We start from the raw sequence: 72,089 nt of genomic DNA, 5'->3' as shown, positions 1-72,089 counted from the left end.
TTGGGGAAGTTTAGATTTTTATGTTGATAAAATACTAAACTTATACGGGTTGGTTGGTAACGGTTTGGATTCTTTAAAGCCGTAGTAGCATGAAGCTCACGTTTAGCTACTTCAAATAATACTGATCCATGACACAGAGCAATAGCTATACCACCAACATCTGGATCATGGAAACTCTCTTCATTATATTCCATTTGACAATGAACCACCGTGGGATCTAAAATTTGTTCATTTGGCTGATTCGAATCATTTTTTACACCAGTTTCGAATTTCAAATCATTATGCATACCATTTGGTGCATTAGGCAATTTGAAATCAGTCATGTTTCCAGAAGCAAACATCTGTTTGCTCTCAGGAAATGATGAATGATTGTGGATATTTTGATTATGCATGTTTGCCTGATGAAAATTATCAAATGGATTTGGTACACTATGAGATCTTGGTATAGCACTTGGTTTGTTATGAAATGATGATATATTTTGATTAAAGGAATGTTCATTCTCATTTCTTTGTTTTGGTTGTTGTTGATTTTGCATAGGCTGGTGATGGTTAAGATCCTGAGTTGGTAAAGGCATTTGAGAAACATGTTTCAATGGGTTTTCAAAATGATTGATTGAGGATGATGCCCTATTCATTACTTTATCTGAATGATCTGAAATATTTTCTGGTATTTTGGATGGTAAATTTGATGTTGATGACAATGCTGAGTTTACAGATAATGATGGTATTTCACCACTGCTGCCTAATGATACACAATGCTGCTGTCTCATCATATTATGAGGTAGTCCTGAATTATCACTGATTACACTGTTGTTTGGACTGAATTGTGGCAGTCTGTTAGATTGTGCATTTATATGTCCACTTTGAGGTACAGGATTGTCTACAGCACCAATTCTATTTTGAGATGGAAAAGTAGCACCAAATTTATTTGGAAATTGATTATGCACAAAGTTATTGTGTTGATTGGGTGATTGAGATGTTCTATTTACATCGTTTTGAGACGGATCATCAGGATTGTTTGAAAGGCACTGCCTCTTGACTTGAGTCCAATCATCATATCTCTGGTTTGAGAGACCATTGGTTAAGTTGACAGGGAGTTCATTAGATGGGAGCTGTTTTGGATTGGCTGGTTCCGTAGAATTTGTTAAATCCAGTGGAGGATAATATTTCTCATGAAAATTATTCTGAGAAAAACTATTTATAGGATGCTGAGCAGATCTCTGTAAAAATTGTTTTTGCTGGATTGAATTAGATTCTGGAGACCGAAAAGGGTTGTTAAAGTTGGGATAACCATTTTTTCGAGGGTGAATACTATCTGGAGCATTTGGTATTTTAAATAAATCATCAGAGTGTTGACTGTTTGGTCCATCATTATGAGAAAAGTGTTGGGGAGTGCCAGGTTTATCCATAGGCAAATGAAGTTGCTTTGCAGGAAAATCAGAATTTTGAGTTGAACTGTCTGTGCCAGGAAAATTTGAATATTGATTAGAATAACCAAATCTTTGTCTATCCAAATTTCCAGAGGGATTTTGGCCTGAAATGTTAGATGTTTGCTCTTCAGGAAATCCAAGTCTTTGGTTATTGTGAAATCCAGGAGATTGTCGAAATGCATATCCATCGGGTTTCAGACCAGTGTGATTTGAAGGAAAACCTGCTGTACGATGATCTGTAAAGACTGGTCCCTGCTTACCAAGAAAACCATGAGGCCTCTGCTCAGGAACAGTATTTCTCTGTTGCTCTGGTATACATGGTGATTGAAATTCTTTTGGACCCGGTCTGATATGTTCTGGCACAGACACAGTCGGATTGTTATGAGGGTTTTGTCCTTGAACATTTTTCATTTGGTGGCTTCCAAAGCCAGGTAAAAAACTTTGAAAACCTTGTCTCTGATGCTCTGGTAAACTTGAAATCCTCTGATCTTGATACCCTTGTTTCTGATTTGGATGAATTGGTGTGGCTTGAGCATTGTTGCCTAGTAATCCTGGGGTTCTACGGTCTTGATAATCAGGTTTATGATTCTCTGAACCAGACATTTTGGGATCTATCAAAGAACTTTGATGATAGCCATCTTGTTGGAAGGTTTGTATCTGATCATTTCGAGATATTTGATGAACAGGATATCCCGATTTGAGATCTTCAAGAATATTAGACTTCTGCTGCTGTTCAAATGCATGCGTATTATGACTGTTATTTTGATTTTTCATAGAATTGAGATCATGATGGACATTGTTGGTATGATTTGAAGGTTGATCACTAAATGGATTATTGTCTGAATGATTCACTTTTATATTTGGATGTGGTTGATTCATATTAGGCAACATTTCATGTGATGGTTTTTGAATAACAGTAATGGAGGGATTGTTCACATCCTGTTTAAAACCATTTTGTTGGTGAATTGGAAGGTTCACTCCCCATTTATGTAAAAACTCGGACGGTGGAAAGGAGCCATTAGAATAAAAATAATTCCAAAAAGAGTCCTGCATTTCTGCAAAGCCTGGAGTATTTTGAAGCTCCATTAAATTGTCAAAAGTTAAACTGTTCTTTTTTTCACTTTTCACATGCTCAACTTTTGATTCACATTTATTCACTTGGTTGGGAGCCATATTGTTCATATTCAAATGATTTGGACCCTGTTTAAGTTTGGCTTTCATAGCTAATATAGAATTCATAGCTTCACGTTCCACTCTTTCCTTCTTTCCATTTGGACTTTGATGATCTTTATTAGCTTTACGACCTTTCTTCTTTGGAGTTAAAGGAGTAGATCTCATTCTAGCTTCATGGGGAAAATTATGAAGAATTTCTAAACCTCCTTGTCTGACTTTTTCCATCTGATTTTCATAGCTGCCTGTTTCATCAGTCGGATCTAATATATATAATGGTAAGACATGTAGTTGTTCATCTTCTGCCTTAGCACATCCTCTATGTTTAGTCAGTGTTACTACCTGAAAGATAGTGTACAGTAGGAATGAATACTACAGAAAATCAAAAGATTTGGTCCTGTGTTCAAAACACAAATTGTTTAGCAAAGTATATGTTTTAATATGAAAATGTTCAAATATTTCCCACAATAACTTACAAATACTTTGTTAAAAAATGAAATTAAATACATAATATGTCCTTCAACTGGATCATTCTCTAGCCTTTCATAGAGAAAATCATAGAGTATTGTTAACTTACCACTGTACTACCATTATTCATGTTATGAAGATCTTTATGAGCATGAGCACAGAAATCAACACAAGCTGTCACTCCAGAAAATGGCTTTTTTTCTGTTGAACCAAGTCTACATTCTTTACCTCCTTTTAATTCACACTGAAAAGCGAGTGACAAATAGAGTTAATTCCCTTATATCAAATGTATATTTCTATATTCAATTTGATAGCGCAATAAAAATATAAAGATGCCTTCCAAAATACATTGATAATTACTTTCAAGATAAGAATGTAATAAATTTAGTTTAACATCTTTTTTTAGGCCTACTGCTTCTAATTGAACTTAAAATGATGGGCATGAAAATTATAACTGGACAGCAGCATAAGAATAAATTTTTGGTTTTCCATATATCAAGCAAAGTAGCATATAGGGTCTCATTTTATTGCCATTTGATATAGTATCACATAGCCAATTTCTATGATTACCTGATTTCTATGTGCATCAGGAGCCATTGTTTCATACAGTGGACCAACTATAGAAGCTAAAGATTGTAATCTGCTGTCTAATTCTTCTTCCTACAAACAAACCAACATATTATATTCTACCTGAATATCATAATCAGTATTATCAAAAAAAAACCTGGAATTGGTCATTATTCAGAGTTTCAGGTGAATCAATCTTCAGACAACTGACCTATTTTAGTCTTTGTCCCAACTGAAGTTGGACAAGTTGTACTGTACCTAATATTCTCATAATATCACTTTGAAATCAACTATCTAATATTAACATTCTTAATTTAATAACAGATAGCTAGATAGACTTTAGACAAGACACAATAAAATATGCCATAATATCAGTATCAAACATAACATTTTTTGGAAGCCTGAATGGTGCAATTTGCATGTACAGTTTTCTATCCCTAAAGGAATCGACAGTAAAAAAATATTGTTTGTTTTTCGATATCAATATAAAACTTTTCAAACCTTACCTTTGAAGTATCTTTTAATTTAAACTTGCGAACTTCTCTACTTCTAGCATATTTACAGCCATTAAAATACATACTCCATGAACATCCAAATGAAAAGGAAGCACCCCGTTTCACTAAGTCTATTCCTTGACAAGCACAAGTTTTTCTACAACAATAATACATAGCTATGTATACATACTATAATAAGCAACATAATAGAAATGGAATTTTATAGTGTTTTCTTATCTTTGAGCATGAAATTCATGAATTTAAGCAGGCAAGTCTCCAGATTTTCCCTAAAATCCATATGTATAGTTGCATCCATACCTAGATGTACACAATAACAAATATTGCACTGTAATACAAAAAGTAAAAATCTTACTTTTCATTGGTTCCACACCGTCTTTCTGTTTCAAAACCATTTTTAGTAAGAGAAGAAGTAAGATGGTTATATAATTCATCTGCTGTATCAGCTGGCACTCCTTCCCATGCTACCAGATTTATCACTATATATGTTTTATCACAGAAATGACCTTTTCTTCTCTTGACAATACATAAAAACTTCTCATCTAGTCCAGATCTTCTAATAATCTTTAATATACAATTATTATTTTGTTTGCTATGGGATGAAAACCAATGATGTACAGATATTTATTTACAGGTAGAAAATCTTAATTTTTATTTGGACTAATGAAGACAGGTAAAGCCTTTTGATGAGCATCTAACCCACTGTATATCCTTTTGATATGAATTCAATATAATATCTATGAAATGGGGTTTTACAATTTTTGTTTAAATCTAAAACTTACCCATTTAGCTATCGGACAACCTTGAGAACTTTTACCTTCTTTACCAGAATACTGAACTTTTTCTATTCTTAATGCTTTACCAACAGCACCAGTCCTACAAAACATGTTGACCAATAAGGCATTCTTACATGACTACATACATAAATCAACAAAACCAAATCATACAAGTGACATGGGTATGTCCAAACATGTTACATATGAAAGTAGACTTAACAAGACAAGACTTACATACTAAATCCTGGGAAGAAGAATACGAAAACAAACTTGCAAATCTGAATTCAATAACAACTTACTGTTTTTCTAGTTTCTCTCTAACACAAGCTATAGATTTACCATAACCTAGTTGTGTATAGTATGGTCCATCTGCTTCACTATTTAATTCCTCTACAAAACAAATCAATTATTATTCAATGAGGTACAAAATTAGGTAGCAGGTATTGTGCAACACTTATTTTCATGCAAAGCAGAATACATTTAAGCCTGTTCCAAGAAATTCTAACATACCAATTCTAATTATCAGCAAGTCCACCTTCAATAGTTCTTGCCCACAAGATTCAGGCAATCCAAAAATGAGTATGTTACTTACAGAAATAAATATTTCACAAAATTTCCCACATAAAAGAATTAGGTTTCTAGCAAAAGGAGACAACAGGCAGTGTAGGGGAAATTTATACTGACATAAAAACCTTCCTCACTTTGAAGAGTTGTATATCAGCTAAGAATACTTAGTAATTAGATGTAAAACTCTTACTTACCTTGGCTGACACAAGTACATGAGGGTACTTCAGGTCTGTTATGTTTTAACCTATCTAATAGTTCCTCTTCTTTACTTAATGGTGGTCCAACACGAATTGGTACTTTAGGCAATGTTGGTTTATGATATCCATTACTACCATGTAGTTTCACTTTCTTTATTTTATTTATCTTATGTTTCAATGGTTTCATATTGGGGTCCAACAAGGGATTTTTCTTCACATATTTTTGATGCAAAATCTTTTTCTTGGTACTAATATCATGAATATCATGCCATGATGAAGATCGTTTCAAATTACCAATGGGTTCATGATGAGGAGGACAGACTTTAGTTTGGTTGTCGTGAGGAAATGTTTGTGTAAATAAACTATGAATTGATGCTTCAAGATTATTCAGGAGAGCACCTTCAGCATTAGGATCCTGACAACCTTTCAGATATTGGTCTAAATCCATTTCACCATGTTCACTTTTAATAATTGGCGCTGAAAACTGGTTCATGATACTATCAGGTTTAGAAATATGCACTGAGGCACTATTGTCTTGAGTGTTAGCATTATCACATGTTGGAATTATAGCACTATCCTGTGATGCTAGAAGTCCAGTTTTCACAAAAGCATCATGGCTGACTTGATTTTGGATAGAATCATTTTGAACACAATTCACAGTAGTAGCAGAGTTATGAGATTGGTGATGAAAGTTATGATTTTGACAATTTGTAGAAAATGGAGCACCATGAGTCCTACAGTCAGTACAACAGAATTTAGTTTTATCCAAATTTTCACAAGTGGAGGTGGTGATGCCCAATGATGATTGTTTTTCGGTTGTTTGTTCTGAAGTATTTTGAAAACTTTGAACTGGTATATTGTCCACTGGATTTTTAGCACTGTTTTCCTTGTTATTGACTGGTTTCAAAGCACTATCAGATTTCATCACAAGATTGGAAGTTGAGGGCATAATTAGATTTTCTGAAGGGTTATGAACTGTTCTTAGATTTTGATCCTGTACATCAACATGGTTTCCTCCACTTTGAGTATTATTTGGTTGTGGGAAAGGAGAATAGGGTGTGCCTAATGTGTTGGGACTAGCTAGCATTTTTTCAACAGTTTTCTTCTTTTTTTTCTTTTTCTTAAGTTCTCCATTCAGTGGTTCCTTCTTAACATCACCCATATTCATAGGACTGTTAGTCATTGCTAACATTTCACCCATTGAATACATTTTAGAGTTGACATTAATAGTAGCATTATAGGTATCTTTTAATATGGCAGGTGAGAAGTTTTCTGGCTCATCAGAAAATTCATAAGGAGATGGTGGTTTCATCACAGACTTCATTTGTTGATTAAGAAAAGCTGCAGTATTATGGATAGAGGGAACTGGTTGAGCTAAAGTTGGTTTAGGTGAATAAATTGGTCGTTTCTTCTCTATCTTTTGGCCATCTTTTTTGTTGTTTGCTTTTATTTCCTCCTTCATTTTACTTTCCCGGATCATCCTTGCTAGTTCAGGATTTATCTCATCTAGACTGACCTCTTGAAAAGGTAGAACTCCCTTTTTTCTCCTACACTCCTTAATTCTGCCATCAGGTTTCTTCTTATTAGGTTTAGTACCTTTTGGTAATGCTTCTGGAGGTTTCATTGGATTTGATTCATCTTGGAACTGGAAAGGATCTTTGGATTTTGTTTGGGAATCATCTGAGCTTGATGCAAGGGAAGGAGAGACAGAAGTAGGGATTATTGAACTGAGATTTTGGGTTGAAGACAGATTGTGATTAATTGATCCTATAGAAGAAGCTGATGAAGAGAATGGGGAAGGTACTGGACTATAGTTGATAGCTGGTGATGGTGATTGAGAATTAGATGTGGTACTGTGTACTGTTGCTGGTGAACTGTTGGTACTTCGTATTACATTATCCCATGGTGACCAAGACCTCGATGATGACCTGGTAGTTGCTGGATGCTGGTTTTCTACCACATTACCAACTACCTGTATTGATGACTGTAGGCTTGCTACTTGTGGTTCATGAATTTTTGTATTTATTGGATGAAAGAAATGATCCTGCGGACTTGCTGCAGAGGATGTTGCAGGATTGGTGTGGTTATCTGTGACTGTGCTAGATGATCTTACATGGATGTTGGTAGGAAGTACACCATCATGGTGTATTGGTTTACTATGTTCTCTGCTAGTAATTGAAGGTTGAAATAAATTATTAGTCAGACTACCTGGATAGGGAGATGCATTATGAAGTAATGCTGGTCTACTTTGACTTTGTGAGTTCACATTAACATGTGGTACTGATGATCTTGAAGAATCACTGTGGAGACTTTCTGAAGATGAAGTTCTACTAGCACTAAATGATTTCTGATCATTCTGAAAATTGTCACTCATTACTTTCCTATCCTGCAAGTTCTGTGAAAATTCAGCGAATGGTCTATAGGCAGGTAGACCTTGTTGTGGGTGATATATTGCACTTGTGTCTGCCATTTTATGAATCTGATTCTGTTGAAAAGATTTGTTGACAATGACGTCTTTAGTAATTCTTGTCAAATCATTAGGATTCTCATTTTTACCAGCTTCTCTCAGATTCTGTAAAAGAGAAAATAAAAATTAATCAAATGAAAACTAATTATATACATAACTTGAAGCCTATTTAGTGCTCTTAGTTCATCAATAGTGAATATGCCCAATCTCTCTTGTGACTCTCTTGATGGAGACACTATTATGGAGTAAAAAATTTCAAAAGTTACCGATCATACATTTATCTAAATTTGAATCAATATGTCCTTTTAAGTTTTTCTATATAAATGTAATCACAATGTGTGATGAAACAGCTAGATGCACACATTATAGTTTTTGTCTATCAGAAAACTTTTATTTACAAATATGAAGATCATTTACACTTGTGCACATATATTTTTACAAATCAACCACACATACATATAATGCATGTGTGATCACAATATTTCTTAGAATTCATAAAAAAAATTAAATCTTTATCTTGATAAATATATCAATATAAGAAATGGTGGATACATAAAATTTAACCTAATTTATTATGTTTATACACCTGATATTACTATATATGATGGTCATGGCTTGTTGAGTTTGTGAGAAAGTACTGTGGTAGACAGAGGTAAAAGGAGACTACTATTGTGAACTAGATGTTATTAAAATGTAAGGTTGCATAATAAGGTTGTTCAACTTGGTTTTTCAATGTAATTAGTTGAAGGCCTGACATGTTCAGTTCAGTGTCATGAAAGTTATTTATGAATTTCTGATAAAAATTTTCAAAGGCAAAGAGTATAGAGTACATGTGAACTTGAAATATATGTTATGTTATTTCCCATAGTATTTTTCACATACAGACGTCCAATAGAAAAATTATCAAAGAAACCATGTACTATGAATAGTGGAAAGTATCAATATCATGTCTGAATTAGTGATTTCGAACCCATATTGATTTGGCCTATCTAATGTCTTGTACAAATCTTTGACAACCAATCAAATCCTGGTTTTAACAAAGCTGACACCACCAATCAATGGCCATGAAATATATATAAAGAAATGTAATGATTGCATGTTGTGTGACAGGAAATGAAACAGTGACAGCCAATATTAAACAATAGTCCATTAATTCCTCTTTTTCATGACAATAAGGTTGCCTAGCAACACACCTCTGCCTAAGTCTGTGCTAAAACATGAAATCGGATCTCCAAATTAATTTGCTAGTTTTAATTTGTAGTTCCGGAAACTTATAGTTCCATATATACATTTATAGAGATATATATAAACAAATAATCTTAAACACCTATTCTGATTAATATCATAATTTTCATAAACCTTACTACAAGAGAAAAAATTTCTATTTAACAACAAATATCTTTCAATTGCATGTTCAATTTGCAATCAAATTACTAAAATTCTTTCACTGACAAAAATCCTCGTTTCTACATACAGTATCTTGTGAGATATTCCAATGCAACGAGTAGACTAAATTCATTCTCAGCAAAAATTTGTAGTCAATAATCAACATTAGCATTATGTTCGGTCAAAAAACAGGAGCATAATTCTGTATTTCGAAGACTCTAAGAATGTAATTAAATCGAACTATATCTGGTATCTAACGCTATCTTTGCAGCGATTAGCTGATGCAACAGTCACATGATCAATTCCACTAATCATAACTAAGTAAACAAATCAACACGTGTTTCAAAATAATTCCTACATCGTAAAGACATCTTGACAGATAAGATTTGGATAAAATCATTGTCGCGGCACAAAATTAAAGTAAAAACTTTCTTTGAGTATTCGCAGCATATTTTGTGATTTTTATTAATATTTGATGCCAATTTCAAAATAATTTTCCTTTTGTATATTCTAAAAGATTGATTTATTGACTATCATTGGATTTAGTACCAACACTGTTCAGCGTACTTATGAATAGGTACTAATAATAATGAAACAGAAATATGCTATTTTGTATACTAATGAACCTAAAATATCAGTTGTAAAATGACTATATTACTATAAAGACCTACTGAATAGAAATAGTATGTATAATCCAATTGTGACAGCTTGCAACCCTCTTACTAACACAAATACATAATCTGGGTCAAAGTCAAGACAGCCAAATGCAAAGAGAGTGGACTGAACAAAGAGAGAGCTGACAATAGTAACATGGCTATTTGATTATTGATTTAGTGTGTATCTCTACTAGTCACAACTCTACATTATCATTACTGTTTCAACCAATCCAAGCCTTCCCTCTTTACTACGAATAATTAATTTATTAAGTGTTACAGATGATCAATACACAACGTGACTGACAGTGGAATTTATTCTTTAAACAGGTTTTAGTGTACATTACAACCACCTTGTAAGAAAATTGATTTTCATTTCACACTGTTATAGTTTAACCTCTGTAATGTGGGACATTCACTTTTTCTGGTCTAGAAGCATATCAAAATAATGACAATAACAAAGAAAGGCATTGAAATTGTGTCATCTACCAAAAAAGCAAAGCAAAAAGAAAGCTCTAGGTCACATTTATAGTTACTTTTTCAATTATAGGCCAATACAGATTAAACCAGTTTCCATTGTTATGTTCATAAATAAGTGTCAACTGTACACTTGCTGAACAGGACAGACAAGTTAAGAATAATCAAATCAAAAAGTATTTTGTGATAACTATTGAATACTTACATAAAAACTCAGTACTTACATAGTAAGCCCTTAAATATCATTGAGGACTTACTTTATAAAACCTAATCTACCATCCATACACAATGAACATTGTAAAACCTACTCTTCAACTAGGCACAATATTCAAAAACCTAATCTATACACTGAAGACAAATTGTTATTGAAAAGCTCATCTACCGAAGACTAACATTGCAAAACTAAAATGTAAAACTTAATCTACTTCTGAAGACTAACAGTGTCAAACCTAATCTGTAGCTGAGTACTAAATAGATGGTAAAACCTAATCTACAGTACTAACATCGTAAAACCCAATTAACTGTTATGTACTAAACAGATAGTAAAACCTAATATACAGCTGAGTACGAAATAGATAGTAAAATCTAATATACAGCTCAGTACTAACATTATAAAACCTAATCTGTGACTGAGTGCTAACATCAGAAAACCCAATTTACAGCTGAGAATTAAATAGATAGTAAAACCTTATCTACAACTAAGTACTAAATAGACAGTAAAACCTAATCTAGAGCTGAGCATTTACATTTTCAAACCTAATCTATGAGTGAGCATTAACATTCCAAAAACTAATCTACAAGTGAATCTACAATCTACATCAAAATTGCAAACACCAAAAGTTTGAATCTTCACCTTGAAAAAAACCAAAATCATTAATTAACTATTGTTTTCAGAAGAAAAACATTACCTATCTTAAGTTGTATCCTATATAGTAACAATAAGCTAATATGAGAATATCATACCATAAAACAATATTTCCTTTTTATTTATCATTATCTGAGTCATCATTACCTTACATCCTTTTCAAATATGACAAGGTGGTGGTTACTGCATCAATACACCTGTGATAACCTGACTTTCATACACTAGATTTGACTACCATAACATCAAAATAACTATGTAGATTTCAATACCCCTTGAAAATACAGGAAACTTTTCACTAAGGTTTTTTTTCATCAAACTATACATATCTACTAAATTTGATTGAATAAATTTCTAATTGAAGGTTTGTAATGTTTCATTATTAACAAGTCACAAGACATTCTACAGAAGTATCTAATCTCTAAAAAGGTCAATGAATCAACATGCTAACTGATATTCACAAAAAACAATAAGGATGTGTACATAACTAGACAAAAATGTAAAACTTGACAAAACCATTTTAGCCATTTATCTCAAAGTCATAACTTAAAAGTTCTTTTACCGTTCATGGCAGTAGGTGTAAAAACCTGCAACTAAAAACATTGTCCAAAACATAACCTATTGAATACAACATATTCAAAATGGGTCAATTGAGGTCATCAAAATTCCTAACAACTAGCAGCAGTGAAGTGATGAACTGTTATATTGCAAGAGTCCTATATGACATTCCTACTTTACGCAAAAGAATGTCGCAAGTGGAAAGTCCCTTTATCGTAAATGGCTATAAATAGATCAGTGAATCTTCAATATAGGTCACTACGAACAATATATAAATAAAGACTGTGATATATACATCAATATTACAAACTATGAGCCAGTTACACGACTTTGTATCATCTGTTCATGAATTATTTGAATAACACATTGGCACATTTCAGATATATCCAAAGCACATATTGTATTGACTCAGTTGTAACTAGCTATAAATCCTCTGTAGGACTATATAGTATACTATTAATATCGTAAAGGATGCGTTGAATAAATGTTCTATTTAAGCATAGACTCAATGCGCTTATTGTTTCTATATTTTTTAAGAGAATTGGAATATCAGGTTCAAAATAGTATTATTTTGAGAATGTCTTTGCTTTGATAACAGTATAATTTTGTATAAGTTTCAACCCCATGTTAAATTTGATAACATTTTCCCATAATATGTTAACAAGGAATTAATAGTGTTTGACGATCCAACAATTATAAATGAAAAAGTTACAATGTGGTATATTTAACAGCAGGTTTTTCAATTTCTACCATTTGACACAGTCGGTTGGAATAATTTCTGTTTCAGATAAAGCCTTTATCAATACAAATAACAAGTCATAGCTAAGAACATGTAGAAATAAACATGTTATGATACTAATTAAGATATATGAGAAACAAGTGTGTTGTTATTTAGAAATTCCTTTCCTTGTTAAATGATAATTATCAGTATCACTTCTGACTCTTAATGTTCACACTCTATAGATTCTTCTTTTCAATAAGGCACAGACCAACCTTTTAACTTTGCCAGTTACAAATTTCGTGACAGTTATAACTGATGACATCATGATAATATAGTGGTAATATATGTATGTGTGAAAAATCTGAACATGTTCCCAGTTCTGTTTTAATAATTTGTTATTGTGTGAATCTATGTGAGAAATAATAAATATGCTTTGGAAGAAATAAAAGTCTTGAATTCCACAGTGTGATTTTGTTGAATGACAGAGGAGCCAGATGTCAGATTTTAACTTATATATTATGATACAGTACATCAATAAAGTGCCCTTAAATAAGTTTGTTACAGCTATTAAAAACCTACCTGTATTGATCTACTGTCTACAGTAGAAGATGTTTTAGTATATTGTGGTCTATTGATTTGGGATAAGGAGGCTGACCGAATCATCTCCTGATGATGTCCATATGGTAATATTACATCGGTAGCCTTCGGAGAGGGTGGGAAGCTTCCAATACTATGAGAAAATGATGAAGACCTCCTTGCAGCTTCTGCTAGATTTTGACTGCTTAGAAAGTTATTGGGATATTGACTATGAAGTGGAACATCTTTTGTCAGTAATTCTGCAACTCTATTTTTAACTGCACTGTAGTTTGTAGCAGCATTGTGCTGTTCTGCTGAAGTGGGTCTAGGAAGTGCTGAGAAACCATAAGCAGGCAGCTGACCATATGGTGTGAAATGTGTAGTCCATGGATTAGGCTCAGCCCTCCATCCACTATCCTGCTTGGCTCCATCCAAATCCATCACATCACCTTTTCATTACACCCTGGAATGCATAACAAAAATTTATATCACATTGTAACAAACCATTCTAATTGTTGTAAACATAACTTGCCCATTCAAAAATATATATCAGAAGTGTAAAGATGTCTTATAAAATATGATTGTAAAATTCATAGTGAATGGAGGGAATCATCTACACCTATTGTCCCCCTTTCTAGGGTTTCAATAGAAATGAAATTCACTGATACTCTACAATCTAACATTATGCAATAAGAGTGCACCTGGTTGAGTACACTATTACTATTATGTCTGGACATTGAAGGTTATTTAAGGTCATAGAGCCATAAATCATCCTATTCAGATAAACCTTTCTTCAAACATTTCAAGATATATTTTTGACTCAAGATTATTTTTGAACATGAATATGTTCAAACTTACAACAAATTTAAATATATCTTTCCAAATTATATATTATCATCCTTAACTAACTTTTAACTCATTAGATAAAATATTTAGCCTTAAACAACAACTTCTAAAATCATTTCATCAATTTTTTAATCGCTGTATAATCATAACGTAACTTGACTTTATCAACAGTTAACAATTTTTTAAAATATCTTAGATAAGCTATCAGAATAAAAATTTAATTAAATAAAGTTTAAGATATGTTTTGCTTGGAAACACTTGCGTCGCTCAATAAATTTCATAAAACTTGAGTCCTAGTATTTATGAACTAAGTACACTACGTTACTATATCGCACGAAGATAGCTGACCTAGATTGCATAAATCTCAAACCGATTCAAACTTTTCAACAACAAAGAATTATTATTCAGTTATTCTGACCAAAACAAGGCTGGTAAAAAATATATACCATGTTCACTTGTTTAAGTCATTCTGGATATTTGTGGGTGGGGCTAATTTTATACCAGCACACTGACCTAGATAATATTCTATTTTCAGCAAAAGGGGATTTCCACTGTAAACATCATAGTGCGCTAAATTTCTGGTTGAAGTAAAGAAAGGATTACGTATCCAAAAATATGGGCTTAAATACAATATGGGAATTGACATTGTGTGATCGCAAAAAATCAATTGTTTAAGGTATCATTGTTGATGTTAATATTCAATCAAAATATTGTGTTATTAGCTAATATGGATTATTCCACATTGAAGTAATGAATTGCCGATAGACTGATACTAGTCTATGTTACTCATTTTCCTTTGATATCGTTACTTTATCTTGTCATTCGAAAAGTATAGTAAATATATCTTTAACATCTAACATATCTTATTTTATCCAATTATCCTAATTCTTACTAAAAAAAAAAATATGACAAAATGACATCCCCTGTTATTACTTTATGTGTTGAGAGGTATTGTTTTATAAGTAACGATTAAACATCTTTTTTCAGGTGCCAGTGTATATTTCTGAACATTTTGATCACCTACATATGATATCATAAACAGCATGTTCATGTTAATTTTAACCTAGCATAAAGAATTTTTCCTCTAGTCATTTTCAAATTCCTGAACATTTTTGTCAATTTCAAAATATACAGCAACCATTTTGATCGCCTAGTATACAGAATGTATACAATCATATGCAGTACAATCATTTTGGTGTCTAGTATGTTCTATATCATTTGAACAGTTTGTTACTTTTTCTAGGATTAAAAAGTTTTAAAAGAAATTTTTGTACAGTGCAATCAATAGGCCTACTCTAATTAAGATGGAACCAAGTTAAGATATCAGTTTTGTCAATAAGCTTTATATATATCAAGCTATTTATATCTAGAATATTGAATTCTTTACTCTAGTACAGGGTTATGCAGTTAATGTTAGACTGGTCGAGAGTTGAAAGGGCTCTGGCACCGTGTTAGTTTCAAGTGGGCCGAGTTCCACAAGAAGAAGAGGTACGGCACAGCAAACTATCAATGCAGTGTGGACGAGCCCACTTGGGAGTTGTGCAATAATTGACCATGACACTATGACATTGTAATGTTATTGAATTCATTGTGGTTGCAATTGCTTGCGCCTCTGATGTTCACACAAACACAAAATTTCATTTCTGCGTGTCTCACAAACAACATGGGAGATTTTTAGGAATCTTTTGCGCTATGAACATGACAGAATTAATCAGGACTTCAAAATCATAGTTTTGATTATGATGACTCACCATTCCGGCCAAGTAAAAACAGTGCAGTGTAAATGGTACAGGCCAGGTCCAGAACATGTACTTCTAGGTGGCCAAATTTTATCGCAGTGTGAACATGTATAAAGAGCACCAGTTAAACACATAAACCTAAAGTCTCTAATTTTAATCCGGCTTGTGTGAAATTTGAAAATTGATGAGAGTAAAGTAATAAACATGTTTGGAATGGCAACAGTCTGCATAGCAAAGCAAAATCTATTTATGTAAATTAATGAGGACAAAATCGTTCTATTGATATACCATGCAATAACTAATACAGTGTAGTACAATAACAATATTACTATAGGTTATATATAATATATTATCATAAAATATACATCTGAGATATCCACATTGTTTAAAGAGGCTATACCTTCAAGATTATTTGATGAGAACCACCTTGAGTACAGTAATAAGAAACAAACCATGAAAATAGTATACAGTGAAAAATATAGGAGAAAAATTTTGACAGCTGGTATTATAGTCTGCTTTATATAAATAGAATATAGGTCACAATTCTACAAATGTAGACTACAAACCCTTTTATAGATTCTACAAAACCGTTTTCATTTTTATGACCTTCCCTTTTATCTAATTTGAGAAGAGAATATATAAGTAAAGATATATAGGGCAGGTTTGCTCATCTCCATTGTCTGTTTCTGTCGATTTCTATTTTTAGCTCAATCCTGTTAGGAAATCTTCAAATTATGACTCCAATTTGTCTTGACCTTTCTGTGCATGAAAGGCGTCATAACTATGAAAACTGTTCGTCCTGTAATTATTTTGTATTTATATGCACCTAATGCATCAATAACAGGTCCATATAAAGTACAGCAGACGTCTAACACGTCAAATTCCTCTCAGTGTTTATGTCTATTCAAGCACGAATACATTGAGGTCGACCATATTGAAATATCCTTTGGTAAACAAGCTTCAAGAAAGGAAGCAAAATGTTGAAATCATCTGCATTTCGTTTGTATTCCTGTCAACAATATGATAATTACTTTCATGTCTAATTTTTACCTTTGAAAAGACTGTAATGAAGCTCGACGGTGATTTTAAGCCAATCCTATAAATATTCAACCATTTACACAAACCTATACAATGCACTACAGCCACAGCAGACAGTCACGTGACATGAAGGGGCCATTTCACTCGCTAGGTTCGGCACGTCGCTTTCTTCTTATCACCCAAATGAGCATTTGATCCGTCAATATTTGTTTCTAGGAAAACAATCTTTCAGTTTGCCCTTCAATTTTTTAAACCATGTTCTTTCAGGGCAGTTTATTTCCGCGTATTTCACAAGCGCATGCATGAGTGACGTTAAATTAGCATATTAATAGGGTTGCTAAAGGCATATTTTAATATAAAGAAAAATAACCTGAAGTAAAATTATCTTGAGCTTTTATTTCAGCTGTAATTGTACCTTTAACTTGTTTGACAAAAGTTGGAACATAGTTTTACTTAGTAAACTATTTGGTGCACTTATCATGTGTATATTAATTTATTGCAGTATAATATAAGACTTATAAAAATTCAATATTAATTATAATATAAACATACAATATAGCTTAAATGCATCATATTATATTGGTTACGAGAGAAATTGATAATTCCCACTGTTATCTGCCTATCCATAACGGGGAATTAATTCATTTTAACAGTGTCAAAAATATGAAAATTCGTTCATAAATGCACGTAATAAAACAGATTGTGTATTTAAATAAAGTAAGATTTCCATCAAAGTCTCACCTTTCAGTTAATTTAAATTATAATTTATAAGGTAAATTATTCTTGTTAATCCAATCACTTATATTCCATTCACATTAATATCCTATAAACACAGGTATATTCCAATATAAAGTAATATAAAGCGATATGCTAAATTAGGTTTCATACATCAGAGTTCACATATCAAGTTCACAAATGAGATCTCGAACCCTTTCGGTGTCCTCAAATTTTCTTACTGTATATAATTATGTCAAAGACAGCGAATTGCTTTTATTTTGTACATAAAGGTAGTCTCACGATCACAATACTTCATTGTGCACCCTACTGTCTTTTCATCTACATTTTATCACACCAAAATGTGTGGGCCAGCCTTTTACCTTGTTCAAAGCCAGACATCTAAAAAACGTATGCTCAGTTTGTATTGCAGCCGTCATAACAAAAAGAAAATAGGACAAAGACCCTGTTAGATAACGGTGAGGGTATTGTTAACCCACAAAAACCCTTTATATCGTTCAGCCCTTTTAAAATTGAAGTGATAAATGTGTAATCACCACTTTAGGATGTACAGATTATTCGACTGAAAAACATTTTACATGCAAGACAATAACTGATTGTTTCTATCATGTTAAACTGATAGATAAGTAATCATTAATCCTAATCCAGGATTGAACTTCTCACTTTCCTCCGTAGCTAGAATTAAGAGATTAATAGGTGTGTTGTGAATATCCCGTAGTGTTCATATCAAGTAGTTTAACACGTTCAAGGCATCCATTAAGAGGCATACATTATATTCTAGCTAAGTGAGATAAATTTGTAAGGCAAAACCAAAAGGTTATATCAATTCATCTATAGTAATTAGCCATATACCCTTATTATGGCTTTCACAAGTTTATCAGAAATCAATTTAATCAAATCATTGTATTCCCCAATGAATTATACTATCTAACCTAACATGAAACTAAAACCTACAAACATAATTCGTTGGTGATACAAGTGCTGAGGTTGCATGGTTTGCTATATCTGAGCTATTAAAAATAAAGTAAACCCGTAAAACTTTTCTGGATCACACCTGAGTTGTCGTTTATCTTGTTCATTTACCACTGACTGTTAATTCCCTATACTTTGTTACCTAAAAAATATAAATAAAGGGATCAGCACACCGTGTACCGCGAAGTGTTTATTCAGAGTAAGCATACCCTGCAACATCAACGAATATTTATCGCCAATGTGCTCTTTCTACAGTTTTGGTGATATGGAAGATGGGGTTTGCGTTATGGTTTAGACTAGGCATAGCCAGAAACCCACTAAAATTGCGATGCATTACACGTCATCAGTATGTCATTACTACCGTCTTAAGGTGAGTTTATCGAACACGCGGCAACGGAATGCGGTATAGAGATTTTTTCGCTCCAAGCCATTTTCCTTAATCCGTTTACCGGACCGCGTTACGCGGTATGCGTTATGCGAGTCGGTTGCGGCACGCGGTACGCGGTAAAACCGATCGGTCGGAGTAGCGATCTTTCCGCGCGGTATAATATACCGTGGCGGTTTAAGTCCACGTGTAGCAATTATCCGAGCTTTGTTTTATAGTTTCCATGCATTCCTGCGTGTGAAGTTGCGCCCATAAGTCAAAATGCCTAGAGGAAAACAACTTCCGGACGATGTAATCGAACGCTTGGTCGGACTCATCAGGGAACGTCCTTTCATCTACGATGCCAAGGACGACAGTCATATGGATGCACAGAAGATGAGTAATGCCTGGGAGAGCATAGCAAAAACGTTGAAAGTGGAAGGACTAGATGGTGAGCTTCATTTTTAAGTTTGGAGCCGGTCGTGGCCGCGTAGCGCACGTCTTCAGCTGTTCCGACATACAAGGCTCGGGCTCAAATCAAGCCATCACCATTGTGATGTACTGGTTATAAACACCAATCAAACAAACAATTCGTCTAGAACGTCTCTTCCTTGCTATCACATAGGCCCTAACGGCGATGATTACATCCCGCTGGATTCGGTTGCATTGTGTTTGAGAAGGAACGGACCAGATGGGCGACATGCTTATGAAACTTGAAGTGATACCGCCACGTTAACGCCTTCCGATGAATAGAAGTGCGGTATATTTACCGCATTTCGCATACCGCACTCCGTTGCCGCTGAAGTCTCGCTGAAGAAAATACAACAAAATTCACTATTCATTACAGAGACAGATCCTGCTTAACGGGACCTGCCGAGGATTGCCTAATGTAATTAGTTCGTCGGGAACAAAACAAGGGACACCAGCATATCCACTTCACCGGTCGACGCCTCTGGAAGGAGCAATGGGGTGGTTAACTTTGTACCAACACACACACACCAAACGTCCGCCATCACCAGACACCTCAGAGACCAAAAGAGCATGTCTTCCACCGCCGTTAGTCGCTGCCGCAATTCACAGGATACCTGTCATGATGTTTCGACTTACCACCGAGGCGGATCGAGGAGCAGCTTACTTCTGTTTTCCATCTAATCTAAATTGTACATCACCTGGTACATTACTCATTAATTGGATGATTTATCTTTAGAAAACTTTAACTAATATTCCCAAAACACAATGTTTGCGTTCCTTTAATTCAGCCTAAAATTCAAAGAAACAGTCGTGGTAAACTGAAGTCACGTGAAGTCAGAGTTCAGCAGCTTAGCCAACTTCGCCGCTAAAGTTTCCGCCACAGTTGGTCACAGTTATCACAACGACTTGCTTACAGGTCTAAAAAAGCAAGATATCACTTTCAAAAACCGTTCAAGTAACAGTGATCTGCAGAATCTTACGTCTCTGTCTAACAGCCTTCCTACTCAAACACCCAACTACCCTTTTTAATCAAACTTTTTCAAAATCATTTTTGAGTGGGTTCTATTAAAAGAGCCTTGTATGTCGTACCCGGACTGAACAAAAAATCTTAAATATGAAAAGAAAATATTGTGTAAGTACAGAGGGCGACAAGACAATGTCTACAAACGCTCAATGAGCTCTGAAGAGGACATTTTTACCAAGAAAGCATTATGTATAGATTCTTATACTTGATAGATTTCCAAATGTCGATGTTGAAAAGGGTTGATTATCCGTCTGAAAAGGCGTTTTACAGCGAATAATGAAAATATATGCAACAATTAGGCCCTGCTTATAACAGCGAAAGTCTTTCCCAGCATAACAATCTCGCTAACCTGTAGGTTCAGGGCTCAATCCCAGCATAGGTCGAGATAATACCTTCCGATTTTTCAACCCTGTACCCCACTGTCAGTGATGCAGGTAAGAGGGACTGGCGTGGAAAAAGCGTTTAGTCGTTCGGATGGGACAATAAATCGTGCGCGTTAAAGGTACCTTGCCAGTTGGAAATCGAAAAAGAGGAGGCTAATGCCGCTGTCCTGGCAAAATTTGCCTCATTGCACTGTGCATGGCGTTGTCCATACACCATTGTCCCTCCTGATATATTACTTGCCCTTCGGAACAATCAAGTCTGGCTATTTGGCAGTACGGCTTGTTATTTTATCTTACCTCGCATCTTACGACTTGCAGACCATTCCACATAGTTTGCTTATGGATATTTACGTCTTATCGCATATTTATTAATTGTACACTTAGATTTGGATATATGCTAAAGTGCTTTGTGGTAAAAGGGGGATAACTCAAACGTAGCTGTTGTTTGTAGTCTTCACTGTGGTAAACAATTTAATGCTCATATTAATCCATAGAGTTTATAGATACAACTCTATGTATTAAATTAGATTAGGATTTGTTAATGCGTGTTCTGTGGTAGAAGGGAGATAATTCAAACGTATTTGTTGTCTATAGTCTTCATTGTGGGGGAATAATTTCATTTTAGCTTACGTCTTACAGAACATAGGCTAGCGATCATATATAAATAGTTTATGGATACATCCGTCTTATCTTCAAATTGGTTAGGTGGGGCAGAGCACAAATAGATATTATTAAGTGTCTTTGCAGTTAAAGGGGGGTAATTCAAACATCTTTCTGGTCTGTAGTCTCCTTATTCAGCTTATACCCCCAATAATATATCGGATGGGTCAGAAGAACAATACCCTCTTTCGATCCAGGTTTATCAAAGCTTAGGCATTAATATTTCCACCCTCATAAACACATTTTCACCAAACCGCAGTTTTACGACATTCCTTTAAATAACCAGTATTTCGTACAATGTCTGACGCTTTCGTCACGCTGATAGTAATACCACGCTTATGAGACCTTAACACACCCAGAGCTCAATAAGGGCGCCTTTCCAATGTAAGATGGCTATTAAATGTCAGAAAGAACATATGAACTAGGCACTGGACCAAGAGGTGGTCAGCGGATCTACTCTTGCCGTTGGTTAATACATTATTGAGATGGTTCGTTATAAATGAAAATCAAGTGTCTAATCGTATATCTTATAAAGGTGTGTTCAGTAATAGCTGATACATGCACAGTGAACATTAGACTATCACACCCCTTTAATAACTTTATCAATTGAGGCCAATCTTTATCAATGCTTTCAATCAGTATTGCCTACAACCGAACTTCTTTTCTAAGGAAATACAATGCATTTTGTGATGTGATTTGATAATATATGAGACAATTCGATTTAGATTTTAGTAACGGTAAGTCTTTCAATTTGTCCTGGCATCGATTAGGGTTTGTCATTTATAATCGTGAAAACATGTGCGGAGGAAGAAGCCATACGTTCATTACGATAAAACAACAACCAGATCTGTGATTTTCAAAAATCCGTCCAAAAAAGTCAATATAGTTATAAGTGTATATTTTCGAGTTTTGAACGAGATGTATAAAAATCATTTCTTAGATTCACTTTATGGAACATAGTATGTGATAAATAGAAACCATTGTTGTTTTCTGACTGAAATACAAACGCAATGATAATCACCGGAAATGACGAAAGTTGAATTTGATCTGAAATTTAGATCTATAATTTCGTTATAATTCAATTGCAATAAAAAAAATTCCGCGATATTCTTATCATTTTCTGGTTTCGTATCTCCAGAATGTTGATCTCTTAGGCATAGGATTTCAACCCATATCTTCATTATTAACGATCACAACTCATCTTATATTCTGTGATTATCTACTTGTAGTTGAAATATCACTGACCCAGATGCAAGTTCATTTTTTGTTAAAAGCCAGGTGTATTATTTCATGTAAAATTGATTTGAAAATATAATATTGATACAGTATTAAGATGATAAGATAACGATACTTCCTTAATTCTTTATCGTGGTACGATACTGGGTCATTTTGTACCTTATAGATCACTATTCAGTGACTCAGTCACAACACAATACAACATAACGGAATAAATTGTTATAATCAAATGCGTATAAAGGAATAAAAGCTACAAATTTTGATCATCGTATATAGTATCGAGGTTCTTTAACAAGAAAACCCAATGAATTAAAGAACAAAGCAAATCAAATATTAAAGGGAAATGATTTTAGTTTTGTTGTAAGTTCCTCGTGATTACAATCAATTTTGTGAAAATGTGTATAAAAACCATCTTTCAAGTGAAATTTATAAAGGTCAAACATGAACGTTCCAATTAATAGCAACTTAAACATGAACTTTAATATTAAAGGGAAATGATTGCAAACATTTCTGAAACACCTGCTGCCTCTCTGCGACGTCGAGAGGGGATCACTTTCAGAAAGTTCATTAAATTTTTTATTGGTACACATGTTCCCCCGTTTATAAGTTTTCTTTTTTAACTTTCAGGGCAATGGATCTTAAGAAGTCAAGCGTCTATTTTATAGTTCTAGTGTTTTTCACACATGGTGAGCAGTTTATTAAGAGCAGACTCGTTGTCTAGAAAGTTCTTGATTTCTTCAAGAAAAGCGAATCCGTCTCTTATGACATTCTCAAAATGTTGTTGTTGGTAGCTAAAAATTACCCAATTTTATGAAATGTTTTTGATTGTTTCTATACGTATTATAGTTTTCTATTGTATCGAGTATTCTGGAAAAGTTGATCTCTAAACACAGATTTAAATTTTCAAATTTTGTTCAACAATCTGTTTATTTTATAAAATCTTTTGTAGTTGCTCGTGGTATACAGGAAATTAACGTTGTTGATGTAATACAAGAGAACGCTCCAAATGGTAATTTTTTACTTATATCATTTCTAACATTCCCATTTAGCGCAACCACAACCTCAACATCTGGTTCCTTGATGCAATTTATGCCTTAGCATGATCGATATTATTATTATTATCATTATTATCATTTTTCCCTTTTAAAGCAGCCTCACTTTTTCCATAGATGTTTTTGAAATGATTGTACATACGTTTGAGTTTATATATATATATATTTATTTACTTTTCTTAAAAGTTATATTAAATTTGAAATTTGTCATGGAGAGGGGTTATATAAGCCTGTTCCCCAATCTATTTAATGTATTAATAAAATATTGTTTATAAAAAAAAAATGTATGCCTTTATTTCAAACTGCTGGACAAATATATGAATACACACGAAGTAGGCTAACATATTACCAAGAACCTCTTTAAGAATGACAATCTCCGATTCCAATCCGCAGACACGCAAATCTATATACTTCTAGTCCTATATTTCATATTTATTTTGTGCCAAATCTTTGCCAAGTCTTACTTACTTACTTGTTTCAGGTGACGTAAATGATCATAACTACAATTGTAAAGATTTTCATTTGATTGCTACGAGTTCAATTTCCAAACAAGGGAATAAAATTTGAACATGAAATTATAAATAAAGGAAATCATATAAAATCTCTTTCAATTCAACTTTTCACTGATTATTTTGATGAAGGGTAACGTCTCGCATAACGGAGCCAATATTTGAAAGAATGGAGACAAAGAAAGCCGGTTAAAGATCCGAGGTAACAATAAAGTTATCCACCTACCACAACAGGGTTTCAAACTCTTTATCAGGAGGTCAAATTATCTGTAAAATTTTAACAGAAATAGTCATTTAACAAAATGTTTTGTTTCATTTCGTCTGTAGGAACACTGCTCGGAAAACTTTCCCTTGATAGTGAGGAAAGTAACTTGCGACCGTCTGATTCTACCAAAGAATTGATCGACTTTGTTCCTGATGGTGCCACAAATACATGGAAAATTCTCCTGAAAACTGCTCTAGACGCAGATTACGTAAGTTGTTTTCGTCTGTTTAGCCCCATAACTCCTAATGAAAATACAGTTTTTCTGTGTAAGGATAACAAGACTGCTACAATATTTTTATTTATAACTTGAATATTTTCGTACCATGGGGTACCAATGGGATACTCAGCTAGCCAAAATGGCAATGTTTTGAAGTTTCAAGTTGAGTACCAGCTCAGACCTAAATTACCATAGTTGTTTTAGGGTATACTACCTCTTAGGATGACCAAAAGATTGACATTTTAAACCTGGCCAAAATGAGTCTTTGTTCATTAGTGGACCTGGAGTCATAACACTATACAACAACATAGAATAGAAGCACGTTTCAATAATTATTTAAAGGGTCATTACGCTAGTTATGTAGGCCTAGGTCGAAATTTTTTTGGGCTCAAATTTGTGAAAACTTTACACCAAAATCTAGAGAAATGTGACGCGTAGCGTATGTCATCGTATCATACGGGTTTTGACATAGTCTTATGTCTTACTAATGGTGTGTGGTTTGGATACGCTGAACGTATGTGAAACTTTTAACTAAAAAAATGAAGCAGTTAGTTTTTTAATGCCACAACTATCTAAAAAGTTTGAGTAAGTTAACAAATTCAGTTTGATCAAATAGATACATAGATATAAATAGCATACTATTTTTGGGTAAAATTTTCGACATTTTTGATAATGAAAATATTTTAAAAATAAGCGGAATGCCAATGTAAAGGGATACAACGTCTTATATAGAAATTCATTCTTTATTCATAGCACCTGGTAAGTACACTCGACGAATATATAGGCCTACATAATATGTTGACCAGCCTTGAGACATTAAATTTAATGTTCATTTTAAGAGGTAGTATCCTTAAAACCACTCCATTTATCAATATTTAGTTTAGACCGTAGTTCAGTATGTATGGATATAGACGTTTTTAAACGGGGCAAACTAACGGATCTTAATTTACCTATTGATTCTGAAAGTCAAACTTTAAGACTTAAAACCAAACTTAAACTTGAAATTTTTTTACCTTATGTACTTCTTTTCAGGGAGTTGCAATGTTACATTTGTATTTCGAATATGAAAAACGAGGTCATAGGGACAAAAAGGTAATTATCACAGAATTAAGGAATTGCTTGAAACCAAAGTGCTGCAGGATTTAGTAAAAATTGATAGGTATTTGGTCAAGGTGGTATGCCGAATGGTCTAATGAATTCTAATTGAATTTGCAGTATTCAATATAAGGAGACATAATTTCATGTTCAAACCAAATTCCCATCTTTTTGCAATTTAAATGGTAACAATCAAATGAAAAACAAATTTGTGGATGACGTTCGGCAATCCAACCTTTACAACTGTGGCTAAGACCACAACAAATATTGTAGTATCATATATGATATTGGTTTGAAGTATATTGTATAATACTGGATTAAAGCATATTGTATAATACTGGATTGAAATACATTGTATAATACTGGATTAAAGTACATTGTATAATACTGGTCACTATTCTCGAAACGATCTTAGCACTAGGTTGTCCTAAGCTCTTATCTTCTAATATTGATTCCAATACATCCTAGCGCTACGATCATTTTGAGAATACGTTGCCTGGAGTGAAGTTTATTGTATAATAATGGGTTGAAGTACACTGAATAATACTGAATTGGAGTTATTTGTTCAATACTGGATTGGAGTATATTGTATAATACTGAATTGGAGTTATTTGTATAATACTGGATTGTGGTTTATTGTATAATACTGGATTGAAGTATATTGTATAATGATGGGTTGAAGTATATTGTATAATACTGGATTGGAGTTATTTGTACAATACTGGATTGAAGTATATTGTATAATGATGGGTTGAAGTATATTGTATAATACTGGATTGGAGTTATTTGTACAATACTGGATTGGAGTATATTGTATAATGATGGGTTGAAGTACATTGTATAATACTGGATTGGAGTTATTTGTACAATACTGGATTGGAGTATATTGTATAATGATGGGTTGAAGTACATTGTATAATACTGGATTGGAGTTATTTGTATAATACTGGATTGGAGTATTTTGTATAATAAGGGATTGAAGTTAATTGTAGATTTATGTATATTATACGGAAATGCTACAATATAATATTGATATTTTGTAGATAAGTATAGTTATTTTAGACGTAAATGATGTGAAACCTCAGTTTTTAAATCAACCGTATATAGCTAATGTACCTGAGGTAAACAATCGTTTTTTATTTTCCTACCATTGTAATGTTAACTTGTGAAAATATTGTTGTATAAATATGCATAAAATCCCTATCTATGGCATTCAAATAACCCTTTTTTCAACTGTGAATCGCATATTATGCCCCACCTGTATAGGTCAAGATTGTGCCTGACCCTACCATCCAGGGATACGACTGTTAAGGCAAAAGTACTATTGTAATGGATTGACTATGGTACGATGTACTACAATCTGTATATACTGTTAAAAGATCCCACAATAGTAATAGAAAATTGGTGGTAAGGCGGCTATAGTTGCAAAGATTTCTTATTTTTTTCTCTAAAGATGTTGATTGTGATGTTTTCAGAATGCTGGTATAAATACGGTATTGAACGTTAATATTGAAGCAAAAGACCCAGATAATGGTCATGGTGGAGCGGTTGATTTTAGTTTTATTGTAAGTTCCTCGTGATTACAATCAATTTTGTGAAAATGTGTATAAAAACCATCTTTCAAGTGAAATTTATAAAGGTCAAACATGAACGTTCCAATTAATAGCAACTTAAACATGAACTTTGTATCACTTCAACAATAGTGCATTTCAGTCACAAATTTTCTTAGGGAAACAAAAGGCTTCATATCAGCAAAATGTATATCGGTCAAACATGAACTTTAAATCATTGTCCTTTATATCAGTCAAACATAAAGTTTAAATCATTGTCCTTAATAACAGTCAAACATGAACTTAACATCAATGTTCTTTATATCAATCAAACATGAACTTTTCATCAATGTTCTTTATATTAGTCAAACATGAACTTTTCATGGATGTCCTTAATAACAGTCAAACATGAACTTTAAATTAATGTACTTTATATCAGTTAAACATGAACTTAACATAAATGTTTTTTATATCAGTCAAACATGAACTTTTCATCAATGTACTTTATATCTATCAAACATGAACTTTAAATCAATGTACTTTATATCAGTCAAACATGAACTTAACATAAATGTTTTTCTTTTCAGTCAAACATGAACTTTTCATCAATGTTCTTTATATCAGTCAAACATGAACTTTAAATCAATGTACTTTATATCTATCAAACATGAACTTTAAATCAATGTACTTTATATCAGTCAAACATGAACTAAACATAAATGTTTTTTTTATATCAGTCAAACATGAACTTTAAATCAATGTACTTAATATCAGTCAAACATGAACTTTTAATCAATGTACTTAATATCAGTCAAACAAGAACTTTTAATCATGTACTTAATATCAGTCAAATCAATCAAATATAGAATTTAGTTTATGTTTTGAATGGGATCCTCAGATGGCGTGTAGCATTGACAATGTAGAACATGTACATGTATGTATACATGTATAAGCCTACAAAATATACAAAACAAATACTTGAAGTGTTGGCTAAGAAGGCAGAAATGAAATGAAATGAATGGAGTTTTACGTCCTACCTTTCTGCATCATTTGGGATAATGAAAACGGGCAACGCCATGCAGGTTGCAATAAGGGAAATTTTGCCAGGACAGCGGCATTAGCCTGGTGGTTTTTTAGTGTCAATGATTATTTTAATGATTTTATTTTGTTTAAGGACAACACATGTACAGAGTTTTCTTTAACTCCTATAAGTGGACAAAAGGCGGTGAAGGTATCATTAAATGGCCAGTTGGACTTCGAACAAGCACGATTTTATGAATGTACACTTCTAGCCAAAGTAAGTAAAAACAGTAACTTGCTGACAATAATTCAGCCTTAGCTAGCGTGAACATATAAACTTATGTATTGAAGAAAGAAAAATGTATTCCAATTTATTGCTCGACCAAGAAAATATTCTAAATACTTTATGTCTTTTCTTGCGAACACATTTTCAACGAAACGAGTGATTTTAGATATTTGCAAAAAAAAACCCCAAAACCACTACATGTGGGTGGAATATTATCATTGTCAGCCTTTCGAGAGGTATCGGTATAGTAAAATTTAGTGATTTGATTTTACATTATTCTTTTAGGATGGTGGAACACCAAGTTTAAGCAGTATTACGTCATTATATATAACAGTAAATGATGTACAAGATGAACCACCAATATTTACTGGTATACCATATGATTGGAACGTAGATGAACAGTCCAGTCAGGTATTACGTATATTAATTAATAAAGCACATTTTTGGCTTCATATTATGACACAAATTCAAAAAGTGTCATATAGCATAAAGAGAATAAAAAACTTTTAATATTGCTTCAATATTTTCAACATCCATAGGCGTAACACCTCAAAATCTTTTTATTTCATTCGTCCTATACACAACTACCATTGCCTTGCCCAATATTTTCTACTGAACATTTTGATGATGTGAAATAATAAATGTTACAGGGATTTGAAGTAAGTAATGATGTTAAAGCAGTAGATGGTGATGTTGGTGTTCCCAACTCTATTAACTATACTATTACAGGTAACTGACATTTTTATATATTATACAGTAGTTGTCTTAGTTGTTTCTTCAAATATTCAATATAATATTGCTTTTAAAATTTATTGCTAAAATGCGTTGAAACAACATAAGATATTGGTTCACATTGTCTGGAACCACAGGCGTTGGATTGAAAATTGGAATGGCGCAAATTGATTCTGTCCTTGATACACATCGAGTTTTTAGTAAACCTCTTTACAATCAATTTTATGAGTCAGAAAGATGCCTAGAGTGCAGAATGTGTTTTCCTTCTTTGCCATCTTCAATGATTCAGAATAGGTATTAAACCATATTCATAAAGTCTTTTTTTAAAGTGTTTTTTCTGGCTTTTAGAAATCGAGTTGTAGATGGTTTTGGATTTCTATAAACCAGCGTATTTTTGTGCACAATTTAGCCTATTTGGCACAGAAAAGAAGAAATTATAACTAGATTTAAAAATACTAAATACTGATGGACGCTTCTACAATAGAATTTCTTTTGTAAATTAAATCTTGCACATTGTTTGAAATAACCAAACTATTAGCCTGATATTTGTTTGATATTTGAATTATAGATGATTGTGGTGGAATATTTCACATTGATCATTTGAATGGTAGAATTACCTTATCAACTGTACCTGATAGAGATTCAGGGATAATTCTCATCAAAAATGGTGTGTGTAGAGGTCAGATTAAGGTAGTGACTGAATTTACTTACCCTACACACTACTACCTGTGCTATCCAAAGAAACCTACAAAAATGCAATGTTGTAGCAAGTGTTCCAGAAGAGTCAATTTGCTTCACGATGATTCATTTTAATTCCAACAAAGAGTAGCACGTACGTACGTGGCCGATTTCCAAGAATTTCACTGTGCTTGCACTATATATCTTAATGTCAGTTTATACTATTTATTTTTCAATTTAGGCACAAGAAATATCAAATCAAACCTCCAACAGCAGTACCATTACTGACTATACCATAACTATAAAGGATATAAATGATAATCGACCAAATTTTACTGCTTCAAGATACCAGGCAACGATCGAAGAAAATATGCCAGAACAAATACCACTTCAGTTTACTGGTATGGATATGAGTGTTGAAGACAAAGATCAGGTAAAAATCGCCTGGTTAGAATTGAAATATGTTGAAAACTTGGCCACTTTGAAGGTTTTGCAAGTTATGGAAACAAGTTTAAAAAAATATTGTTAAGACATTATGAAGTGTATTTTTGTTTCGCAAATTTCAGAAAATAACACACCAATTTACATGCTAACCATTCCCAAGATATACGATATGAATTTGAGCTAAGATTAGAAGGAAATCAGAAAGGAGAAACATATATCTTTCCCGCTACTTGACTCTATTTTATTCTATAGGGTACTAACAGTATATTTAATCTGACATTATTGACATTGGACCAGTATTTTGAGGTAGATCCAGTCACAGTAAATTCAAAAGCCACGGTATTTATAAGAGTTAAGAATAACACCATATTAGATTATGAAACTCATAAATTTTTAAGCATCAAGGTAAGCTTTTCAATTTTATTGATAATTTCGGGGCTGATTACATCTTCAAAATGTCAAGCTATTACGAAAAGCCACCTTTCCTTGTATCGTGGAAGTTTGTTAATGCAGGTATTTGATTGTATTGTGGGCTAAGGGATACAGTCCATCAGAGCCCTCGACAGAAAACAATTTGGCTGTGTGTGTAATTGGGGGTTATGACTGGCTGTACCCGATCCAAAACTGAAGATGGGATGATTGATATACACAACTTTAACTGAGACAAAAGGTAATACGAGGTAAAGTTATCTCAGCAATTTGATTACAGAAATTTGGTCAAAACATTATGTTCAGTTTAAAGCCACGAATAGACGAGGTACGGTGTCCGGCGCGGTTTACGATCCGGAATAATCGATACAAAAGAACAATACAAGTGAACACACGAGTCACGGCTCCGGACACGGTGCCTCATCTATTCTTTAAACTGAGGGATTTAGTTGACCAAATTTCTGTTACAAATTTAATGTAACCAATTGATCTTGTGACCAAATATATGTGCCCACTTCATCTTGTGGCCATACTGTGACCAACATTTTTAATAATTGTTTTAGATAATGGCAAAAGAAACACAAACATCTGATGGTAAAACTAGTTTAGCTACAGTTAATGTGACTATACAAGATGCTAATGATAATAATCCTGAGTTTAATTCATCTTTTCAAACTGATTTACGAGTAGATGAAAACACGCGAAGTGGATCATATTTTGCAGATATACAGGTAATAATAGTTTTTTGTTTGTACTTTCATCCTTTATTTTAAGCTTGCTAATTTTTTGGTCAGTTTTCCAAAGTTTTATAATTGTTCATTCTTGTTTTCAGTTTTTATACGCCCACATGAAATGGGGGGCGTATATTGCCGTCACCTCTTTCCGTCGGTCCGTCCGTCCACAATTGCTCGTAAACACTCTACAAGGCACAATTCTTGACTGATTTCGACGAAACTTGGTATGGTGGTTTGTAATCATCCAAGGATGAACCCTATTGAAAATCAGACGAATCGAAAAATATTTACTATGAGTTATTGCCCTTGTTCTTGAAACGCTCGTAAATACTCTAGAAGGTGCAATTCATGACGGATTTTGATGAAACTTGGTATGAGTGTTCGTTATCGCCCAAGGATAAACCCTATCGAAAATCAGAAAAATTGAAAAATATTTAGTATGAGTTATTACTCTTGTTCTTGAAAACGCGTTCAATTTTAGCTTGTAAACACTCTAGAATGCACAATTTTTGATGGATTTTGACGAAACTTGGTGTGAGTGTTTGTAATCACCCAAGGATAAATCCTATCGAAAATCAGAAAAATTGAAAAATATTAAGTATTAGTTATTGCCCTTGTTCTTGAAAATGCGTTCAATTTTACGCTCTAGAAGGCACAATTCTTGACTGATTTCGACGAAACTTGGTATGGTGGTTTGTAATCACCCAAGGATGAACCCTATTGAAAATCAGACGAATCGAAAAATATTTACTATGAGTTATTGCCCTTGTTCTTGAAACGCTCGTAAACACTCTAGAAGGTGCAATTCATGACGGATTTTGATGAAACTTGGTATGAGTGTTCGTTATCGCCCAAGGATAAACCCTATTGAAAATCAGAAAAATTGAAAAATATTTAGTATGAGTTATTACTCTTGTTCTTGAAAACGCGTTTAATTTTAGCTTGTAAACACTCTAGAATGCACAATTTTTGATGGATTTTGACGAAACTTGGTGTGAGTGTTTGTAATCACCCAAGGATAAATCCTATCGAAAATCAGAAAAATTGAAAAAAATTAAGTATTAGTTATTGCCCTTGTTCTTGAAAATGCGTTCAATTTTACGCACTAGAAGGCACAATTCTTGGCGGATTTTAACGAAATTTGGCTTGAGTGTTTGTTATCACCCATGGATAAAGCTTATTGAAAATGAGAAAAATCGAAAAAATATTTAGTATGAGTTATTGTCCTTGATCTTGAAAACTCGTTCAATTTGTAGCTCATAAAAACTCTAGAAGGTATGATTCTTTATTATTCATCACCGCGCTGAAGATTGAATATTTGTCTTCTAGAGTTTTCACGAGCTACAGATCGAGAACTAGGGTAATAACTCATACTCAATATTATTCAGTATCACCCTAAAGAGTTCAAAAGAAGTGTATGACTGAAGGTTGAATATTTCATACTGGTAATTGTTACTGTACTGCTAAATAATTATGTTCAAAATCAAAGCTGCCAGTGGGCGTATATTACCTTGCCTGGCAAACTATCTTTCAAAGATGTATAGTTGTGTCCTCTAATTGTTTTCAGTTTTATAATTGGTCATGATAATGTGGTCGTATATTGCCGTTTCCCTTGTCCGTCCGTCGGTCCGCCCTTCCGTAGTTGGCAAGTGAACGCAATAGTTTTATCTGAATTTTATTGAACTTAGTTACGATATAATATAATATATAATCAGTTATTCTTGTTTTCAGTCTTCGAAAGTTTTATAATTGGTCAATCTTGTTTTCAGTCTTCCAAAGTTTATAATTTGTCATTTTTGTTTTGAACATTCCTATGTCTTTACAATTGACCAGTATTGTTTTCAGTTTTATAATTGATCATTCTTGTTTTCTGAAATTTTATGATTGGTCATTCTCGTTTTCATTTTTATATGCTCACATCGCTCTGTCCGTCAGTTCACATTTCCTGTTCTATGCACCATAATCCAAAATTTGGCCTAGCTTACAGGGTCGTAACAAATAGGGTTTTTTTTCTATTAGGCAAACAATGACCATATTTAACTTTAGACATCAAATAATCAATATATTTAGCCGGTATCATATTTATATTATTACTTTTTTAAACAAAACATATATTTTGTCAATTCTGCATGAGGCCTCATTTGTCTCATTTGTCTTGATGTAAGACCGGCCCTGGAGGATCTGACTGTATTTTATTCAGGCAGTGAGCTGCAGAATGCTGCATATCATTACAAAACATAACATTTTTTTATTTCATGTAAAAAGGCTACAGATCGTGATTCGGGAAAATTTGGCCAAATTACTTACTCAATAAATGGTGGTGATAACAAGTAAGTGTATTTAAACATGAAGGGCAAGTTTACATGAAGACTGGTCTGTCGTGATACATAACAAAGCATATTTATAAATAATCCCAGGCCTGTGGTCAGATTTTTTTGTTCGGAAGAGCAAGTAATATATCCGGAGGGGCAATAGTGTATGGTGTTTAATTGAGGTAATGGAATTGGTCGGTTGTGTAAGTATTTTCTGGGGGTGGGTGGCATTGCCAATTTTACAATATATGAGCCACTAAGAAAATATCCTTTTATTTTTCAGCATTAGAATATGTAAAAATTTATTTTGCTGATTAAACTTATATTTATATTACAATAAAAAGAATATTTTTCCATTGTTAAATAATACAGAAATATCGAAAAAGAACAACTTTATAATTTTATTTTTTACAATAATCAGGTTTGCAATAGATCCCAGCAATGGTACATTAATGGTAAATGGAGATTTAGATCGTGAATTAAAATCTCAATATTTTATAACAGTAGAGGCTAAAGATGGTGGAAATAGAAGGTCTTCTATATCATTGACAGTTGATCTCCTGGATGCTAATGATAACTACCCTGTATTTCAAAAAGATGTTTATGAAGTTTTTGTTGAAGAAAATAGTAACTTTACTAGAATTGTACAAGTAACAGTAAGTATTGAAGTTTTCCAAGATTCAATAAGGTGACTTTGACAAAAATGTGACAAAAACATGAGTCTGTAAAATCAGTATAAGAGTACCATTTGCAGATTCTGAAATTAAATGCCAACGGAATCGCTTTGACATTTATTATTTTCTAAAGTATCGTTCGTTATATGCCACGTTTCCCAAGTGTTGGACTTTCCTAGTGCGATTCCCAAGTTTTGAAGAAATCAGCTTACAACTTTCAAAATGAATAAATTCTAAAAAGTGATATTTATGACTGATATTCGTTTAAGGCTACAGATAATGATGAGAGGGATACAGTTAATAGTTTTGTGTCATATAGAATAATCAAGTCCATTGGTGATCAGCTGAATAATTTCGCAATAACTACTAATGGTGAACTGGTATTAACACAATTTTTAGATTACGAAGCTTTGCCGTCTGGTGTAGTAAATATATCAGTAATAGCAGAAGATCATGGGGCACCTAGATTAAAATCAAACAGTACTACTATTATTATTACTGTAACTGTAAGTATACATTTAAAATTAAATTATGAGTAACAGCGTGTGTTAAAGAGTGTCAAAATCAACAATATAAGCTATGTGGACATTCCACAAGGTATTATGAGTTGTGAAACACAAATTCAGTCTTTGGACTTGGACTCATGAAATTAAAGCTTACAGGTCGACGAATGATTCCCGAATGATTCCCGAATGATTGCAAATATGTTGCTAAATTCGTTTGTACTGACCTACTATTTGTACTGAAGAAATTGAATAAACTATTGTAGTGTTCAAACTAAATATTGTGAGCTGAATAGATTTGTATATGTTAAGGATTGATATATACAATACTATTATTGATGGTTTCCATTACAGGATAAAAATGAATGTTCACCAGTTTTTACAGCCACCAGCTACCATAAGTCAGTTCCTGAAGACATTTTAATAGGTCTGTCGAAAACATCTTGTCTTAATCCTACATACATTATCATTTAGCACTAAAAACAAACCCAAATAATCTGGATCTGTTCTAACAATAAGTTCAGCAAGGACTGGCGTTGTCATCCATTTTCTTCTTGAATGACCTAAAATAGTTGGTTGGTAGATGACATCCTCTTCCAGAAGATGCTGATATCGCTGACCTAGAATGGACATTTATCTTATTTTATGTCTAAACATTGTTGTCTTGACAATGAATTGCAATTTGGATAATTTGTCAGGTAACATTTTTTGTCTTTCGTGGCATGACTGAACTAATTACGAACTTTTGTAACTGTTCACTGCTTAGAAGAATGTTATGAGCTCAAATGGTACCTAAAGTGCATGCGACATCTAGATTTCCACCCATCTTGTCATTAACTATTAGTATTTTCTCTTTAATTAGATAGTGTTATACTGACAGTAACTGCAAACGATACAGATGGTAGTGAACCCAATAACCAAATATCATTTACAATATACAGTGGTAGTTCAGATAAATTCAGAATCAATAGTCAAACTGGACAAATCTCCACTGCTGGTAGTCTAGATCGAGAGGACACAGAACAATATAGTTTAATTATTATTGCTACTGATAGAGGGTCACCCAGTCTTTCAAGTAATACCACAGTAAACATTACCATCACTGATGTGAACGATTCGCCACCTATCTTCCCCCAGAGAGAAAAAACAATAAATGTTCAGGAGAATTCTACTGGATCATTAGCTGGGTTATTGGGTACAGACAAAGATGAAAACTCAAGTTTGAAGTATAGTATAGACTATAACTTATCTCAAGGAATTGCAGCTAATCAACAATCTGTTAATGCTACAGTCATTCAGGTTAATTTGAACTTTTCTAAGATTTCAGTTTTAACTCCAAAACCCCCCCCCCCCCAAAAAAAAAACCGAACAAACCATAACCAATTGAAAGAATCATATCATTTACAGTAATTGTGTTGGGAGATTCTAAAATAATTATTTTTCCCTTATAGAATCTGGTATCTATTGACAACTCCAATGGAAGCATTGTTTTAAATAGCGGTTTAGATCGTGAGAAATATCGCCAAATAAAACTTGTTATTACTGTGGAAGATTTAAATGCAATTGGACATTCTCAAACTAGTACAGGTATAGCTGTATTCTAACGTCAATATCAAAATTAGCTTTGTTGCCTTCGAAAAGGATCGGGCGGGGTGAAGATTTGCGAAACCAATTTGCTGACTGATAATAGTCTATGCACTGAAGCATGTTTTGTCCTGTTTAGTATACATTTGTTATAATGATTGCATCAATTTGAAGTTTCAGGATGTTTGAAAACTTCATTGAAAGTTTTTCTTTGTCATAGCTTCAGAGATCTGGGATGGTGCAGCGACTTAAGATAATAATTCGATATCTTACGGATTGAATGTTCCATTCCGATTTAGGTCAAGATGATGTCACTGTTTTTTACCTGTGCTGCAACTTAGAGGGTTGGCAAGGAAATAAGCATATATGATATTTAGTTGAGGTAATAAATGTATGTTAAAGAAACAGTAGAGTATTAAAAAAGAGAAGGAAAGTTCTTTATTGTACACTGCATGTCTTTATTTTTGTATTGTATTTGATATTTAAGGTAGCCTGATTATGAATGTGATAGATGTTGATGATAATCAACCTAGATTTAACAGTAAAAATTATACAGCTTCTATCACGGAAAATGCTTCACAAGATATCCCTATTACATTTATTTCACCAAACTTTATGAATGCTGAAGACAGTGATCAGGTTAATAAAAACTTTTTTCTTTATCATTACTAAATATTATTGTGATATCCATGCATGTTTGACTGTTGCTTCATGTAAAGTATAGATGTTCATTACTTCCAACACCATTATAGCGATTTCGTAGACAGATATCTGTATTGAAACCTAAAAATACTAAAAAAACATTTCAGTGAACCTTAGAACTAGATTCTCCAGATTGCAGATTCCTGCAGTTGTTCCTAATGATGCTTTGAAATTGGTAATTCCTTGATATCTGCTTTGGGAAAAATAATTGCCTGGAAATTTAAGATTTCTATCACATTCAGTTTTTTTCTTCATTCTGAAAAAAACCCCTAAGATAGCTTCACATAAGCTTCATCAGCAACCATGAATTTTGCAATGTGCCAGCATATACTTCAAGGTAATGATTTTATGCTATGACTGTTTTTTGCAGGGTGATAATGCTAAATTTGAGGTAGAAGTAAGAGGTGATAGTGGGACGTTTTCTGTTATTCCAAGAAGTGTTACATCCCTTGGTTCGATAGTTATTAAAGTTGCTAATAACGCAATGTTAGATTTCGAACAAAGAGAAAGTATGTCTTTCCAGGTATAAGTTTTAGGCAATTTGATAGAAAACCCACCATGTATGGGTGAGTTGGGTTTACTGTAAAACACTGTGAGACGGTTGCTCCTCTCCAATTGTTATCGAGTTGCATCACAGACAATTGGACACCTGGTCGATGGATAAAATTCTGAAACACTAGGTAAGCGAACAAGCGTCTTGCACGCGGAACCCCTTGACAAATTGATGGTGCTGATGTAAAACAGGAAAACTCCTACTCAATGTCATTCTCAACGACTAGCTTGTTACCTTTTCCTCCTAATGAGATAGAATTGACAAAAAAAAAATATTATTTATTTTAGATCGTAGCTAAGCCTTTAACTAGACCAAATAAACCCGTCACAGCTGATGTATATATCCAAATTAACAATGTCAACGAATTTGCACCTCAAATTGTTATCCATCATGCAAAACCAGAAATTTATGAAAATGCGACACCAAATACATTTGTCACCCAAGTAGATGTAAGTAGCTTCTCCAAGTGGAATCTATTTAAGTCATCTTTATTGTTGTATGAACATGTTTTAGATGAAATGTATTTGCATGGAATTAATCATTTAAATATTTGTTTTAGAAAACCTGACAATCTTATTATAATCTTATTCGAAATTTAGAAACAGAAAAATACATTGCATTTATAAAGGTATACTTATTGGTGAAAGCAGGTTTAGAATTGGATTTGCAATATCATTCACGGTACATGGGTGAGGGGTCGGGTCATTGGAAAAATATGACAAATATATCAGAGATTGTTATCAACAAAGATTATTATTTGCAGGTATATGATAATGATACTGGTATCTATGGACAATTTAATTTGAGTTTGAGTGGAGAATATGAATTGTAAGCCATTTCTTATTTTATATTGGTGATTAATAACAATTCCCGGTTGTTGAAAGAAGTGAATTTACACCCCGATGTAAATTATGGATAAAAAAGCCTGTCAGAGAGACTTGCATGAAAAATGCGTCTCAGTGGTTTTGACAGCGGTAGCATGCTGGATGATAGAGATCCCTCGATATTGGCAGTTGTAAGAGGAATAGGCTTATGCTGCTGTCTTGTCAAACTTTCTCCCAACAATCACTACATTGTCTTTCCCATCTTTATAAGCCCAATTTTTCTTGTCATTTGAATAACCTGGGTCTCATTAAAAATAGTTAACCTATGACATCAACTTCTTTCCCCAGATTTACAATTGTTGAAAATGGTAGTATTTATTTAAAGAATGCAAGTTTGGATCGTGAAAAGAAATCAACATATTATCTGACTATAGAAGCATTAGATACGGGTGGTAAAAGGAGTACAGAGACCATCGAAGTCATTGTTAAAGATATCAATGATGAAAACCCAGTCTTTGTTAAAACTGAGTATACAGCTATTTTAATGGAAGGGGACCGATATTTTACAAGGGATTTGGTTGTTCAGGTCTGTTCATGAATAATACACTCAGTAGCGTATTAAGCCGTTATTTTGGACAATGCTACTCTACTATACTTCTCTCCGAAAGGTGATGTGTTGACAAAGTCAGTTTCACAGTTGCATGTTCTGCTCGTTCAGGGCACCTTCCAGAGTACTGAAATTTTGTGAGCAGTTTTCAAATTCAATAAAGGTTTCACCTTAAATTAAACTCTTGGAGCTAATATTGTAAAGAATGACCTCAAGCAAAAACAGTAATAGATATACCAAATAAATAAAATGTTAGACATGAGTTCATATATCTTATATGCTTTGCAACATGTCTTGTTCTATGAACTTTCCAAAGAACTTTTGTCGTTTGTAGAAGAACTGTATATAATCTCTAGTCTGAAAAGGACCACTAGTAGCTTAATGCGAGTTCAATTGCCGAATTAGGCAAATATTATCTGAACAAGAAAGGGCTAGTGTATTTTGTTGCCTTGGAATTAACACCATTTCAAAAAGTTATTTCCATTCTTCCTAGTGACATTTTTGTTATTCATACTCCAGGCAACAGATAATGATGAAGTGAACACAATCAATAGTCAAATTACATATTCTATTAGTGTTAATGCTTACTCTAATAACTTCACTATCGACCAACAAACCGGTGTTATTAGTGTTCAATCACCAGTTGACTTTGAGGCCTTACAATTAACAGACAATGGTACTATTCATCTTAATGTAACAGCTCGGGATGGGGGATTCCCACAACTCCGTCAATCTACTGATGTCTTAATACGTATTGAGGTAAGTATACACATGCTAATTCTTTCGGCTCAAAAACAATATATGATTATATATTATGCTTGAAACATTATAACCGAGCAGTACTGCTAACCTGACAAGAATCAGATATCACATGCAAAGTCAGATATTTAAACAATAAATCAGTTATTTTAGACAACAAGTATATATTTCAGACAAGTCATATATTTCAGATATCTCAACATTTTTTCCAATACATTTTCAGAGATATTATAAGATTTTTACAATTTTTGTAGGATAGAAATGACTTTACCCCATCCTTTACTCATTTGGTTTATAATACAAGCATTTTGGAAACCGAAAGCTCAGGTAATTCTTTTATTCACCCCATTTGTATTGTTCTCATGTAATTGTTGTTATTCTTATAACAATGTGCTGATTTCAGTTTCTTTGACCATATAGTATTTTTTATTTAATGGGTGTTCATATTTCAGGAAACAAGGTTAATATCACTCCAGTTTTGAAAGCTACTGACGGAGATGGAAGCTCTCCCAACAATGATGTTTTTTACATTATTAAACACGGGGGCTCAGATAAGTTTTCAATAAACAGTACAACTGGCCAAATAATGGTCGCTAGTTACCTGGACAGAGAGGAGACCAGTTCCTACCAATTGATTATTGAAGCTGTAGATCGTGGTGCACCATCGAAAACTGGAACAGCAACAGTGTCCATCGCCATTGAAGATGTAAACAATAAAGCACCACAGTTTTTCCCTGCATTTGATACTATTTCTGTGAATGAGACTGGTGATATTCTAACGCCTTTATATACCATCAAAGCTAATGACAGTGATTTCAATCCAGAGTTAAAATATGAAATGATCTGGAGTAATTGTTATGGATTTGATGAATATCAGAAAAGAATTAATTTGACTTATTTGCAGGTCTGTTTACTTCTTCGTTTCTATATCTACTTACGATGGAAAAAAGGTCTTAAATTTATCACAGGTTGCATAATATAGAATTTGGTATTCCCTAGACATTATAAATGACACTGAAAGCTGAAGATTAACAAATATAGTGAACCTATATATTTTCGTACTATTATGTTTTTGCTTCTGAAGTAATTTTTTTTTACAGTCCTTACTTCAGTTGAGTGACTCAACTGGCGAAATAAAATTAAAGATGAATTTAGACAGAGAAACGATTCAGCAAATAATGTTACGGTTTAAAGTAACTGATGGAAATGGTATACCAACACCTCAGACCTCTACAGGTAGATTAACAATACTTATTTGTTATATTCGTAGTTAAACCAACAATTAGTATAACAAATATAGTGTAAAGGTGCAAGGTATGGTATCTTGTGTGGTGTACGGTGCCGGGGTATGGAAAGAGTAGAAAATATACGGAGCGAATCATATGGCATTGTGTCTGAACCTTCTTTTGTCTTCTATATCGATTTTACCACACCGGACACCCGTACCATACACTTTGTCTATACTCAAACTATTAACAATTTATTACATTTATAGGTAGTTTGGTTATTAATGTATTAGATGTAAATGATAATAAACCAACATTTAGTATGAATAATATAGTAGCTACTGTACGTGAGAATATGCCAGTTGGAATACCACTTACATTTAGCAATAATGACGAATTAACAGTTTCTGATAAGGACAAGGTAAATATTAGACCTATCTGCCCACAATAAGCTTGCGTTGAGTTCTTGATTGATTAACGGGACATTCTGATTAATTGTTTTTTTTCCTTAAAGGCACAGATTCGCCAATCGTTTGACCAATCGTAACTTAGTCTAACAAACCGCATTTTTTCGCAAAGTTAATTAGTAATAGTTTTCACAGCTCGCTTTCGAAATTTGAGCCATCAACTCCATGGCTACTAATCTTTTCTTGAGACCCTTCTATCTATAGAAAAAACGTAAATAGAAAGTAAAATTTCTTTTTTGAGGTATTCTTGTACATTTCTAGTACATGTACTTCTGAAGATTATTTACATATATTCGGGACCGAAATCTACACCCGAAAATGGCATTTTAAGGATCCTCAATGGTTGACACAGTAAACACAAATGTGCGGGCAAATGGTCTCTCAATTGCATGCGCAAGGCATAAAATTGCATAGCATCTTCACTTTAAAAGATAGCTTGCCAGGCAAGGTAAAATACCACACAAGCAGCTTTGATTTTGAATAAAAATATTTGGCGGTACAGTAATAATCACCAGTATGAAATATTCAACCTTCAATCATACACTTCTTTTGAACTATTTGGGGCGATACTGATTAATATTGAGTATGAGTTGCCCTTGTTCAATTTTTAGCACGTGAAAACTAATTTTCAGGTGCAATAATATTATAATGCAATAATATTTGATAAAAAAAACTTGAATTTTCACCTGGGTGTTTTAATCAAATATTACTGAATTATCACCTGTGTGAAAATTAATTTCCACTCATAAAAAGAGGAAAACAGTCCAAAGTGGTTAAAAAATTATTTGCATTGCAGGATGATAACAGTATATTTGAATTAGAGATTATAGAAGGAAAAGATATATTTGAAGTTGTACCAGTTAATATTAGATCAACCTCTACAGTTTTGATTAAGATAAAGAATAATACTCTTTTAGATTATGAAGAACATCATAATTTTACAGTAAAGGTATGTTTGGAGGAACACTTGAACTTTTCAAATTTAGAGAGACGTCTAGGCATCATGAGTTTTAAGGCCTTCTTTTTCACCGGACTCAATATCTTACAAATCTAATTTTTCGAATAATATTTTTCTATTTTGCAGATAATAGATTTTGATTTTTTTTCTCTATTTTAAAGATTTTAGCTACAGAAATATCTACGAAAGAAAGATATAATAATACTATTACTATTAGTGTGGAAGTTTTAGATTCTAATGACAATGATCCTGTATTTACGCAGAACAATTACACGGGAAGAGTTGCAGAAAATTCTAATGAAGACCAGTTTATTTTGAACGTTAAGGTTAGTTAATTTAACAACATTCAACTCGGGAGAGATATGATATAAGCAACTATGAGACATTTTCCTCGACCTAGGACCAATTTCATCGGTGTCACACAAAATGAAAATGTTGCAACGATATTGGTACAGGGCGTCAAATAAAAGCTTTGAGATATTTGGCATTGCTCTACTTCATCAATTCTTTTGGAAAGTTTACCTATGCAGTTTCATTTTATTGCCAACGTTGTTTCCACTGAAGTTTACTTGTCTCTCAACTAACACAATTATTTACTATTATTACTATAGTAGTTCATCACATTTTGTTTGTGTTCCCCTGTTAACAGTTTTTAAAATTATATAATAAGATATTTTGTATTTTAGGCAACAGATAAAGACTCTGGTCTGTATGGAAATATAACTTATATTTTACAAGGGGGAGAAAATAAGTAAGCAATGCTTTTCGGAGAGGGGAAAGGAGCACTTTTATCTCGAAGACGTGCTATTAAGTGAATGCTTGGTGAAATTTGAGTTTCTTTTCAAAATTCTGCAACAGATTGACATTTTCTAGTTCTTAGATTGGTCTGGTATCTTTTCAGGTTCAAACTTATACAGAATGATTCTCAAGCTTCAGTTGTAGTCAAGTCAACAGATTTAGATCGAGAAGTTAAGAATCTATATTATTTAACAGTATTAGCTGTGGATGAATTTGGTCAAGGCAGACGCCAAACTGTACCATTAAGAATCGAAATTTCAGATGAAAATGACAACAAACCTATATTTAGACAAAGTGTGTATGAGGGTATGATGAGGGAAGGTGAAGTAGAATTTGAACGATCAATAGTTGTTAAGGTAAGCATCATCATTTTATGTGTTAAATTAATGAAAGATTGGAGTTTTACGTCCATTTTATATGTTTAGGTGGCAGAACAATTTAATGTTGAATCATTTTTTTTCTGTGTTGGGGTTTAATCAGTTTTTATTTTTTAAGTTGACATCGTAATTTTATGTGTTGTGATATCATCTTTGTTTGCATCATTGTTTTATGTTTTTTTTATATCTTAAGTTGGAGTTTCATTTTTTTATGCGTTGAGGTATCATTGTTTTATGTGTTGAGGTATCATAGTTTTATGTGTTGAGGTATCATCATTTTCTTATGTTTTGGGTTATTACCCTTGTTTTATGTGTTGAGGTATCATCATTGTTTGATGTGTTGAGGTATCACCATTTGTTGAGGTATCACCATTGTTTTATGTGTTGAGGTATCATCATTGTTTTATGTGCTGAAGTATCACCATTGTTTTATGTGTTGAGGTATCATCATTGTTTTATGTGTTGAGGTATCACCATTGTTTTATGTGCTGAAGTATCACCATTGTCTTATGTGTTGAGGTATCAATCATTGTTTTATGTGTTGAGGTATCACCATTGTTTTATGTGTTGAGGTAATATCATTGTTTTATATGTTGAGGTATCACCATTGTTTTATGTGCTGAAGTATCACCATTGTTTTATGTGTTGAGGTATGATCAGTGTTTTATGTTTTGAGTTATCACAATTGTTTTATGTTTTTAGTTATCACAATTGTTTTGTGTTTTGAGTTTATGTCTGAAGGTATCGTTGTTTAATGTCTGCATGTGATATCGTAATTTTTTTATATTGGGATATAATTGTTTTATTTGTTAAGAATGCCCATAATTGATGGTTATTTTATGTGTTTAAGTTGTGTCATTGTTTCATGTGTTAAAATATCATCATTGTTTTATGTGCTGAGGTACGCAATACAATGTTATGTCGTTATTTTTTCCAGAATTCCTCAGAAAAAGTCTAATAAAGAGTTATATTCCATTTTATTGTTTGTGAAATGTGTTTAAGTATGTTTGACATTATGCAATAATTATGAATGTGGTCACAGTTAAAAAAAAACATTGGGAATGAATGATAAAGCACTCTCTGTGTATTTCAGGCGACCGATGCAGATAATGGTAAGAATAGTGAAGTAACTTATCATATGATAAACAATGACACAATAAGTAACAATTTTACTGTCAATTCCACTACTGGGATGCTGCTATGTCATAGTCCCATTGACTTTGAATTATTAGATCCTAGTAATCAGGGAAAAATAAGATTGTACATTGTAGCTCAAGATAAAGGAACTCCCAAAAATACATCGGATGCTCAGCCAATTGTTTTAACAGTTACAGTAAGTTTCTCATAATCAGTAGTTATCTCGTCATAGATAGTTTCAAACACATGTTATTATTGTCTAATCAAGCTAAAAAATATTCAAGGATGCCCGAAAATTTGATTTGGCATCTTGTACTTTTCTATATGCTAACTTTTATCTGGGGATGTACAGCTGTTAAAACCAAGCGTTTGAATTATGGTATTAGCCATATTTTTATAATGTTGTGTTAAACTTTTTATTCGTCGTCTAATTAGATATGATATTAATCTTAGTATTGTATGGAGACTTTTGAGGCTTTTTTTATACGTATGTTTTTTTTTTAGGATTTAAACGATAAAACGCCTACATTTGATCACACCATGTATAATGGATCTATTGCAGAAAATTCAACTGAAGGTATTTAAATGAAATTCAAGTAGAAAATACGGAGTTTGAATATTGCTACCCTTTCAGAGAGTATCCACTGCCAAGACTTCTTAATTGAATTTTGAAGTGTGTTTTGTATTGATTTGGTTTGTCCTGCAAATTGAGGAAATTGCTCTCAAATTTATTTACAATGAAGTTAATTTGACATAGGTCTTTTATGAACCTTCAACATGCAACTTGCCTGTGACGACACTCTATCAGCTGGTAGAGCACGTATATGGACAAATAGATGTATATATAACTCTAACAGAGTCATCATCATTTTAGGATTTTTACTAGACCATAGTATTTAATACGTTTTTTTAGGTACAAAAGTTGTCAAGGTACGCGCTACTGATGGAGATGGAAGTTCCCCTAACAATGAAGTATTTTATTTGATTGAAACTGGGGGATCGGATAATTTCAGAATGAACAGTTCATCTGGACAAATAACTGTGGGACCTGGGGCTCAATTAGATCGTGATAATATCCCAAATTCTACATTTTGGTTAACAGTATTAGCAGTCGATAGAGGAACTGACCCTGAACCTTTATCAAGTTCTTCCACAGTTCAAATATTTCTAACTGATATCAATAATAAACCTCCAAGATTTCCATTTGAAATTGTATCAAGAAATATATCAGAAAGTCAAACCCCCAAGACTAAAGTTTATGATTTCATGGCCACTGATCAAGATACCAATTCTGATTTATATTATGCTATTTTATGGAATAGAAGTAAAGCTTATGATGAAAAAGATAATAATGTGGACATTAGTCAGATACAGGTACAGTAGCTTACAGATCTTTTAATAAATATTGGAGTTCATCTCATCTGAACTGGAGTGTTCGCTTCATACTTATGTCAAGATATAACCGGGTTTCAACATGTCAGTGATGCTGGACATGAAATCAACCTGGTTGATCTGAAGAACATTAAACGGAGACACCTCAACAAACTCAACAGTTAGATGAGTTGATTACTTTCAGTCAGTGGTGGAGCCAAAGGGGGGGCAGAGGGGGCAGCCGTCCCCCCCCCCCCCCCCCCCCGCAGCCCCGAAAGCAAGTTTTTCGGGCAAAAATCTCACAACTATATCAGAAATTTGAGCAATCTCAGATATTTCGCCCCCCCCCCCCCACCCCCTCGGACGTAAATTAACTAAAATTTAAATTTTTTGGTAGGGTTGGTTTGTTATAGAGAACAAAACTGGGACAATCAAAGTTAACTCATCCCTGGATAGAGAGATTGCTGAAAGAGTTATTCTCTATATCTTTACTGAAGATAAAAACAGCGAAGTTGACAATCCTAAACAAACCGCCACAGGTAAATGTTTCTATAATACTGAATATTAATAATAATCCAGAAATTATTAATGGGGATTCTATAATATCAAATATTGATATACAAGCCCTTAATTTATTGATATACAAGATTTCAATGATAAGAATCCAGAAATAATTAATGGTGATTCTATGATATTAAACATTATTAAATATTATTGTACAGGTACTTTATCCATTGATATACAAGATGTCAATGATAATAGTCCAGAAATAATGAATGGTAACTCTATATTATTAAATATATCTGAGAGCACCAGTGCATCTACTGAGCTAACAACCTTAACAGCTACAGACAAAGACAAAAACCAACTTGTGACTTTTGCTATCAATGGTACTAAATATTTCCATGTTTCCACAAATGGTAAGTGTTATTTACTATTCAGACTTTACTTCGGACAGAAAATGATGGGGATTGATTCATGAAGTTGCATGCATATTTAAGCATTATCCTTGCTTCAGTCTTTCAACTCGGTTTGTCTGTGATGCTGGTTGGAAGGACCCATGTGCTACAGACTGTGAGCGTTAAAGATCCATCACCAGTTGGAAATCGAAAAAGAGTAGGCTATTGACCTGGCAAAATTTACCTTCATTTGCCCAGAAGGTGCAGAAAAATGGACGTAAAACTCCATTCATTTTATTTCATTTCCATTTGTATTCAATTCACATGTTTATAGAACATAAAAATCTGTAGCTTTTATTGTGTGCCTCTCGTGATGATTTTCTATGCTAAATTATCTGTTTGGTTAATATTGACCCTATTATGGATCCAAGATCTTGAAGAACGTCAAAATTTGTATTAATCCAGTTTCCAATTTCTCAAGCCTACATGCTAGAGGCAGCTCGTTGATTGATAGCTTGAATCATTAGCTATAAAGGAACAAAGTAGAGAATATTTTGTGGAATGAATTTCAATTGTAGGAAAGCTGACACTGATTAAAGTATTAGACAGAGAAAATAAAGATAGTCATGAGTTTGAGGTGATAGCAACAGATAATGGTCAACCTTCACGCAGTACCATAGTTCCTGTGACTGTTAATGTCTTAGATTTTAATGATAACCCACCAATGTTTAATATGAGTGTTACTCAATTCCAAGTTCCAGAAAATGCTGATAACTTAACTCAAGTAGCAAATGTAACAACATTTGATGACGACATTGGTCCAAATGCTAATGTGACTTACCGCTTATCTGGAAAAGATTCGGAAGCCTTTAGAATTGATTCAAACTCAGTGAGTTGAAACAAAGTTTATTATCACAATTTGTCTTCTCTTCAAGATCAATCATTCTTTACATGTTTTTGAAATTGAGCCATTTCTAATTTTATTCCAGAATTTATTTTTGATCAAATTGTGTACAATACGTAGCAATCACTTTATTTTTTTTTTGTTGGTATTTTTATATGTTTGAGAAATTAGAATACATGTAGTACTAAAAGAAGACATAGTTCTGTACAACAAGAGAACAGAGAACCCCTTTTAATCCCTTAATTAAAATAAATTCAATCAGTTCTGGTGGAATTTCCTTCACAAGAAGGGTTGTATAGACAAGACAATATTGCATTTAAATGATGGGATTCTTTTACTGATGTCACAAATTGCTGTGATTTCGCAATTAAACCCTAATCCGACAAGAATTTACATAATTCAGCATAATTCCCTCTCAATAAAGTTCATATTATTTTCAGGGAGAAATATTTGTGGACAAACAGTTAAACAGAGAAAGCAAAGATAGTTACACTTTCAATATAGTAGCTAAAGATAATCCTATTAAAGAGTCTGAAAAAAGTATGAAAGCCAGTCAAACAATAACAATAATAATTGATGATATCAATGATTGTACTCCATCATTTGTGCATTCTGAATATACTGCCGTAATTCCTGAAACTATGGCAGCAAAAAGCACCATTTCTTCAATTTCGCCAGCTTTGATCAAAGCAACTGATTGTGATATAGGAAACAACAGCCAAGTGATCTACACATTGGCAGATAATCAAAGCATGTTATTTAGTGTAACAAGTAATGGTGATCAAGCTAAAGTGGTGATATTGAAATCATTAAGAGGGTTAGCTGGTAAATACAATATGACGGTAATTGGTCAAGATAAAGGAATTCCAGCTCTAAATTCCTCTACTTTACTTTCTATTGAAATAAAAGATGAGAATATAAATGCACCAGTATTTGTTAAATTTGGACCAATACCCCGTATAAGTGAGGTGGGTTGACCCTTATAAATCTTTAGTTGATAATCTGCCATTTTCATCCATTCCACTCTAGGGAAGCTTATCTATCCTTTTGTCATGTTTGAGGCCAAAAGGATATTTGCTTGGGTCATTTGTTCCAAAGCAGCATTTTCTGTATTACTTGTTATATACTCACTTGAAAATATGGATATATATTGCCCGTCAACATTTTTTGTAAACATTTTAGAAACTAACGTGGTTTTGCAATTCAGTATGTCAAAATCTTGAACAATTTTGAGGTCTAACTCATTAATATTTCAGATGGTATGTTTAACTGCCTTTGGTTTGTGAAAACAAGTCACAAAATGATTTTTAGCACTATCGAAACTTAAATCTACTGTATGTTTTGTCTGAAAAGACTGAAATGTGCTAAAAATGGAAAAGGTTATTCGGCCGTTTTAAGTATCTTTCTTTGATTTTTCAGTGTGTGCAGCAACATAGCATTATTTACCAGTTTGTAGCATCAGATGAAGATAAAGATAAAGAAAGAAATGGAAAAGTGAAGTACAGATTTGATAATGATTCAGCTTTGTCAAAAGATTATGAGTATTTTGATTTAGATGAAGACAGTGGTCAGATGACATTGGCTAAATTACTAGATCACGAAGTTGTGAAAGTTTTGAAGGTAAGTGTATACTATTCAGATTATCTGGGTCACTTAAGTTCAATGATAACATTTCAACGATTGACCAAGGGAACAACTGTAAATAATTTTGACAGATTTATCTATGTGATTGTTTTGTTCATAATTACAGGTAAAATTTGACCTCTAATATACGTGTAAATAGAATTAGGCGTGTAAAGCCATATGATAAAAAGAACGCAAATTTTTAGGAGAAAACACAAGGTTATGGACTTTGACCTTAAATCTTGAACTATATATACATACCCACATGGAAATTAGATACAAGTTGTCATCCAATTTGGATTAAACTTGGTATGAATAGATGTAACAACACTATTTCTTAACAGCTGATGTGGTCTTTTGTTCTCATGCTTGGTAAACTATCTTCATAAAATTGTTTTTTTAACCAAAAGGAAAGTTCTTGTTGAAATATGTATTGTTTTGTTGGGGAGCTCTTTTGAAATCGTGATGATAACGATAATAACAGCTAAGGCAATTTAGACTTTACTTCTATCTCGTAAATTTTTATAAACATTATATACAGACATCATAAATAGATATTTGTGAACTAAGTTAGTCACGAACAATTTTCAACTTTTTTTTAATTAAGTTAAAGACAAAGACATGCACTTTATATTCGTGTCTATCATTAGCTGATTTAAAACAAAATCAAACGTGAAATGTTGGTGAATTATCGTGATGATTTTATGTAAGGCGTTCACAAGGACAACAACATATGTCTGAAACACTTCTAAATTTATTCAAAATATAAGTAATTGTCACGATGGTGGTACTGAGAGTACTGGTCCTTAAATTTCCAATCTATTATTAGCTATAGTTTTTGTTGCATATCCTATGACAAGCATGTATAATTATGCTGATTGCATTTTTTCTTGTACAATTCCAAGAGGGATATAAAATTAAAGAAACAAAGAAAGGAAATTCAGATAAAACATAAATATAGCTTCGAAAAACAATCACTGGTAAAAGGTTTTTGCAAAGATGCTCTCGTCAACATCTTAGAGTTGGGCCAATGTCTTGTTATTATTAGAATTGAGGTCATGCTCTTTGCATATCATACTAGGAGGTTCTTTTATTAATCCAGATTCGAATTATTGCATATGATTTGGGTTTACCGGAAAAGAAGTCTGTAATTACACCAACTTTAACTATCAAAGTCAATGATACCAATGATAACCCACCATCATTTAATACCAGTTCTGTATCAGACAGAACATTTGAGGTGGCTGAGAACACGGCTAATCCTACTAAAACTATTGGACGGGTTGAAGCTACAGATCCTGATGACGATGCTATAATATTTTACTCTATACTCGGTAATGTAAACATTATTAGCTATGCAGACTCTATGCATTGACAAAGAAAGTTTACAGTAGTGCAGTGCTGTGACATTGTCATAAGTTTAGTAATCTAAATGATATTTATTCAGAATTTATCACAGAATCGAGGACTATGACCAAGAAACACTGATTTAAGTGACAAGCTGTAAGAGAGCTGTGCAAAATCATGTTAAGAACTTTAACAGAACGTTACTTTAGTTTGATTCGGAAAATGCCTCCTCCAAACAAAGAAAGAGACTAGAATAATCATAGGTCATGTCAGAAATTCTGATCCACTATATCTTGAAATTGAATATCGTATATTTTTCAGCATCACATTCGAAGGAAAACTTTAGAATTAACAGCAGTTCTGGTGAAATATCTGTTATTAAGGAATTAGACAGAGAGCAAAGTGTCAATCCTATTGTATTAAAGATTCAAGCCGAAGATAAATCATATATTGGATGTGATAATAGTATTCAGAATTTTACTACTCGTACCAATGTGTTTATCAAGATATTAGATGAAAACGATAATCCACCAAAATTTTTAAAAGAAACCCTCTCGCTTGGCTTTAGAAGCACCAGTCAGTATGGTTATAAAATAGTTGATTTAAAGGTATTGTTTGTATACGCCCACATGGAAATTGCCGTCGCCCCTGTCCGTCCGTCCGTCGGTCGGTCCGTACGTCCTTCGGTCCGTCCACAAATGTTGTATGCACGTAAGAGTGTACAGTTTTTATCTGATCTTGATAAAACTTGGTTTGCATGTATATATTGATAAGATCTCGGTCTAGTTCGAAATTGGTAATAATCGGATGAAAAATTTCAGAGTTATTGCCCCTGACTTAGTAAAAACGCGCTAAATTTGGCTTGTATGCACGATAGAGGCTGCAATTTTTATCTGATCTTGATGAAACTTAGTATGCATGTATATATTGATGAGATCTCGGGCAAGTTCGAAATTGGTAATAATCGGATGAACGGTTTCAGAGTTATTACCCTTGACTTGGTAAAAACGCGTTAAATTTGGCTTGTATGCACGTTAAAGACTGCAATTTTTATCCGATCTTGATGAAACTTAGTATGCATGTATATATTGATGAGATATCGGTCAAGTTTGAATTTTGTCATAATCAGATGAATGGTTTTGGAGTTATTGCACCTGAAATAATTCAATGCGTCTAATTTGGCTTGTAGGCCTGATAGAGACTACATTTTTTATACGAATTTGATGGAACTTGGTATGAGATCTCTGTAAAGCTTGAAATTAGTAAAAACAGGATGAACCACTTCAGACTTTGTTACTTTGTTATCATTTCTGATAGCTGGTAGTGGGCGTATGTTACCTTGCCTGGCAAGCTATCTTTGTTTATGTTTTCAATAGATTTACACTATGTTATTGTGTTCCATGGGATTAATTACACATTCAATCTTTATGACGCATTGCATTGTTTGTCATATCTAATGGTAGTTTGTTTTATGCAACCAAGCAGTATTGACCAATAATTTATAGATAAAAAATCGTAAATGAATATTTCAAGCACCATATGAGTTAAATTTTTTGTGAAGGAGCTTCTATGTTATTGTAAATTTATATGGTTCATTATTTTCTATTTATCTTAGCAATATGTTACAGACAATGACACAACCAAATATAGTATACATGAATATAAACAAGTAGGAAATCTTAATATTGATACTAATATAAAGGAGTTTCAGTCGGACCCAATTCTACTTACATCCAATGGTACAATTTTCACTAATATTAAGTTTGAAACCAGTACAGTTGGTCTGATCAGTCTTGTGGTTAAAGTCTCTGATGTAGCTGGTGGAGACAATCTTACACTTAATGTAAATAATTTAATTCTATACAGTTTTCAAATTGGTTCAACATAGACAGGGTGACTATATCACCATTTCAGTGGGGTTTGGTAGTTAGAGTTTATTTTGCCGACATAGTCAACTGGGATGTGAATCACCCATTCTGAGTGCTTCTGACATGATAAGGCAATTTTGTGGTAACCGCTTTGAATTGGGGTTCAATAGATAGTTCTAGTTAAATTGCATTAAATTTTGTTTTTATTTATTTGTGTCAAATATTGAGTTATCGGTATCATTATTTTAGTTATATGTGATTGGCGATAAACAGGTTATTAAGATGACATTTTTAGCTCAGCCCGAAGAAGTTCGAGAATTTAAAGAAGATCTTGTTGGGTATGTGTTGTTTCGTTTTTTATTGATAAATTTATCAGATTATCTAAAGGAAAGGTATATAATGATTATATTTGTATTACTTGTATTTCAATTGGTTATTGATAGATTTATAAGTAATGTTACTGATATTACATGTATTTTGGTTAATTATTGATAGATTTATAAGTTATGTTACTGATATTACATGTATTTTAATTGGTTATTGATAGATTTATAAGTTATGTTACTGATATTATATGTATTTTGGTTAATTATTGATAGATCTATAAGTAATGTTACTGATATTACATGTATTTTGGTTAATTATTGATAGATTTATAAGTTATGTTACTGATATTACATGTATTTTGATTGATTATTGATAGATTTATAAGTTATGTTACTGATATTATATGTATTTTGGTTGATTATTGATAGATCTATAAGTAATGTTACTGATATTACATGTATTTTGGTTAATTATTGATAGATTTATAAGTTATGTTACTGATATTACGTGTATTTTAATTGGTTATTGATAGATTTATAAGTTATGTTACTGATATTATATGCATTTTGATTGATTATTGATAGATTTATAAGTAATGTTACTGATATTACATGTATTTTGGTTAATTATTGATAGATTTATAAGTTATGTTACTGATATTACATGTATTTTAATTGGTTATTGATAGATTTATAAGTTATGTTACTGATATTACATGTATTTTGGTTAATTATTGATAGATCTATAAGTAATGTTACTGATATTACATGTATTTTGGTTAATTATTGATAGATTTATAAGTTATGTTACTGATATTACGTGTATTTTAATTGGTTATTGATAGATTTATAAGTTATGTTACTGATATTATATGCATTTTGATTGATTATTGATAGATTTATAAGTAATGTTACTGATATTACATGAATTTTGGTTAATTATTGATAGATTTATAAGTTATGTTACTTATATTACATGTATTTTAATTGGTTATTGATAGATTTATAAGTTATGTTACTGATATTATATGTATTTTGATTAATTATTGATAGATTTATAAGTTATGCTACTGGTATTACATGTATTTTGATTGATTATTGATAGATTTATAAGTTATGTTACTGATATTACATGTAATTTAATTGGTTATTAATAGATTTATAAGTTATGTTACTGATATTATATGTATTTTGATTGATTATTGATAGATTTATTAGTTATGTTACTGATATTACATGTATTTTAATTGGTTATTGATAGATTTATAAATTATGTTACTGATATTACATGTAATTTAATTGGTTATTGATAGATTTATAAGTTATGTTACTGATATTACATGTATTTTGATTGATTATTGATAGATTTATAAGTTATGTTACTGATATTACATGTAATTTAATTGGTTATTGATAGATTTATAAGTTATGTTACTGATATTACATGTATTTTGATTGATTATTGATAGATTTATAAGTTATGCTACTGGTATAACATGTATTTTGATTGATTATTGATAGATTTATAAGTAATGTTACTGATATTACATGTAATTTAATTGATTATTTATAGATTTATAAGTTATGCTACTGGTATTACATGCATTTTGATTGATTATTGATAGATTTATAAGTTATGCTACTGGTATTACATGCATTTTGATTGATTATTTATAGATTTATAAGTTATGCTACTGGTATAACATGCATTTTGATTGATTATTGATAGATTTATAAGTAATGTTACTGATATTACATGTAATTTAATTGATTATTTATAGATTTATAAGTGATGTTACTGGTATTACATTTGTTCCTGATGAGTTATTGTCTCATGTGGATGATGATGGCAATATTATCAAATCAAGGTTAGTTTGACAAATTTACTCAAGCCTAATTATTCAAGTACAGAAAATTTGTTAAAGGAGCTCCTTTTCAATCAGATGGTTTTCAATGACATTATTATATATAATCCCTTAATGTTGCATATTCTATTAAACCTTTATAAACTAACATGTATTTAAATGTAAAAGAGTAAACCATTCGCAATTTGAGCCGAAAAAAATATTTATTACAATTCCCATTCCTGTTCGAACCACTATTCTTTCATTTCATATATTCAAATTCATATATATTATATTATTTAAACTAACTGCAAAAAAATAGGTTAAGCCCGTGCCTGTGCTTTCGTAACAATTCTAAACGACATGGAAGTATGTTTTATTTGGTATATTCAAATATAATATTTTGGTAAATTTAGAAGTAAGCTCTTCTATATCTTGAACATTTCAGATCAGATCTTTTTCTACATGGAGTCTCCAAGGACGGTAAAATTTTAGATTCTAGTGACCTAAGAAGGTACTTTATTTGTTTTAAAAGTAGGATGTAAAACTTCATTCATTTCATTTCATTTTATTTGTTTTACATGAAACTAAAATTCGCTTTTGTCTAGTCTATTGAAATGTTATCAATTCTGTTTATTTATTTTTCAATTGTTCATACCGTGTGTTTTCCACAAGGCTTTCTCAGTAAATGTAATATTAGCCTGCAATGATGGAGAATGTTTATGATTTTGCCTTTTTCACTTTTTCACTTGACAGATCTCTTATAACAATTAAAGCGCACAATACCCCCGATCTGATATTTTTTTTTTACATTCCAGCGCTCTAGATACCCATTCTGCTGAGTTGCAATCCATACATTCAAAGTATAAAGTTATAGAAGTTTATGTGAGTTACTATTTTAATGAAATACAATTTGAAATATGTCGATTCTTGAAAAGGGGGCGTAAGTGTTTCATATCAACCACAATTTAATATTTTTTTTATCACAGTCTGGCATTGAACCGCCATTATGGGTGCTGTTTTTATAAGTTTTCTGGTTTACTTCCGTTTCCATCATATTTTGATCATTGTGGTGCATTGCTTCTTAAATCTAATTACTGACATAGTGAAAAATAGATATTTTGAGAACTTTTGTGAAGACAAAGTAAAGAGGACTCTATTATGATTAAGCAAAGTACACTAAATGCTGTCTGGTTTAATTAGTGGAATAAAAAAGGATATTGTCCTGTAGAAATAAGGCTTTGATCAGGTCAATTTAAGCTATCCATGCCGTATTTTACAATTAAAATCTGTACAAGTGGTTTCCGGTACTAAACTTGTCTCAATGCCGAGAAAAAATTGACATCATAAACTCTTTTACCATTATTTTCCTCATGACACTTTAATTAATGTAATGAGTAATAAAGTGATAAGTAACTGAAAAGTGATACGGGAATTGAGCTCTATCAGCTATATATTAACACCACATATTCTAACCTGCATTCCTTACAATACTTATTTTTTATGAGGTTACAATGTATATTTATAGAAAGCTTTAAAAGAAAAAATAAATAATGATGATGGAGATAAAAAGAAAGAATATATTTTAATAGCTGTTATAGTTTGTTTGGTTGCTATACTACTTATAACAGTCTTTATGTTTCTACGAAACTTTAGCGGGTATAGTATGCTTATTTTGATATCCTTAACAAATTGGTTTCAGCTACCCAAAAGTGTTATTGAGAATTGTGATACTGACTTGCTCTAAAATAGAATTCATTTATTTATTCCCGGTATTGCAGATTGGTCCAAAACATTTGTTCTTATCCTAATGAAATATAACACAATTTGTTATTTTTTTTAAGTTTTAAGCGTAAATTGAAAGCAGCAGCAATTGATGTTAAAAGCACTGGTAAGTATAAGTGTAATAATACATTTCCATTCTCATTTAGTAATTTTGTTTCATATATATATATATTGTTGCTTCACTAATATTACGATCTGAAGTCATGGTGCAAATCTAACCCAATCAAATTCTTTATGTCTGCGATGAATGAAATGGTAAATCTTTAAAAAAATAAGCTGAAATGAAATATCTGGGGCTGTATTTTGGTTGGTTTGAGCTCTAATTCAAGATTTGTGATATTTTGTCCATTAAAAACATTCATTGATTGCCCATGATGAACTTGTCATAAAAATCCGCCTTGGTATTGTAGGAAAGAAGAAAGTTGCGGACATATCACCAGTATTACAACAGAAAAGCTTTGGAAAGTAAGAATTATCTTAATGATATTTAATTAATTAATTAGTCTGGTTTTATAATCTCCTATTAGAGAAACATATATATGTATTTATGATTGTTATCGCAACAGTCTTGCTTGTATCCGTGTCCGTTGGAGCTAGCCTACTGAGTTTGGTGATACAAACAGGAGGCAGACTGACTTATTGTGGGAACAACTGATAAGATGAAAATTAAAAAATGCGGCACCTCTGTGTAAGCGCCTCCAGTGGGTCGTATGAGATGATTCCCCCAAATGAATAATGATTGAAGTATTATTATGATAAGGTGAAATTGTTGAAACATATATATGTTCGAAAAATTATAAAAATTATATTTCATATTTGATAGAATTGAAGTGGGGGTACATTTGGGGGTACAAATCATCGCCCTTTACCCCCTTTACCTCCTTTACCCCCGCTACAATACTTTAATTCTGGCGACATTCTGTGGTTCCTGTATTTCAAGAAAGTACATAATACACCACTCAAAATATGATGATATTCTGAGGAGAATGGTTTTGTTTTCATCTTTTATCTCAACAAATGGATTCTATTTTCAGCCTTCTAATTTCACAATAATAAGACAGTATATTACATCAAATTTCTATTTCTCTATTAAGCCCACCTGCTTGGTAAAAAGAAGAATTGCACGATTGATTAGTAAATCTTTTCAACGTTATTTTGCTCCTTCTTTAAAGATCAAATATTGAAAAGATAACCCTTAAGCTGTCGTATTAAAGATTGTCTACGCCGAAATATGTGTCGTCAGCATGCGATGAGCTCAAGTCAATTACAAATTGCTTGTAGTCATAAAGAAAAATTGGAAAATTATATATACCACGATCATGAAATAAAAACATTTTCCATTCCTTAAATAAATGGAATTAATCTCAGGTTATGTCTCATTAATTCTATTCAAAACTTTCAGAATACATTAAAAAAAATTGTTAGATGTTATTCTAGTTTAATAATGTTATATATCATACTAGTAAATGGCTACTCTTCACAACGTTTTCCATTAGAGAAACAGATGTGACTTAGGTCAAAGCTTTTATTATCACTCTTATGTGATGAAATAAATGTATGAAATATCAAACACTTTAGAATATGATTGAAAACTACTATGATAAAAGGTTTGGAAGCAGGAAATTGAAACTGTCTGTATCCTTAGGATTTATTTTAGGTTACGTAAGTTGACCTTATATCTGATCCAAGAACTAACCTAAGTATGTCTTGAATTCCAACCAATACTTAACCATGATATTTTTAAAAATATTTTTGGAATGGTCAACGGTAATTGGTAAGCTTAGCAAGGCTTGGATGAAAACGTTGCTTCCCGAAGAGACACTTTGCAGAATTTCTCTCATGTCATATACCATCATTTCGATATCTGCCAACAATGCATTGGGCTCTTTCAATGTAAAACCGATTGGTTAAGCGAAAGAGTGACAACTTAGTGTCAGTTATGATGTTATCGATCAAATGTTCCTCGATATTGAAAGGAATTGTCAGTAAAAACATTTCAGTTGTACTAAGCAACTAGTCGACAAGTTTGTGTACTTAAAAGATCCCGATACTTTAATGGCATATATCGAAATGATATCGAGAAGAGTGGTAAAAGACGGTAATGGCAAGGGCCGTTGGTAAAACCGATTGGTTCACCGAAACCGTGCACCTTGTGTAGAGTTGTAGGTTATGAAGCTTTCGTTTCTTGATTTTACTGAGGCTGTCGGTTAAAGGCGGAATCGTTTGGTAAAAGACAGTAATTGGCGAAGCCGTCGGTAAAACAATACGTCGAGATCTTTCAATTCATTGGGAAATGTTGCACACAACTTGTTGCTTGGTACAACTGAAACATTTTCACCGACAATCACTTTAAATGAAGACGAACTGTTTACCGGTAACATCACAACCTACACAAGGTTTTCACTCTTCGGTTAACCAATCAGTTTTACCAACACCTCCAATTTTTTTCATCATTTTGCATAATGACAAATGGCTTGTGGCCCCTGCTCGCCCCCTCACTTGATGTTTCCTAGAAACGCCACTGCCCTCTAAAAGTAAGAGTCTTGATTATTTTCATACATTAGGGCAGTCATAGCTGACTTTTTCTTAAATAAATACATACTATTGCCCTTGGTAGAGCCCAAGTAAAAGATGTTAACCATCTTATTTTGTGTGTTAAGATTATATATATATACCTATTTTGGTACTTTTTTGGGGAATTTTGTATCTTTTCTCTTGGAGTTGAGGGTCCGTGGATCGGACCAGTCTTGTATGGTTGTTGAAGTCACTGTCAATTCCGGTCAATTCTGGTAGGCCGATAATGCAGAATGTGACACAATTTGATAATTCCATCATATATTACGAAACCTTGGTAGACGGGCGTTATTTGATTTGGTTACCTCACTATAACACTTTTTTTTTTCAAAAAACGTAAATTAAGTTCATAAAAAAGACTTTTGTTTGTTGCAATAATGTTATCCTATATGCTTCTCTGAGTGTCACTTGATCTATCAATTTATTGTTGAAATTAATACGTTGCCTCTTTCTTTCCAGAAATAATCCTTTATTTGAGAGAGAAGAAATCAACAATTCGAGTTTTGATAATATCAGGTTGGTTAATTAGTATTTGTTTGTAAATTAATGATATCAAAACTATAGATTTAGATTTTTCAATACTGAATTCTGTTTCAATCTATCATTAACCGATATGAATAATTGTTTTTATTATATTTAAATAATGACATAAATCAGAATGTGTTTTCAAATTTGATTATTTTACTATCACGATTTATGAATTTCATTGCTTCTGCTCGTGATAAAATTTCATTTTGTTGATTTCCACAAACATTAAAAGAAAAAAAATCGACAAGAACGTAAACTCATCATTACTATCAAACAAGAATTTGGTGCACTGTCAGAATTAAAATGAAAATAGGCCTACCGAGTATTTGGGCTTGCCCTATATCATTTGGGCCAGTAGTCCTGAAATTTTACTTGCCCAAATCAATTTTGGCTAGCCCCCATTTCAAGCACGATACCCTACTATATGTTGAATAAAGAAATTCCACGTCTTAGAATGAACATAAAATAACAGTCTTAAACTTGGCCAATAAGAGTATATAATCATCAGTGGACTTATAGTGTCATAATTTTACAAAAGAATCGCTGTATATGAGGATAAATCCATATTATGAAGTAATGGTTTCTTTTAGCGTTTTTATACGTCCACATGGAAATGTGTTTTTATCTGATCTTGATGAAACTTAGTATCATGTATATATTGATGAGATCTCGGTCAAGTTAGAAATTGGTAATAATCGGATGAATGGTTTTGGAGTTATTGCCCTCAACTTAGTAAAAACGCGTTAAATTTGGCTTGTAGCCATGATACAGAGTGCAGTTTTTATCTGATCTGATGAAACTTGGTACGCATGTATATATGGACAAGATCTCAGTCAAGTTGGTAACAATCGAGTGAACGGTTTTGGAGTTGTTGCCCTTAAATTAATTCAATGCGTCTAATTTGTCTTGTAGGCCTGATAGAGACTACATTTTTTATACGAACTTGATGAAACTAGGTATGAGATTTCAGTAAAGCTTGAAATTAGTAACAATCGGATGATTGGTTTCACATATTAAACCGCTACAGACATTGTTATCATTTCTGACATTTTTCTTATCATTTTCTAGTGTGCGGATGTTACCTTGCCTGGAAAACTATCTTTCAATACTTACATGTAGTCATTAAATTTGGTATTTTATCCGATGGATTTATCGTCATATACAGGTTCTGTTGGATAGTTATGACACTACATAAATCCACTGACGAATATAGACAAGTTTAAAAATTCGATTTTTTTGTTCATCCGAAGGACTTTAATTGTACTTTAATTGTACAACAGTCAGAAACAAGGTAAAAGTGAATATTTATATATTTAATAGTGATAGATTAGATGATAATGAAGTCAATGGATATAAAGAGAATGAAGAGGTTGAAGAAGAGATTACGTTAGATCTGTATGATGAAATAGATAGTACTAGAAATTTCAGCCATCAACCTACAGCATTACTTAATGCTGCTCTAAGACATCATCAGCAATCCAAAAATGGGTCATCTATGCAAAGTCCAGAAATATTCTCCAATCCTGTTTACAGTCTGAATAATGACATTAACTTGGATGAACTTGAGACAACAGAAATCTAATCCAAACAATTCTGCATCTTCAGAAGATGTTTTATAAATTGAATATTTTTGTAGAATATATTGGTCAAATTGAATATACTAATGATGATCAAGCAAAGAAGTTTGATTCTCGAAGCTGATAAAACAATTATTTTTTAGAAACCTTAAATAAAATTTATCAGATGAAAGAATAAGACTCTATAACTGATTTCCATTTTGTTTAATACGCCGAATGTACATGGGTAATGTTCTTTTTGATGGTTTCTTGTTCAGTGTTCAGGGTTTACATTATTTTAAAATAAAATGAGATATTTATACGTCTATTAAAGAAAACCAAAAATACATCTAGTATACATAGATTATATATATTTACATTCTATTAAGATCCGCTTGTATTAAAAGAACTGTGGAAGCACTAGATGGTTTATTTCGGTTGCATTAAACCAATATGCTCGCTCTCTGGTCACTCCGACATATTCCATCCTGAGTACTACTCTGATAGAGTCAATCTAAAGATACTGGGGGTACAAAAAAGAGGCAGACCGACAATCGTCGAGACTGAAATCGAAATGCGGCAACTCTTTAGAGGCGTCAGAGTGGCAAGTACTGCTGGATGGCGCTCGAGGACAAACGTTCAATCAAGGGGGCAGTTTAGGTACTCCCTCCCCCCTGAAAACTTTGTGAATTGTAACGCATTATAGTGGTGCTCTCTAAAGAGTTATTGCTATATTTATTGCTGTTGAGGACGACCATTGGAAGCCTTGAAACACGATTTTCTGAAGTCTTGGGACCTCTCCTAGGAGAATTTGACTCCCTGAAACGTGATTTCTTGCCATTTCCTGGCGAATTTAAGGTTTATTTGTATAGGGACTGTGGGACCACCACAAGAAAATTTTGAAAATAAAACGCCTGGAAACGCTGATATATTTTACATTCTATACCATGTTTTCATCAACGCAAAATCACTTTATGCCTGCCAGAACTGAATGGTTATCGTAACCGTAACCATCTAAAAAAGTATTTCAAGTATATTGTTTCAGCACAAAGTTGGAAATAGAAACCTAAGAAGAGGCTAAGATAGTGATTGCTAATTGAACATAATCCTTTGAAAGGTTTTGTTCCACTTACTTACACAACAACCGGATATGTTTTTTACGAATGATACAATATTTGAGAAGTAAAAGCTAAAACTATTGCCCCTAACACCAACCTCTCTGGTGTCAGTACAAGGTCTTGTCTGAAATCTATCTGTTTAACTAGCTATTATTTTAATAATATATCATTAAATTACCATTAGAAGATAGCCTTACTTGTGAAGCAGCACCAAATCATATATATTGTACAATTTGCCTGAAATCTTATATTTAAAAACAGGCACTGGCAAGTTTTCTATAGTGCATCTCGTCGAGTATATCTCTTTATCAAAAAGTTCTATAAACGCCTCTAACACAATTAACCTAATGTTTATAACACAAAATTAATTGTTACTTTAAACGTAATAGAAATCTATAATTGCCATTTTTGTCCAGGTCCTATTACCTATTACAACATAATATAATAATTTCCAATAAAATACCCCACCCTTTTTACAAGCAAATGATTCGACAAGGATTGAATTCCAGTGATCCGATTCTCTGATGGTATTAATTAAAGATAAACATGTAATACGGGATACAGTCGCCTTGAAATGTGCTTAATCAGAAGCACTAATTTCAGGCAATCAATTTCAGGTAATCAAGAAAAGACTGACGTCTGGTTCATATACAATTAGATAAATGTATTTGCTATTTTGTATCAACAATTTTTTGATGATATCAAGTTGACGATAGGGACAAAATTAAACTGCATCCACCCCACCATTTTGAAATATTACACAGCCTGACAAAGGTATAGAAAGTAAGTCTGTGATAAGGAATGAATCGCGCTCATTGTAGTTCACTACAGGTTTGAATTCACAAAGTAAAATCATTGTTTCAAGGTCTTGATTATTTCTCGTCAGTGTGAAAGTTTTCAGGTAAGATTTACTCGATTTATCACCTATAACAAGTCCTTACTCTCTTTTTTGAAATCGCGGCTGGGGTGTGAGCTGAAATCATGGGTTAAGGTAGAGAGTCCAAGCGTATATGATTACTTCGCTCATTGTTGAATTCGGAGGTCCAAGGCTATGGTACTTTATTTGTTATGCTGGGACAGACTTGACTGTTATAAGGTATGTTATGTTATATGGGGTTCACTGACATGCCTTTATTTAAAAAAAAACCTCTATAGCGGTTTATAGTTCGTACTAGAAGGAACCACACGTCGAATGGTAATGAGACCGGTTGAAAAAATCTACCAAGGTTTTTCTAAAAACCGAATAAATAATCATCATGGATCACGAAAGCATGGGACTCAACAGCATTTTCCTGCTGCTTTGGCAATTTGATGAAATATCGTAAATATATGGGATTTCACACTTAGATTCTCCCTGCAACATTAATTCAAAACAACAATTTGATGCGTTTTATATTGTAAGACTTTCGTCTTTGTGCACCTTCATTTCCCCTAAGAATCGTAGATTTACTTAAATGCAGGGAAACAATTCCACATTTTTCTGAAAATATTCACAAGTGTATTTCCTTATTCGTTATTCATTATAATTAATATTGCTTTGACATCTAATCGGTGCTTGTTTAGTGGTCTTCGATTAGGGCAACCGCTTATTGCTTTAGATCGGAATGGCCTATATATATGTGTGTGCATTGCTTCTTTACATCAGACACATATTGTTTCACTGACCGACTTTCACCTAAATGCACTATTTAAACTTTTGTATTTAGGTTAAATTATAATATATATTTATTACATCACGTACGTTCAACAGTGATCATTAAAATATAGCATTGGGTGTCATAAAACTGTTTTAGATGTGACTCGTCCGTAGAAGCACTGGCCTAGGTTACTAATTTGTTTTAAAAAGTGTCTGAAATTAGGATTGAGAGAATTAATAGTGTATTGGAGAGATAACTATTCTTATAATGCTACTTTATAATAATCCAGAATAATTACGTCCGGGCTCAACCATATTTGGAATTGCAAGAAATGAGGGTCAAATTGAAAGCAGTCCTCGTGTATCAGGATAGCTTGAAGTGTAGGCGTGGATATTACTTATAAAATCTTCAGATCTACAGAGACTAGTCAATGAAAACTTAACAAGAGCAATCAATACTAGGTTCTGAAAAGATTCTGAAATGAAAAGAAAGACAGTTAATGGATATCATTTATTAAGTTTAATATTGAGTATGACGGTTATTGAAGGTTAGTATAAAATCAAATATATTAAGTTTGCTATTTTTATAAGCTTTTTTGTTCCAAAATTTTTGTTGGTATTTTATTTCAGTTTTTAAAGTAAAGTGAACCATTGTAAGGAATTCTAAAGGTAGTTTAGACTACTTTATTAGGCAAAATATTTTAAAATAGCTCTGAGAAAAATCACTTAATTCATAAACAAATAATGAAATATATAATATATTAAAAAATTCTTTTAGCCTAAAACTTTACAAAAAATGATTTCTATTTTTTATTAAAAATCGGTTATTAACAAGCTATGTGAGAAATACAAAAAAGAAGATCCGAGTTACGATGCTTGCTCGCTAACCCGGAATAGGTCGAGATCTACTGTACGAGTTTTCAACCTAGTATCCCGGTCAGTGATGTAGGTCGAAAACCTCAACAATAGAATTTAAAAAGATAGCTTGCCAGGAAGGTAATATACGCCCACTGTCAGCTTTGATTTTAAATAGAAATATTTGGCAGTACAGTAGCAATTACCAGTATGAAATATTTAAACTTCAGTCTTGCACTTCTTTTGATTTTTTTGGGGCGATACTGTATAATTACTATAATATTACCAAGTTTCATTAACATCTGCCAAGAATCGGACCTTCTGGAGTGTTTACAGGCTAAAACGTGAACGCGTTTCAAGAACAAGGACAATAACTCAAACTAAATAGTTTCGTTTCGATTCTTCTAATTTTCGAGAATTGTGCCTTATAGAGTCTTTACTGGCTAAAAATTGAATGCGTTTTCAAGAACAAGGGCAATAACTCATACTAATTATTTTTCGAATTTTCTCATTTTCATTAGGGTTTACTCTTGGTTGATTCCAAACACTCACACGAAATCTGTCAATAATTCAACCTTCTAGAGCGTTTACGAGCTAAAAATGGAACCCGTTTTCAAGAACAACGACAAAAATAACTAAATATTTTTTGATTCTTCTTATTTCCGATAGGGTTCATCCTTGGTTGATTATAAACATTCACACAAAGTTTCGTCAAAATCCGTCAAGAATTGTGCCTTCTAGTTTGTTCACGTGCTAAAAATTGAACGCATTTTCAAAAATGAGGACAATAACTCATACTTATTATTGTTTGATTTTTCTGATTCATCCTTGAGTGATTACTAACACTCAAACCAAGTTTCATCTAAATCCCTGAATAAATGTGCCTTCTGGAGTGTTAACGAACAAATCAAAAACAAGGGCAATGACTCATGCTAAATGATATTCGATCTTTCTGATTTTAAATAGGGTTCATCCTTGGAATTTTAGGTTAAGCAATGTTACGAAAGCACAGGCACAGGCATGTAGGCGTAACCTAGAGCAATGTTTGTGAAGTTAGTTTTAAAAAAAATGATATAGAATATATGAAATGCAAATCCATTCTCTTTCGAATCTGAAGAATACTTATTCCTACAGGAACATTAATAACCATGGAAATCATAATAAACCTCTTTCACTGGCGAAACTGGAAATAATGGCGAGGAAATTCTTCAATGGTAAGTTTTATCACAAATAAAAAATATTAATTAAAGGAAATGTACTAAACCTATGGAAGGGGGGGTGGGGGTAATCTACCACGGACTAAGATATCATTTAGATTTTTATTACGGGTATAGGCGATAACTAAATCATTTGTAAAGACTGTTGGAAATTTTTCCTGCAATTCTTTGTAAATACGGATAATTATTCGGGGAACTTGAACAGCTGTGTTGTTGTATTGGATAACAAAAGGTATAATTTGGAAATCAACTTGGATGTTCATTCCTAAAGGATGCATGGTTTGTAATTTGTCTATCCAATAATTTTCGCGAATGAGTCGAAGGGTGATTACAATCAATCAAGAATTGTTCCTTCTAGAGTGTTTACAAGCAACTGTGGACGGACGGACATTGGTGACGAAAATATATGCCTCCCATTTCATGTGGGCGTAGAAAAAAATAATTATAAATACATTCCGAAAAATTTCCCTCAATTTTAATTGCATGGTGTCATTTCATTGAAATAAACTAGGGCATAGAGTTCCGTTTAATTTCTTTTAATACAACCTTTATTGCAGACGACTAACATTACTTTCTCTACTGTTTAATGGTAATCTAACACCGTGCACTTAAACGAACACCGGACATAGTCCAATTGCCCCTGCACGCATGGGATTCGAACAAAATTTGACAATCTTGACGGTGTCTGGACAGTAATTGTCAACAGGTTAAAATTGGAATTATTGATAATTGACCGAAAAAGAGATTTAAAAGTGTATGTAATTACAGGATTATTTTCACTTAATTAAATCCGGGTTGGTAATAGCATCCAAGTGGCCTGTAGAATAAATAATATGTTTTTCAGACATAGTCCGATTTAAACAATATCAAACTGGCTTTTGTTTTTCTCGATAACAATGATACCGTTTAGGTTTCCTTTGATCTTTTTTAATCGCTGAATATTTTTTAGTAACTTATGAAATCTGGAATATTTAAATGTGTTCTTTCCCTTGTTTGCATATTAAGTTGTCCGTTAGTCTAAAAGGGAATTCCTAAAGGGAGAGAATAAATCCCGATACTAATTTTAAAAGTTTTCAAGGGAGATAATATAGACAATGATGGTATGCCAGTATGATCTCACACAGTATAAGTGATTTTGCGTACACTGTGTACTTAATTTACGCTTCGTTTGATATTGTTTCTATACCTTTATTGGTTATTGCTTCAAAAAGTATATTGATTAACCTCTGACAGCTGTGTTTTCCAAGCCATTTCTAACGTCTATTTTGTATATTGGAACTCTGTCAAATCCAATGCAAAGATGTCAAAAAACCTTTCAGATATCAAAGCCGAACGAAAGAATACCACAGTCTCAAAGCCAGTCATTATTTAAAAATTCATTATAAAGCCACTAAAGACTTTGTTTTCATTTCTGACAGAACCTTGCCAGGCAAATTATCTTTAAGTTTTAAATTGAATGAAAAGACGAAGACGTAGTTATAATTGCACGAGAAGGTTTAATGATGTTAGCAGAATCATATCTATCCCTTCCCTTTACATAAAATGGTTGTACCCCCACTTTATTTCCAAAAAACACAAGTTTTTATAAAATTTTGCCCCAAATATTTGTCAGAATGCATCAAATCAATTCTATTTTTTGAAATGTTTTTATTTATGGGAAGCTCATTGTTCTATCGCGTCCGTTAATCAACCGGTCTCCTATTTATACCCCTTCAAGAAGGCCGGTGCCACCAGTGGTTCATAACTGCGAAGGACTTCACTTTGGAACCAGGTTAGTCCGTAGACGTGTGCAATTTTTTATGTATAACATGTTAAGTTGATTGGAAGTTTTAAATTTGTGTTATAGTAAGATCTTACAATACCTGACCATATTCAACCTAATTATCTAATAACCTATTAAACTAAATACCTTTCTCTGCCAAACATTTAACATGTACTACACTGACACTTGTGTGTAACATAATGGCCTCATTAACTTATCAGCCCATAATAATTACATGAATAGAAATCTATTTTTACATCCGCATTTAAAGAACTCTTTTCTCATGATTTCAGTCTTAAGCAATGCGTACATCGACACTTTCAACTGGGTACAACTAGTCACTCAGTAGTTATTGGCAACTCATTCCATCAGGCAGCTACGACCAGTCGCTAAAATCAGTGTACGGCCATCTAGAACTGTCTTGTTGCCCTCAATCAGCAGTTGCTGTCTGTTGCTCGTGTTCTAGTTGTCGGCGACTATTTTTGCTCGTATCAGTCGACTACTGAAAACATAAACATGCAGAGCTAAACATGACCCAAAAAGGCGCTGCCATCTTGGAGTAATAACGTGAATAGAGCTGCCCCCTAGCGTGCAGGGAGCAAGATGCGTTCTATGTACACACTGTAAAGGTAACGGATGACTTGTTGCTCTCAGTTACCACAATCAGCTCAAACCGATTGCTACTGTTCGATCTCTAAACTGTCTTGAGTCGATGAACTCTTAATAATCGTATCTATCTTGGATCTAAGCATCTCATCGGATCAGGCCAAAACGAATGGATGGTCGCAAATTCCGACTTCGACGACATTGTCCAATTTGTATACTAAAACAAGGTCATTTGGTGGCAATCGGTGTACTCAAATCGATTAAATCTAGCCAATCGCTAGCAATCGTTAACAGCCTGCTGCTCTCAGACTAATCCTCGCAGCTACAGCTTTCAATGAACAATCTGTAATTCTTGTCGTCTTAGGTTATAGTTCAACAGTATTAGTAACATTATAAGAGGATTACACTGATTGTACTATACCTTAAAGCCATTGGCCAATTACTGAATATAGATTTCAAAATCGAATGTGTGAATTCGTTTGTCGTCAGAGCCAATAATGCCTTCTCTTTGCACAATTCCAATTTTCTATCAGATAAGATATTATCTGTGATTCCGGAAAGCATAGAAATGATTAACTATTTATGACGTTTATAATTATTCAGAGATTTCGCCAAAATAAAATACTTACTTTACTTAGGGGTCTGATTAAAAATTGGAAGGGTGAAAATCGATACACGTTTAGCCCCCATACAATCTTGCATCAACATTGTCTATCTTATTGCCTGATTGTACAAAGAAAACCTATAAACGTGTTTTCATTATTCTCATAATCATTGTCAACACATATACAGTAATTGAAAATGAATGATGTTAAATGATGGTTTATTGAAAAACTCTATATATGGAATATGGAGCACTGTTATTATCATATTATCATGCCTATTACATATCATATAAATATTGTTTTCGTCAATTTGAAGCTACATATGACATAACGACTTCCGTTGTAAAAAGTATAATACGTTTATACAGTAGTATTAATTTTGACCCACTTTTCTATTTTTGTAAAACATATTATCCTATTTCCCAGGTTTGACTTGTAAGGTAATTATTGTTTTCGAAAATGTTTTTCTTTTACGAAAATTGTAATGGAAACAAGATCTCTTTTAAAGAAAAGTTCAGTGCCACTGGCTTCATTTCCTTTCACAATACATGTCTGTAGATATTTGTTATTTTCAGGAGCCAGATTGAGATGTATTCAATGCGATTCATTAACAAATCCTCTTTGTGGTGATCCTGGTTATGAAGTACCGTCACCATGTGAAAGATCAGACAATTATTGCGTGTCGCTCAGGGTTTTATCAGAGGATGGTGGTAGGTATTGTGTTTTTATTTAAAACGTCATTACAAAATCTATACAATACCACTAACGCCCACTGTATGTAATGGGTAACTTACAAAAACATTATGATACCATATCCCGGAAATTTAAAGGAATAACCCGGAATGTCCTCAGAAATCGATAACCAAGGCAAAAAGAAAGAAAAAAATAAATGATCTCATATAACAAGTAATTCCATTTGACACGTTTGAGCAATTATTAGCACAACCACCGTGAGGAATACAGGGAGATGATACTAGGATCAAATAGCACCCCATTTCATGGCGAACTTTCATTTCGTCAATCAAATATGACTAGAGGAAAAAAGGAAATCGCATCAAATACATCATCAATTCAACACCACTACCTCAGCTTTTTGTTTGCTGAGCTTTATAAGTTTATTCTCTTTGTGATGTTTTGAATCACGGTGGATAAGACACTGTCATCCCGACAATGATAGAGTTGTTACCTCCAAACCTTTTAACCCAAACCCCAATATTGATGCATTCTATGGTTTAGTCGATTTGAGGCTAATCGAGGTCCGTACAATATGTGCATGTTAAAAACCCTAGAAGTTTGTATTCAAAAACGATTTCAATCCGTCCTGGCAAAATATCCCAACAGTACACACTGCCTGGTGATGCACATCTCCATCAGTCTGTTTGCGGATAGAAAAGTTACTACTCAACAACAAATTGCCCCTTAACTACATGAAATCTTTTTGAATTGCAGGTGAGGCTATTATCAAAGGTTGTAGTCCAGTTAACAATAACAAATGTATTGTGAGAAGGATAGGTGAAATTAATTTGACGTTGTGTCATAAATCGTGTGAAATAGATGGCTGTAATACGAGTATTTTAAAATAGGGAGTGTAGAATGAGTGACGGACTATATCCTTGATACCTCTGATATTTATAAACACATTTATATAAACATATCTATAATGGATAAACAATAGATATTGTTCATAGATGCGTTTTTACAGACAGACATCTGAGACATATTACCTCAACATCATTCTTCTTCATTTTCCTTGTGATCATCATTCAACATAACCCTATAATAGTTATAGGCCTACATTTAACAGCATCTAGCATATTTATTAACAACTATAATCAAATAAATATTCTTTTAAATGTGTGTGAAAGATGTTTCTATTTTTTACATTTTATAGAAATCAACATCGATATCAAGCCTTGATGTAGCAACCCTTATTCTGTCACTCAGCTTAATTTGCCGAGGATTCAGTTCTCGACCAATGAGTTTCAACAAATTTTTGTGTAAAAATGATGCACTTTCCATACCTTAGGGTGGCTGTCGGTCAATTTGCCATTCCATCAGACTTAAGTCAAAAGAAACATATTTTTGATGATTATATTTAATGATACGTCTAGATATTTTAATGGCTTGAACAACATTTCTTAGATTACATATTTTGCTTCACAAAAAATCAAGACCACTGCACTTATTTATGGATAACTATCTGAAGTCATCTATTTTTTTCTAACATAGAAGAGGCATATTTAGAAAATACCATCAGGGCTATAAACTTATTAAAGTAGGTGAGAGATTGAGCGGATGTTCTCGAGTCGACCTTGTGA

General features: G+C 32.8%; 2 protein-coding genes across 2 annotated transcripts in view; one reads left to right on the top strand and one right to left on the bottom strand.

Annotated features, from left to right (window-relative positions):
• LOTGIDRAFT_106626 (hypothetical protein) overlaps positions 1–5,034 on the bottom strand; it is a gene marked incomplete at both ends in the record, with an annotated part of 5,350 nt that extends 316 nt beyond the window's left edge. Inside the window, 7 exons of the mRNA XM_009061919.1 lie at positions 1–178; positions 2,708–2,773; positions 3,174–3,312; positions 3,639–3,728; positions 4,142–4,286; positions 4,503–4,711; positions 4,930–5,034. The exon at positions 1–178 is cut by the window's left edge and continues 316 nt beyond it. Of these exons, the coding sequence (XP_009060167.1) occupies positions 1–178; positions 2,708–2,773; positions 3,174–3,312; positions 3,639–3,728; positions 4,142–4,286; positions 4,503–4,711; positions 4,930–5,034 (932 nt within the window). The remainder of the gene's footprint in view (positions 179–2,707; positions 2,774–3,173; positions 3,313–3,638; positions 3,729–4,141; positions 4,287–4,502; positions 4,712–4,929) is intronic.
• A 14,329-nt stretch (positions 5,035–19,363) lies between these two features.
• On the top strand, positions 19,364–61,998 carry LOTGIDRAFT_154208 (hypothetical protein; the record flags this gene model as incomplete). The annotated part of the gene is made up of 55 exons (XM_009061918.1): positions 19,364–19,532; positions 22,849–22,897; positions 23,483–23,541; positions 23,805–23,864; positions 24,744–24,889; positions 25,931–25,990; positions 27,037–27,114; positions 27,469–27,558; positions 28,718–28,840; positions 29,135–29,260; positions 29,500–29,578; positions 30,150–30,271; positions 30,501–30,692; positions 30,956–31,108; positions 31,696–31,863; positions 34,132–34,196; positions 34,600–34,834; positions 35,122–35,358; positions 35,710–35,782; positions 36,218–36,654; positions 36,807–36,942; positions 37,427–37,578; positions 38,012–38,164; positions 38,482–38,643; positions 38,958–39,022; positions 39,367–39,604; positions 40,145–40,384; positions 40,639–40,711; positions 40,837–41,288; positions 41,485–41,620; positions 41,880–42,031; positions 42,874–43,026; positions 43,197–43,361; positions 43,722–43,786; positions 43,937–44,189; positions 45,304–45,543; positions 45,852–45,924; positions 46,261–46,721; positions 47,116–47,257; positions 47,441–47,638; positions 48,196–48,506; positions 48,962–49,489; positions 49,778–49,780; positions 49,941–50,141; positions 51,247–51,478; positions 51,813–52,099; positions 53,107–53,334; positions 53,609–53,697; positions 55,467–55,553; positions 56,348–56,414; positions 57,058–57,188; positions 57,374–57,420; positions 57,725–57,779; positions 60,348–60,404; positions 61,737–61,998. The coding sequence occupies 55 exons, from the start codon at positions 19,364–19,366 to the stop codon at positions 61,996–61,998; spliced, it is 9,015 nt and encodes a 3,004-aa protein (XP_009060166.1).
• Between the last annotated feature and the right edge of the window lie 10,091 nt (positions 61,999–72,089).

The sequence above is a fragment of the Lottia gigantea genome (genome assembly GCF_000327385.1).
Source record: "Lottia gigantea unplaced genomic scaffold LOTGIsca_5, whole genome shotgun sequence".
NCBI lineage: Eukaryota > Metazoa > Mollusca > Gastropoda > Lottiidae > Lottia > Lottia gigantea.
The sequence above is the reverse complement of the archived record's forward strand: the minus strand, read 5'-3'. Positions and strand labels throughout refer to the sequence as shown.